This window comes from Podarcis vaucheri (genome assembly GCF_965113315.1).
Source record: "Podarcis vaucheri genome assembly, chromosome: 15".
In the NCBI taxonomy this organism is placed as follows: domain Eukaryota; kingdom Metazoa; phylum Chordata; class Lepidosauria; order Squamata; family Lacertidae; genus Podarcis; species Podarcis vaucheri.
This window is the reverse complement of record NC_138753.1, coordinates 3,503,281-3,564,228: the sequence shown is the minus strand read 5'-3', so window position 1 is coordinate 3,564,228 and position 60,948 is coordinate 3,503,281. Positions and strand designations below refer to the sequence as shown.

Below are 60,948 nucleotides of genomic sequence, written 5' to 3'. Positions count from 1 at the left end.
GTCAATCATTAGGGCAGAGCCACACTATATGGTCAAAGCATAGTCATTGCACATTTAAAGCACAGGACTCCCCCCCCCCCCCGCAATATATTCCTGGGAACTGTAGATTTCATTCCGGCACCCTTAACAAACTCCAGTTCCCTGGAGTCTTTGGGGGAAGTAATGTACTTTATATGTAGACTGGATATGTCAAATGTGTACGTGTGGATCTGCCCTAAAAAAAAAAACAAGCATGTTTTCTCTTTCTGTTACTGAAACATTATGCGATGGAAGTCCGAAGATCTTCCTCTTAATAAAGAGGAAAGGAAGACATCTGTAAAGAAAGGGGATAAGAGGAGCGGGGAGAGGAAGAAAGTCAAAACAGTTTCTCGATTCTTGCGAAATGCGAGGATGGAAAGTTAATTTGGAAGACTGAACCCAGAAGATGGGTTACGAAACAAAAGGACACGGAGTCTTCCTTTGAAATGCCATCAAACCAGCTCACCCAGGCTGCTGGGTTCGTGGGGATGAGTCAGTCCTCTCGATGTGGTGATTTATTCCGTCTTTCAAAATCCTAGCGCCATCTCTTGATTTCTCAAGTTGGGCAAAACGTGGCAGCCTGCGGGGTTTTTGTGCCCACAAAATGACGGAGCATAATGTCACGCTGGCACCGATCTGGGTGTCAACCAAGACCTCTCTTTCTGAGGACAGAGATTTCTGCAGATCCTGCATTCAGGAACCTATCTCTGTACATAGCTTTCTTATTTAAGGGTGTGACTCTGCAGCCTGTTGCAATTTTTCCAGTGAGATCCCATCACATGTCGGCAAAATCAGGCTGCACAATTTGATCTGGAGCTCTCTGGCACAACCATACCCTAACAACCGAACATTTTACAATAAAAGAAGTCATTTTGCTTCACAAAATGTCATCTAACCTCCCTGCCAACAATCAGGATGAAAGCCCCGTAAATAGGTCACCTATTTCTTGTTCACCTTGCTATCTGCATAGATGAGGTCATGCCCTGCGAAGGCATAAAATCCAGAAAATTCAAAAAATAAATAAATCCCACCTCAGTTTGTTCAGGGCCATCCAGTTTAAAACAGGCTAATTTGCAGGAGAGAAGACTTGGCAGGATGAAAAGCAGCTGACTGAAATCTCACTAGCCAAGTGTGTTGCTCCAAGGAATATTAATATATTCTGTCTGTCAGGAATGCCAGGGATATGTCCTGATTATTCTGTCTGTAGAAGGACAAAGGCCTGGAAATAATAGGTAGCCCTACTGACTGAGGTGGATCGATCCTGCTGTATTTAAGATGGCTGCCCAACAATTGGGCCGAGATGGATGGACCTCAGGTATATTCAAGATGGCAACACAGGGGATACCTAACTTCTGCCATCTCTGCTGTGGAATTATATAGGCAGGTCGCTTTGGCATTTGATTTTTAGTTTTTTAAAAAATGTAAAATCCTGTGTTGAGTGACGTAGATGGCTCAGGGTATGGCGGAACGTCACCAGAAAATAAGGCTTTGGGGAGCTGTGAAAAGCCTGGGGTTAACCGCATCCTCCTGGTCTCCATCACTTATCCGTGAGGTAAACAATGGCTCCGGCGTCATGGATTGCTTAGTTTCCCCCGGCCCATGAAGTCTTAGTGGAGTACGGTCGCCGGTCAGTAGCCTTGGCGTTAGGTCTCAACCGTCTGCAATTGCCTCAGGTGATCCAGCCTGGAGAGGGAGTCGGAACTCTGGTCTCCATTGATATTTGCTTCTGGTACAGGTTTCCTGTTGCAAAAAACAACAACAGAGAAAGAAGTTGTGGAGGGATAAGGCAATGGCGTTGGCATAGAGGGGAACCCGTGACTCTCTGGACTACAACTCCCTAACTGAGATGGCAAATGGCCACACAGGGATGATGGGAGCCGTATTCTGCCTTTGTCTGGAGGGCCACTGGTTCCTCACACCCAATGTAAGAGACGGGGCTTGAAGGACTTGTTGGAATGTATGTTTTGGGTGCAGCGATGAACTAGGTCACGTCGTGTCTCGAACTAGGGACCCAAGGGGTGTCCTGTGGTTATTCAGTCTCTGCGACAGAGCAACGCTTTGCAGGAGAGATCTTCTCAACCTTTCCAGGGTGGCGGGCACCCATGGATTTTTGAGTGAGTGCTATGGGTGCCACTTCCTTTCATCACCTCTCAGCCCCGCTCCACTGAGAGAGAAGGAAAACACACGCACACATACATGTGCACGCGCGCGCACACACACATGCACACAAGCATCATTTTTTCAAGAAGTCTGTGTCATAGATCCAATAGGCCTAGGACCCTTGTACCTACGGGACTGCCTCTCCTGGTATGCCCCGCGGAGAACCTTAAGGTCTACAAATAACAACACTTTGGAGGTCCCGAGCCTCAAGGAGGTTAGATTGGTTTCAACTAGGGCCAGGGCCTTTTCAGCACTGGCCCCAATCTGGTGGAACGCTCTGTCCCAAGAAACTAGGGCCCTGCGGGACTTGACATCTTTCCGCAGGGCCTGCAAGACGGAGCTGTTCCGCCTGGCCTTTGGACTTGGTCTGACCCTTATGTTTCCCTCCCCTTATGGTCTTGATTTATCAGCTACTTTAAAATGAGGCTGCATTTTAAATTGCATTTCAACCAGTATTTTAAATTGTTGTTTTTTTGTCTCTCCCCCCCCCTTTCCCCCCTGTTATGTTTTTACTGTGATTTTATTGGTGTTAGCTGCCCTGAGCCCGGCTCTGGCTGGGGAGAGTGGGGTATAAATAAAATTTATTATTATTATTGAAAAAAGCTGAGCCTTGAAAAGGACATAGAGTTGAAAGAGCAAGAGGGAAAGAGAGTCATTCTTCTAGCTTCCTCCTCTAACTCAATGTACTTTTCAAGGGATGAAAAGGTAAGCATCGTCACCCCTTCATGGCCAAAGGGGCAGCAAGCATTGGGGTAGGTTCTGGGGGTTCATGGATGGCAGGGAAAGATCTCAGGTGTGCCCCCACAGAAACTCTGAACGGCAGTACACCAAAGCTGCTCAGGGGACCTACAGTGGTGCCTCGCAAGACGAAAAGAATCCGTTCCGCGAGTCTCTTCGTCTTGTGGTTTTTTCGTCTTGCGAAGCAAGCCCATTAGCGGCTTAGCGGGCTTAGCGGATCAGCTGATAAGCGGTTTAGCGACTTAGCGGATCAGCTGATAAGCGGCTTAGCGGCTTAGGATCAGCTGATAAGCGGCTTAGCGGCTTGGGGGAAAGGGGGGGAGGAAAAAAACCCCGCAGGAACTCACAAGACATTTTCGTCTTGCGAAGCAAGCCCATAGGAAATTCGTTTTGCAAAGCACCTCCAAAACGGAAAACCCTAGCGGGTTTTCCGTCTTGCGAGGCATTCGTCTTGCGGGGCACCACTGTACTCTGAATGTTGTCCCTCAGGATCAGACTGAAAGGGTCTTGCACTCCATATCTTGCAAAATACAAATCACTTGACTCTCCCTTGCAGGGCTGGCGTTAAAAGTCAACATCACTGGGTGCCTTCCACGGCTCATGGTTCAACAAGGGGGCAAACTCCCGGCCTGGCCTGCCTCCCTTGGGAAACAAAGTCAACACAGAGAGAGAAAGAGAGTTCCCTGAAGGAACCCATTCACCTGTTTTTAACACATTCACCCATATGGGTTCGTGAGTTTTAAAAATCAAAACATCCCGGTGCATTTTTTTAAAATCCTAATGCATGCGGCAAGGACTCCACATTAAGCTTTTCGTCCTCTTCCTGACTATAATATATGGTTCTCAGGGGATGCGCTCTGCTCCGGGCCATTCCGGGAGGCTTTTAAACCAACGGAAATGATGAATTATTCAGGCCCATTTCCCTGAATAAGCAAAGGTCAATAGTTAAAACGGCCGAGGAGCTGAATCTCCTTCCAGATTCTTTATATTGTCATGAGTGTGTGGAGTGTCTCAACTCCTGGACCCCTCTTCCAATTCCTGGGCATAGCTGTCAACTTTCCCCCCTTTTAAGGGAAATTCCCTTATTCCAAATAGGATTCCTTGCAAGAAAAGGGAAAAGTTGACAGCTATGTTCCTAGGTCCCAGGTACTGAATTCAGCATGTTAGAATACAAGCCAGGAGCCAGCCTGGAAATGGCTTGCTAAAGATGAGTCCTTAGGTTAGGGATTTTCAACTGATGCACCTGGTGGTGCCCTGGGGCATAGCTGTCAACTTTTCCCTTTTCTTGCGAGGAATCCTATTCAGAATTAGGGAATTTCCCTTAAAAAAAGGGGAAAATTGACAGCTGTGCCCTGGGGGGGGGCCTTGAATGATGGCCAGCTGTGCCATGGGTGGGGGAAGCCACAGGCCACACCAGCCTCATCTTAAATCCTCTCTTCTGGCGGTTCCCTCATTGCCAGAGGCCAAGTTACAGGGAACCAGACAGAGGGCCTTCTCGGTGGTGGCACCCGCCCTGTGGAATGCACTCACATCAGATGTCAAAGAGATAAACAATTACCAGACTTTTAGACGACATCTGAAGGCAGCCCTGTTTAGGGAAGCTTTTAATGTTTGATGTATTACAGTATTTTAATATTTTTTGGAAGCCGCCCAGAGTGGCTGGGGAAGCCCAGCCAGATTCAGTTTTGGTGTGGCGGCTCTATTCTTTATTTCGTTTATATCTCATTTTTCCACCAAAGATCTCAAGGTGAATGAAGCATACATGTTTCTCCCCATTATATCCTCACAACAACCCTGCGAGGCTGAGAGATGGTAACAGTTTGTGGAGAGGGGTAGGTATCCTGACCTCCCCAGTTCCTGAGGGCCAAGTCTGGCCAGTGGGCCACCCACTTGTCAATCACCTGACATCACGATGATGTCAGGAGGGGGCCGTTTCATTCCCCGCCTCCATGTCGACGACCAGGTAATCAGCAGGACTCCCCCAAGGTGGAAGTTTCAAACGCCTCTGCCACACCACACGCCTCTTTGCGCCTGAAATCAACATACCTCACTTCTTCGTATTTTTTGCCTCGGTAAAAATTGCTCTTTTGGAGGAAGTACAGCAACACCAGGTCACAGAAGAAAGCCCCCTAGGAGACAGACAAGGCATTGGTGACACAACAAATTTACACATTTTAGCAATAAATCAATAAAGCAGACAGATTTTCATGCACACAACTGGGTCAACGAAAAAATATATTGGATTCAACTCGACTTACCGCTCCCATCAGCGCAACACCTGATCCCACATTGATGATTGTCGGAATAATGTTAAATTTCCCCGCCTGAAAGAAAATATGTCGAAAGCTGAGAGTTGAGTCTTTAGCCAGAAGCATTTTGTTCGGGAAAGTTTTGTTTTTATCATACGTGAGGAGCCTGGAGTGAAGGGAGAGGCAAAGTGGAGATGTGGAACTCTCTGCCACAGGATGCAGAAATGGCCACCCAAAGCAGGATGGCTTTGAAAGACCGATTCAAGGAGAGGAATAAAACTACCAATGGCTACTGGGGAGGTCAGAGAACTCTGTTGCAAACAGGAGCAGAAATTGCCCCAACTTTTGAGATCAGGAACAAAAATCACATAAGAGTGTCAATCTTTTTTTTTTAGTCCGAAATCGTTATGTAAAGAATTACCGTATTTTTCGCTCTATAGGACGCACTTTTTCCCTCCTAAAAAGCAAGGGGAAATGTGTGTGCGTCCTATGGAGCGAATGCAGGGGGGAGGCAGGCGGGAAAAGCCCCCAAGAGCCGCAAACAAGCTCCGCGCAGCTCTTGCGGGCTTTTCCCCAGGAGGCAGAAGGGACAGACTGGCCACATCAGTCCCTCCTCCCACCTCGTAGAAAAGCCCACAGGAGCCACGCAGCCTTTAAAGAGCGCGCCACTCTTGGGGGCTTTTCCCCGAGGCGGGACAAGGGACTGACTGGCCGCGTCAGTCCCTTCTCCCTCCTCGTAGAAAAGCCCGCAGGGAGGAGGTCTGGGAGAAGCGCACAGGCTGCGCACAGCCTGTCCGCTGCTCCCAGAGCTGGGGGGGGGATCATATTTTTTTCCTTGATTTCCCCCTCTGAAAACTAGGTGCGCCCTATGGTCAGGTGCACCCTATGGAGCGAAAAATACGGTACATGCTTTCCTGCATTGTTTTCGATGTTTCCCTGCCACTGGAATTAATTACGTTTGTTTTGACCATAGCAGACGGTGAGGGAAACAATGTAGGTTTTAGCAGAAGCCGAACTGTAGTGGAACGGAAACAGCTCTGCAAAGAATGCAGCCGCGGATGAAATCTTTACATCCTTGATGCCTGCTAGCCTTGACAGCGAGATTCTCCCTCCCCTGTTAGAGACAGTAATCTTCTACATCCCAGCTGCAGAGAGGCAGGGAAAAACTTCGCCCAGGAAAACCCCTTGGACCTGGAGTTGGCCCAGCCAAAAGAGAAAAACACGAGGCAGCAAAACACATTTCCTCCTACCTTCCCGTTCACCATGACATCAAAGCGGATCCCGTAAGCCTTGATCAGAGTCCGGAAATCAACATCGGCTGCGTCACGGTAATACTTGGCAAACCTGCAGTATCAGAAAGCAGAGCAGGGGTGGCATTATTTCACCCAAAATGTAGTTGTTATGGGGGAGGCTGCAGGCAATGGAGAGCACTGGGAGGTTTGGTTGTTGTTGTTGTTTTGCATCAGACCCCAGATCCTCCTCTCTCTTGCCCCAGCCTTTAAAGCTTATTTTGTTTCTAAACCTGTACATGTCACTTCGAGGAATATCTTAGCAGAGGCGAGAAAGAAAGAAAGAGAGGGGGAGAGAAAGGACTCAGATACATTAGTCAAAAACCAACGTTTTGAATTCATTATCAACATGCAACACCAGATGGTGCCAGAGAGCAAAAAAAAACTTCTATGCCATTTTTACATAGCGTTTTTATTTTGTGATAATGATTTAATTTCTGGCTTATTTACGGCGTGTTTTTTTCCTCCCATGTGTAGCTCTGCCCAGAGAGAAAGCTCTTCTGGACTTTTGGCAATTATGATCGTGTGTGTGTGTGTGTGTGTGTGTGTTTTAAAGGAAATATACTTCCTGAGGAAATGGTACCTGTCACCCATCCTTTTGGTAAGGACTTGCCTTGAAAATAAATCAAATTTTGTTTTTAAGCGTTGCCCAATTCGCCGGTAGTCATTCAAAAAGTTTTAAACAATCAGTCAGGCTGATGAATCAATGAATGCCGGAGTTCTGTATCTACATACCTGGAAGCAACGTCCACGGTACTCAATGTTATATATACACACACACACACACACACACACACACACACACATATATATATATATATATATATATATATATATATATATATGTTACATTTATTACGTTTATATTTATTTCTCACAGCTTCACATCCTACCTTTTTCTCCATGGAACTCAAGGTGGTGTACATGCTTCTCCCCCTTCCTCATTTACCGCCTGGCCTTTAATTTGAATTCAGCCTGATCTTTCATTTCCCTTCCCTTCCCTCACCCGCTCTGAGACCCCACAGCTAATTCTCCCCTGGCCTCCTCACTGGCCCAAGTAGGACCAATTCAGCCAGCTAGCCCTGGGGATTATCTAAAGCTTATTAGGTGGATTTCCCCTCAATTGATTTCTGAACTTTGAGTTTTATTGTTATTCGTGTTTTTATACTGTATTTTATGCTGCTTTTACAATTAAGTGTTTTAAATTTGTTGTTAGCTGCCCTGAGCCTAGTTTTTGAACCAGGAAGGGCGGGGTATAAATAAAAAATTATTATTATTATTATTATTATTATTATTATTACAACCACCTTGAAAGGTAGGCTAGGTTGTGTGTGTGTGTGTGTGTGTGTGTGTGTGAGAGAGAGAGAGAGAGAGAGAGAGAGAGAGAGAGAGAATGAGGCTGGTTTAGGGCTACTTTGTAAAGGCTAGGACTCTGCTTGCTGCAGACATCGAGAAAATTGCCTCCCCCTCCATGTCTTGTTACCTGAAGTTGTATCCTGACGAGACGGATTTCTCAGCAAACTTGTTATCCAGCCGGCTAAAAGAATAGTGAGGATTGCATTCAGAGGGGGGCTTATCAAGGTCACAGTTCCATTCAATCTGAATTCCTATCACACCACCCTTAATGAAAGAGAGACAAAGGTTTGCTTCAGCGCGAGCTCCAGGTTAAGGTCGCAGAGCCCTTTCCCCCCCAGGAGGTCCTGCGATCCCTGCCTGATCTCAGTGGGATCATGTCCATTCCAGTTGTCAAGAGATCAGTGTGCCATCTATGTGAATGGCAGGTCAGAAAAAGAGAATTGTTTTGGCCCTTTCTGCCGCAGCATCACAGTCTTGGCTCAGCCTGCTCTGACCGGCAGTTGTTCTCTGGCAGGGCCAGATTTAGGTTTGATGAGGCCCTAAGATACTGAAGGGAATGGGGCTCTTTATATGTCCAGCTGTCCTTTGTCAACAACAAATTGTCGCTGTTTTTTGTGTTGAATATATGATATATCAGACGTCAGCAAACTTTTTCAGCAGGGGGCCGGACTATATTTTGAAGGGAAAAAATGAACGAACTCCTATGCCCCACAAATAACCCAGAGATGCATTTTAAATAAAAGGTCACATTCTACTCATGTAAAAAATTGCAAATTCCTGGACCATCTGTGGGTCGGATTTAGAAGGCGATTGGACCGGATCCGGCTTCCAGGCCTTAGTTTGCCTACCCATGTGCTATATGGTAATTTGTGGACCTAATAGGTATCTAAAGCCATTTGCACATGTTGCCATGCAGAATGTAAAAAGGTAAAGGGTAAAGGGGCCCCTGTCCATTAGATCCAGTCGTGACCGACTCTGGGGCTGCGGCGCTCATCTCGCTTTATTGGCCAAGGGAGCCGGCGTACAGCTTCCGGGTCATGTGGCCAGCAGCGCACTGAAACGCCCTTTACCTTCCCGCTGGAGCGGTACCTATTTATCTACTTGCACTTTGATGTGCTTTCGAACTGCTAGGTGGGCAGGAGCAGGGACTGAGCAACGGGAGCTCACCCTGTCGCGGGGATTCGAACCGCCGACCTTCTGATCGGCAAGTCCTAGGCTCTGTGGTTTAACCCACAGCGCCACCCGCATCCCTATGCAGAATGTAGGCACCCTATATATAGAAATGAGCAAACCGGTGATATTTTAGAGAGCAGGCTAGCATTACCTGCACCATAGGAGCCTACACAACACAAAACACTGTTGCTATATGTAAGTTTTATTTTCTTTGTTTTTTATCTTATATTTTGGAAATGTACGTCCAGGGTTCTTTTTCCCTTTAGATTGTTTTGGGATCCCCCAAGAGAGTGGGGCCCTAAGCTATATCTTGTTTAGCTTAGACATAAATCCGGCCCTGCTCTCTGGGATCTTGAGCAGAGAGTGAGAGCGTCTTCCCCATCACCTGATCCCCTTCTCAACTGGAGGGGCCAGGGATGAAACCTGGGACCTTCTATATGCAAAGCAAGCGCTCAATTGGTTAGAGCGAGGTGCTGATAACGCCAGGGTTGCAGGTTCGATCCCCACAGGGGACGCTGGGATATTCCTGCATTGGGGTGAAATTGGACTAGATTATCCTCAGGATCCCTTGCAACTCTACAGTTCTGTGATTCTACTCAAGAGCTACAGTGGTGCCTTGGTACTCAAACAACTTGGAACCCAAACACTGCAAACCCGGAAGTGTGTGTTCCGGTTTGCAAACTTTTTTCGGAAGCCGAACGTGCTCCATTTTGAGTGTTATGCTGAGGTCTGTCTGTTTTTGGTATTTATTTTGCATTTTTGTTTCGGCGGCTCTTTTTGTTTTGTTTTTGTGACTGTGTGGAACCCAGTTCAGCTACTGATTGATTGATTGTGTGACTGCAGTACAGTGGTACCTCAGGTTAAGAACTTAATTAGTTCCGGAGGTCCGTTCCTAACCTGAAACTGTTCTTAACCTGAAGCACCACTTTAGCTAATGGGGCCTCCTGCTGCTGCCGCGCCGCCAGAGCACGATTTCTGTTCTCATCCAGAAGCAAAGTTCTTAACCAGAGGCACTATTTCTGGGTGAACGGAGTCTGTAACCTGAAGCATCTGTAACCTGAAGCGTCTGTAACCCGAGGTACCACTGTACATTGTTTATTGCTTTCATTTTATGGATCAATGGTCTCGTTAGAGAGTAAAATTCACGTTAAATTTCTGTTTTAGGGGTTGTTTTTAAAAGTCTGGAACGGATTAATCCATTTTGCATTACTTTCTATGGGAAAGTGCGCCTTGGTTTTGGAACGCTTTGGTTTTGGAACGGACTTCCGGAACGGATTCAGTTTGAGAACCAAGGCGCCACTGTACAGTCCCTAGCCACTGAACAAGGCCATGGGGCTGCCTTGTACAGACCGTTGCTCCATCTAGCTCAGTGCTGCCACCACTGACTGGCAGCAGCTCTCCAGGGTTTCAGGTAGGACGTCTTTCTCCCAGCCCCTACCTGGAGATGTAGGGGCTTTGAACCCGGGACCAGATGCTCTGCCACTGAGCTGTAGCCCTTTCCCCCAAAGGAAGCAGAACAGCAAGTTTCTCCATACCTCTGAGGCCATTTCCTGAAAGTTGCTTCCAGCCCACGAGACGAGGTTCCCCAGGTGGAATATGGGGCAGTAAGGATGGTCCGGTCCGTAGCGGCACGTTTTCAGGTAGCTGTCATCTGTGGTGTCGAGGACGTTGGTTCTGCGTTGGGGGAGTGCAGGAAGGTCAATTGGCAGCCATGTTTTATTTCACTGATTTACAGTGGTGCCTCGCAAGACGAAATTAATTCGTTCCGCAAGTTTTTTCTTCTTGCGAGTTTTTCATCTTGTGAAGCACGGTTTCCCATAGGAATGCATTGAAAATCAATTAATGCGTTCCTATGGAAACCGCTTGCCAGGCTGGCGGTGCGGAGAAGGGCTTTTCTCCCCACCTCAAGTCTTCAGGACAGCTATCCGAAGGCTGGCATGGGGAGAAGGTCTCTCCGCCCCACCGCCAGCCTTCGGAGCAGCCTTCCGAAGGCTGGCGGTGGGAGGAGGTCTCTCCGCCCCACTGCCAGGTTTCGGAGGAAGTCCGAGGACAGTGGGGAAGACGCGCTGCGCTTCCCCGCTGTCCCGGAGATTTCCCTATGGGCTTTCGTCTTGCGAAGGAAGCCCATAGGGAAATTCGTTTTGCGAAGCGCCTCCAAAACGGAAAACCCTTTCGTCTAGCGGGTTTTCCGTCTTGCGAGTCGTTCGTCTTGCGGGGCACCACTGTATTTAAGATCTTTCGTTTTCCAGGATGGAGCTCAGCATGGCTTTTAACAACCAAGCAGACAAACCAATTGTACGAAAATGACATGACCGTTCTTTAAAACCACAAAGTCATGACCACACTAATGCAGTAGCAAATAGTAACCATGTGTCCCATATACAAAACCAGTGGGGTTTTTTTCCTGGGGGGACGCGTACCCCTAAACTGTTTGTGAATCTTTGTCCCTTTGTCCATTTACTGTACCATATTGGCCCAAATATAAGCTGCACCTGCAAACAAGCCGCACCTTTAAAATTCAAGGGGGGGAAAGAAAAAACGACAATAGCCGAATATCAGCCGCTCCCTTAAAATCCCACAGGCGCTCACACCCGTTCCGTTTTACCATATTTCTCTTTCAGCAGCGACATCATCAAAGGCAATTTTTGTAAGGTCGCGAATTTAAGCCGCACTTTAACTTTTCATAGTCAGAATTTGGAAAAAAAAGTGAGGCTTATATTCAGGCCAATATGGTATTTATTTTCCCCAATTTGAACTATAGAATGGTGATTTTCTTGAGTCAAAATGAGAGTATTCCTAAACATTTTTAAAGGGAAAAAAAAAGCACTGTACAAAACCTCCAATAAACCAGACAGCCAATAAACCAACCGCTGATAAAACTCACAATCAAATTTTTTGGGAGGTGGGGAAGGCATTCCCCACGTAGGCTTTTTTCTCCAAACACTTTTTGTAATTTTACAAACCCTTTGGGGGTTCCCTGAATTCTGTTGATATCTCCCTTGTGCCATTTTGGCAAAATAATGAACTGCACTTACCAACTGAACATTGGGAATACAGTGGTACCTCAGGTTAAGTACTTAATTCATTCCAGAGGTCCGTTCTTAACCTGAAACTGTTCTTAACCTGAAGCACCACTTTAGCTAATGGGGCCTCCTGCTGCCGCTGCGCTGCCGGAGCATGATTTCTGTTCTCATCCTGAAGCAAAGTTCTTAACCTGAAGCACGATTTCTGGGTTAGCGGAGTCTGTAACCTGAAGCATATCTAACCTGAAGCGTATGTAACCCGAGGTACCACTGTAGAGGGAATGAAAGGCGTCTCCTCTGACAAGAGCCTATTGCTGCCGGATCTCTCCTCCATGAATCTGGCTACTCTGATTTCAAAACCATCCGTGTCTCTGGCAGAAACCGTTCCTTCTGCTGCGACTGCAAAAAGTTCAGCAACAGGGAAGACCAATACTTACTTGGAAAACTTGAACCTGGGAAAGCGGATGGAGTTCTTGATGTAGACGGTGAAGTTTTCGGCGTTTGCCAGAAGAGGCTTTCTAAAGGATAAGCACAGGTTGCTTGGGTTAATGATTCTTCAAGGAAGTGTGGCACAGTTGGCCTGTCTTAAAAATTTTAGAGTGGTTTTAAGTGAATAAATAAACTAGGACCAACTTTGGCCGGCCTTTCTTCTCCACCGGACACCAAGCTAAGATCTCGCATGTCCCACTCAGGCTGTTCCCGGCCTTCAGACAACGGCCAGTCTTGACTCCTGCAGGGCAGACAAAGTTATGGAGGGAGGGTGAAATCAGCTAGCTGGAATATTTTGGGGGTTTTGTGGGGGAAGAGTAGTGTTTGCTAAAATGGACAGAGCTCACAGCTTTCAAGGAGCTACAGAGAAGGGGAACACACAGCTTGCAGGAAACTTTTAGAAACAACGGCTCACTTTTATAAGGACACGTAGATTACTTATGAAATAAAAAAAAATCAAGGTCTTATATATATAATAAATGTTCATAAATGTACCCAGCAAACATAAATATATAAGCCACATGTCTGAAACTCCACCGAAAAAGTCCTGAAACCGTTTTGTCCCTCCCAAGTTCACCTCAAATATTTCTCTGCAAGGTCGAAGGAAAATGGAAAAGCCTCCCCATTGTCTTTTTGTTCACAAATCCTGTCTTAAGGGTATGTCTGTATATGAATAGGGTGAGCCTGTGACCTGGCTCAGGTACTAAGTATTTGTCACTACAAAAGACTGGCCAGGCTCCCCAGGTAATCCAATCAAGTGACAATTAACAGGTTACCTGTCAGGCAGGAGTTACACAATGCACTCAGATTTCTGTTGTAGACCGCCCTTTCTGTGATGTAGGTATGATGTTTCTGGGGGTGGTCTTGGACTCCAGGGCGGGCAATTTAAAATGTCTATATAAGGGTGGGCACACCTTGGTTCAGGGTCCTCCTTCTCCTGCATGTGAGGGGAGCACCCTGTTGCAACAGTTCAAAAAAGATCAGGCTTACCAGCTGCTTTGCTTCTCAATATTCTCTGGTTGGCCTCTGTTATTTTCTCTGATAGAGAACCTACAAAGGACTCTATCAGGGCTCTTGTGTCCCCCATAAGGGAATAAGGGCAGATTTTTGTTTATTACACTTATTTCAGTTATCGTTCGGCATTCTAATAGCCCTCCCGCCTTTTAAAATCGGGGCGCCTTCCCCAGCGATTTAAAAGTTACCCCAAAAATATAAAATAAAATCAACAGCAGCAGAGGTAACCGTTTAAAATGGAAATTTATCTCAAGGCAGAATTGCCTGTTATGCAGCAAACCTGTTTGTTTTCCAGCTGGGGCAAGGCCTTTAGAAATTGCCTGGGAAATCCTTACCGTTGCCAGCGACGACGGCTTCTCCAGAATTGCAGTCGCTGTTGCGGTAACAGAGTGCGTCTGGAATACCAGAGCTCTGTAAGGAAAAGGGGAAGGAAATCCCGTGAATTAGGGGCGAAGGCAGAGACTGACACAAAGTCCGTCACCTGGAGGCTTGCATGGCTGAGCGGGGGTTTGAACCCAGAGTCTCCCCAGTCCTGGTCTGATACTCTAACCACTGCGCCACACAAGCATCCTTCCCCATTCTGCACTGGGGACTGGGGAGGGGCTAATGGGAGTTGCAGTCCGTAGGAGCAGGAGAGCAGCAGGTTAGGCTGATTTAGAGTGCCTCCCAAACCATTTTAATCGGAACTCCACCAATGTCCTTCTTCTGTGTATGTGGCCAGGGGTGAGGATGCTATTTCCACCCTTGTGGCTGCAATAGTGAACATATGATCTCAAGAAGAACCTGCTAGATCAGACCCATCTAGCCCATCTGTTTGTTAAGTTGTGGGTGAACATATCAGACGACACAGCGATTCTTCAAACAGCTCTTGTTTATTCACAGGCCAGGACAGAACTGAACTGAAGGGTTCAGTCAGCCTGCTTATATAGAGCTCCAGTACAATGTAACTGTAACAATTTTCTAAAACTATCCAATCACTGAACATCACTTTCGATCCCTTATTTGCATAACTATCTACACAGTATCCCCCTGCTGGCCCAGGGTGAGAACTTCAGTACATAACACCATTCTCACAGCAACATTTCAATGGATTAAGCTAATGTAATTATTATACAGTGGCACCTTGGTTCTCAAACTTTATCCGTTCCGGAAGTCCGTTCCGAAACCAAAGCATTCCACCAAAACCAAGGTGCGCTTTCCCATAGAAAGTCATGCAAAATGGATTAATCCGTTCCAGACTTTTAAAAACAACCCCTAAAACAGCATTTTAACATGCATTTTGCTGTCTAACGAGACCATTGAGCCAGAAAATGAAAGCAATAAAACAAAACAAAAAATTCAAATTAAATAGCAAAAACAGACAGACCTCAGCGTAATACTCAAAACGGAAGTGTGGCACTCAAATCGGAAGCATAACACTCAAAACGGAGCACGTTCAGCTTCCAAAAAAGTTCGCAAACCGGAACACTCATTTCCGGGTTTGCAATGTTTGGGTAGCAAGGTGTTTGAGAACTAAGGTACCACTGTACATAATTCCTCTAGAGTAGAAAACCAACGATTGCGAATACTACTGTACTCGTATTAACTTATTTTGGAGGACCATGCAGGAATCGCCATTCCTCTTTGTAACAAAATTCTCCCACACCCCCCTGGTGGTCGGGAACCAACGTGAACTTAAACAACAACAACAAGCAGCTAGACCTCAGTGTCCTTCTTGGGAATTCCAGGTTGTCAAATCCCAGGTCTCTTAGGTGGTTCTAGATGGCCTGTTTAATGTGCATTCAACCTGATTTTTTTGCAGCATCAGTCAACAAAGATGGCTATTTACTGAGCATTTGTTATTATTTGTTTGTGGGGAGATTATATATGCCTTTTCTTATTGCAAAAAAAGCCCGATATTTTGAGGGAAGTGGGTTTGCTGTGCAAGACCTCCCATTGCAGTATAATTCTGCAACCTGATTTTTTTTGGCATTTAACGGAATCCCACCCCAAAACAGTGTCCGACTGGAAGCGCCTCTGTTCCTATCCTGCTGCCATCGGACTGTCCAAGTCATTGTTGCTGAAATCTTTACACATGGTCTCCAGAACTGCTGCCCTGCCCGCTGTCTAAGACACAAGCACTCACAACGCTTCTCCGTGTTCACAAACGCCTACCTCAGCACAGGTGTCCTGCCGTTGGTTTGGAGTGACAATCAAGTTGGTCATCACAAAGAAGACGCTTTCGCCCTGAGGAGACAAAGTAGAGAAAAGGGGTTAGGAGGTAGTGAGTTTCAGAATTTTGCTTGGAAAAATCTGACAACTTGAGGACAAAAATAATAATATGTGGCCTGTGGTCACGGTGGGCAAAGCAAAGATCAGGCTCTACTGGTCTATACTGGTCATGTTCTTCCTCGACTGTTGGAGGAAGAATGATTTTGAATACCAGTGCTGGAAACCACAGACTGGGGAGAGAAAGTGGTGCTAGACTCAGGTCCTACTTGTGACATTCTTGTTGGGGCGTCTGGGTAGCTGCTGTGAGAAATCACTACAGTGGTGCCCCGCAAGACGAATGCCTCGCAAGACAGAAAACTCACTAGATGAAAGGGTTTTCCATTTTTGAGCTGCTTCGCAAGACGAATTTCCCTATGGGCTTGCTTCGCAAAACGAAAACGTCTTGCAAGTGTTGCGATTTTTTTTCGCTTCCCCCCCTTTTTCTAAGCCGCTAAGCTGCTAATAGCCTTTTAGCCGCTAAGCCACTAAGCCTTTAATAGCTGCTAAGCTGCTAATAGTGCTAATCCGCTAATAGGGTTGCTTCGCAAGACGAAAAAACCGCTAGACGAAGAGACTTGCGGAACGGATTAATAAACAACGATAGGAGAAAAACAACATTCAAATTTCTGTTTTAGACCGCCTTTTCTGTGATGTAGGTATGATGTATCTGAGGGGTGGTCTTAGGTTACAGCCCTTCTGCGATGTATGTATGATGTTTCTGGGGGTGGTCTTGATCTACAGGGTGGCAATTTCAAAAGTCCATATAAAGCCTTGCACGCCATTGTTCTGGGTTGTTCCTCCCTCCTTTGTGTGGTGAGTGAGGACCCTGTTGCAACAGTTCAATAAAGATCAGGCTTACTAGTTGCTTTGCTTCTCAATATTCTCTGGCTGGCCTCTGTTATTTTCTCCGACTGATGGAGAACCTGCAATAGACTCTATCAGGGCTCTTGTGTCCCCCATAAGGGAATCAGGGCAGATTTTTGTTTATTAAAGGGGCATCTCGTTGGTCCAGGATGCAAGCCTAGATGGGCTCCCTCTGGCCTGACCCAACAGCTAGGATCCCTTCGAACATCCTTCTGGTAGTCATCTGGGTGATTTGCAGGCTGCACATTATTAAGAGCTACTGACATTAAAAGGCAGCATTGATCATTCCCCACATCTGCTGGTTCTATGAAACCTCCCGTTTCAAGCAGCAGGGCGATTTTAAAAGCACTTTAATTTGCGGCCCATGGGAGCTACTTCTTCCTCTTCTTAAAAAAGCCTTTGGCTCACCTTGCAATCCTTGTTTATTGCTACAGTCAGTGGCTATACTTAGCATGGGGCATAGAGCCACATCTCTGCAGAGAGAGGCCCAGGGGACTGGGCTGCATTCACCTTGAAGAGAAACCAGCAAGGAATCCACAAAGGCCAGGAGGATTTGCAGGGGAAATCCACAGGCTCAGAGAGTCCTGGCAAGACTCAACGCACACAGGCCTGGCCATCCAAATTTGCCAAAGTTGGCAGAGAAGGCGCCCGATGAATCTCTAGTGGCCGAGTTTCTTCTTGTTCTACAGTGAGCTTCACCAACGTAGGGGGGTGACCAGAGACATTCCTGCAGGTGATCTTTGCCAGGATATAAAAGGTTCAGGCAATCCCTGAGCTACCCTGGACTTCAGGGCTTGTAAATTAATCTTCTTCTTCCTTGGCGATCACTCGTAGCCGAGTAAAATTGTCTTCTGTAAACGGACAATTCTGGGGTTGCGGCGCTCATCTCGCTTTACTGGCCGAGGGAGCCGGCGTACAGCTTCCGGGTCATGTGGCCAGCATGACTAAGCCGCTTCTGGCAAACCAGAGCAGCGCACAGAAATGCCGTTTACTTTCCCGCCAGAGCGGTACCTATTTATCTACTTGCACTTTGACGTGCTTTCGAACTGCTAGGTTGGTAGGAGCAGGGACTGAGCAACGGGAGCTCACCCCGTCGCGGGGATTCGAACCGCCAACCTTTTGATTGGCAAGTCCTAGGCTCTGTGGTTTAACCCACAGCGCCATCTGCGTCCCCTCTCTATATAAATCTATATATGAGAGACAAATATGTTGATGCTTAGAATCAGGGGAAAGAAGGCAGCCAAACTGGGTCAGTGTGGGTACCTGTGGGGGGATGACATAGTCTGCGACATCCCACAGCCTCTCGCCCAGCTCAGAGGTGTTGGTGAAAGCCACGCCTTTCACCTTGGTGATGACGGAGCTCTGGATAGACGTATCCACATCCTGGTAGCCTTTCTTGACCACGAAGACCCACCTGGAAATGCAGAGAGTGAAACAACATTCGACACAGAGTTTTCTGAATCAGGGGCTAAATCAGAGCTGTGATGGATGGCTGGCCTTCTGGACATGCTCAGGGGCACTCTTTTTTTCAAATGGTAATTAACATCCCATTCGTTTCTTGACTTCGCCTTTCCTTTGGGAAGGGGTCGTAGCTCAGCGGTAGAGCATCTGCTTTGCATGCAAAAGGGCCGAGGTTCGGTTCCTGGCATCTCCCAGTCAGTCTAGACCAGGGGTGGCCATTTCCAAAGAGACTGCCAGTGATCTACAACAGATTATATCACGATCTACCTGTTGGACGTGCCTGGTCTAGACTGCGAGAATGTTCAGGGATGCAGGAGAGGATATATTGTTTGATTATATCCTTTCCAACTTATGTTAACAAGTTCCACAATTTAGCAGAGTAACATTCCCCCCCTTTAAACTCGCAGTGGATGCGTTTGCTCAGGCTCGCTAAAGCCTCTAAAGCACGTTTTAAAGGTAATTCCCCATTTAGTCCCTCATAAAAAGATCAGACACGACACAGTCTTCTATAAAAGTATAAAAAGAGTTTACTCACTCACATTCTGTTCACAATTGGATCCCAGAATCAGACTTAGCTTAGAAAAGTAACATACACCTGGAAACTATCTCATAAGGAGACAGTCCCTTTGTCCTCTCTTGGCTGGAAGCCAAGAAAGCATCATAGGCTAAGCAGATGTTGCTTCTTCGACAAATGTGGTCAGAGAGAGAGAGATGGCTGACCAGTCCTGCTCTTTTGTTACCTGGGCAGGTGAGGCCACGCCCACCTCTAGTCACATGCAGAGGAAGTCTGTCCTAGCTTAGGAGAAACAGGAAGTTCCGACTGGCTGGTCCAGACATCCCCTTTTATGTCCACTCTAGGGATGTTGTACTTGACTGCTCTTGTGTTTCAATAAAATGCATGCTGCACTGACCTAGATAAACTCAATAAAATGCATGATGTACTGAGCTGGATAACTTGGTCTAAGGCAACTCCCTCTGCTCTTATTTAATCACCTTTAAATCCAGAACCATGAGGACTAGAACTCTTGTTTTGTATCTCAGGGAAGCCTCTGCTGTGCACGCAGGAGGTTCAGGGTTCAATCCCCATTGCCTCCAGGTAGGGTAGGAAATTCCCTTGCTCTGAAACTGTGGACTGCGAAATGACTCCCTGCGCGAAACCCTGGAGAGCTGCTGCCAGTCAGTGTAGACAATACTGAGCTGGACTGAGCCGGTCTGCTTCAATAAAGGAAGCTGCTAATGTTCCATCAGAAGTCAGTTCTTGGCTTGGGCGAAATTAAAAATCAGGGCTCAAACCAGGCACAAAAGAGACGGAGAATGTCCTGTGTGAGTGTCTGGAGGCGGTTGGAGGATGGATGGCGGGTGAGGTTGAATCCTGACAAGACAAGACAAGACAGAAGTACTGCTTTTGGGGGACAGGTGGCGGGCTGGTGTGGAGGACTCCCTGGTCCTGAATGGGGCAACTCTGCCCCTGGAAGACCAGGTGCGCAGCCTGGGAGTCATTTTGGACTCACAGCTGTCTGTAGAAGCGCAGGTCAATTCTGTGTCCAGGGCGGCTGTCTACCAGCTCCATCTGGTACGCAGGCTGAGACCCTCCCTGCCTGCACACTGTCTCACCAGAATGGTGCATGCTCTGGTTATCTCCCGCTTGGACTACTGCAATGCGCTCTACGTGGGGCTACCTTTGAAGGCGACCCGGAAACTGCAACTAATCCAGAATGCGGCAGCTAGACTGGTGACTGGGAGCGGCCGCCGAGACCACATAACACCAGTCCTGAAAGACCTGTACTGGCTCCTGGTATGTTTCTGAGCACATTTCAAAGTGCTGATGCTGACCTTTAAAGCCCTAAATGGCCTCAGTCCAGTATACCTGAAGGAGCGTCTCCACCCCCATCGTTCAGATCGGACACTGAGGTTCTGGCGGTTCCTTCCCTGCGAGAAGTGAGGTTACAGGGAACTAGGCAGAGGGCCTTCTCTGTGGTGGCGCCCGCCCTGTGGAACGCCCTCCCAGCAGATGTCAAGGAAATAAGCAAGTGTCTGACTTTTAGAAGACATCTGAAGGCAGCCCTGTTTATTATTATTATTATTATTATTATTATTATTATTATTATTATTATTATACCCCGCCCATCTGGCTGAGTTTCCCCAGCCACTCTGGGCACCTCCCAATTGAGAGTTACTGTAAAAACATTACAGCAGAGAAGCTTGTAATGTCTGATATTTTATTGTGTTTTTAATATTTTGTTGGAAGCCGCCCAGAGTGGCTGGGGAAACCCAGCCAGATGGGCAGGGTATAAATAAATTATTATTAATTATTTTTATTTTTGTTGTTGTTGTTGTTGTTACTACTACTACTACTACTTTGGAAGGGGTTTCATTTCCAGGAATATTTCCAGCTGGAAGCTAGAAGTCCTGGGAATCGCTGCCAGTAGCAGCTGGGCACTCATTGGCGTCTCCCTCTGTGAGTCTCTGGGTGACCAGGACTGATGCACAGATTGGATTGTGGACTGACTCCTTTCCCTTCTTTGGAATTCTCTGCATACCTCAGCCGGAACGGCAAGGCAAAGCAAGTCACTGGCTTCTCTATGGGGAGGATAAAGCATTCCCTGTTGAATTTCTGCCTGTCACACAGCTAGTAAAAGTCACCGCAGCCATGTGTGGTGGGGAGAGAAAGCTGGTGGCATTCTCAGGCGGTGGGGAGTCTGCTTTCTTCCTAAACGAAATCTTGAAGGTATCACCACCTCCACGTGGCTTAAATTACTAACTTGCCGAGCCCAGGCGGAAGCAGGGAATTAAATGTACCGTAATTAAACGCTGACAGCTGCGTCAGAAAGTATGTCGTTCGACAGCCATGTGCCACGTAAATGACTGTCACATCCTTGAGCGCCCACGCGTCAGAGAGGCATCTTGGCTACAGGGATGCAATTTGCTCTCCTTTGATGCCTACAGGGATCTGGGTCATCACATCAGCCCTCTCCCAAGTGAAAACTCGTGCACGCTGCCCTGACAGAAAAATTAAAAAAGTGCAACCCATAGTATCTCCCTAAGGAAAGTAGAATCCTGCAACTTATAGAAAAAATGCTGTGTTTTAATTGCACTCATAATGATGCTGATGTTTCTCTTGGCTTCTGTTCCCCAGCTCAAAGGAAACTGTGTAATAATAATAATAATAATAATAATAATAATAATAATAATTTATTATTATTACTATTGCCCCACCCACTCTGGGCATCTGCCAACAGATTAATAATAATAATAATAATAATAGGTAAAGGTAAAGGTACCCCTGCCCGAACGGGCCAGTCTTGACAGACTCTGGGGTTTGTGCGCCCATCTCACATCTATAGGCCGGGGGCCAGCGCTGTCCGCAGACACTTCCGGGTCACGTGGCCGGCGTGACAAGCTGCCTCTGGCGAGCCAGCGCAGCACACGGAACGCCGTTTACCTTCCCGCTGGTAAGCGGTACCTATTTATCTACTTGCACCCGGGGGTGCTTTCAAACTGCTAGGTTGGCAGGCGCTGGGACCGAGCAGCGGGAGCGCACCCCGCCGTGGGGATTCGAACCGCCGACCTTTCGATCGGCAAGCCCTAGGCGCTGAGGCTTTAACCCACAGCGCCACCCGCGTCCCTATAATAATAATAATAATAATAATAATAATAATAATAATAATAAAGGTAAAGGGACCCCTGAACATTAGGTCCAGTCTTGGCCGACTCTGGGGTTGCGGCGCTCATCTCACTTTATTGGCCGAGGGAGCCGGCATACAGCTTCCGGGTCATGTGGCCAGCATGACTAAGCCGCTTCTGGCAAACCAGAGCAGCGCACGGAAATGCTCTTTACCTTCCCGCCAGAGCGGTACCTATTTATCTACTTGCACTTTGACGGGCTTTTGAACTGCTAGGTTGGCAGGGACTAAGCAACAGGAGCTCACCCCGTTGCGGGGATTCGAACCTCCAACCTTCTGATTGTCACGCCCTAGGCTCTGTGGGTTAACCCACAGCGCCACCCGCATCCCTAATAATAATAATAGGCGATAAAACATCAAACATTAAAAACTTCCCGATACAGGGTTGCCTTCAGATGTCTTCTAAAAGTCAGATAGTTGTTTATTTCCTTGACATCTGATGGGAGGGCGTTCCACAGGGTGGGCGCCACCACCAAGAAGGCCCTCTGCCTGGTTCCCTGTAACCTCACATCTCACAGTGTGGGAACCGCCAGAAGGCCCTCCTTGGAGCTAGGCCTTAGTGAACGATGGGGGCAGGGGGACAGATTGGTATAACGGCTTGATCTTATATTTTTTAAATTACACATTGTTTGCTGCTTCCTATTTGCTAAGCACAGCCTGAGGATCAACTCCCGCTCGGAAACCCATGTCCCCACTGTGGAAGGACGTGTGGATCCAGAATTGGCCTCCACAGTCACTTAGGGACTCATTGTTAAAACCGTGTTTATGGAAGACAATCTTACTCAGCTATGAGTGATTGATAAAGAAAGAGAAAAATAGGGAGGACCTGTCTGCTTGCCACCTCGAGCTCCTCGAAAGAAAAGAAGGATACGAACAGGAAAGATGAGCAGAGGAACAGATTCCAAGAAGCATCACAACCAGAGGGGAGGAGATGGATGGCAAGAGAGGCATGCGTTGGATGGAGGATGAGGATACTGGTGATCTTTCACAATCGGATGTCAGATGCTCATCGAGACCCAACAAAGGCATTCCAGCGCCACAACCGTCCTACCTCGCACGGTCGGCGCAACCCCTAGAACTAGGACAATCTGCCTGACCTATCGCCTTGGGCTCCTTCTTGGAATCTACTCCTCTGCTTCTCCTTCAGCATCTGTGCTGAAGCAGGACATCAACTCAGGGATGTGAATGACGGCTTGTGTTTCTTCCTGTGACTCAGGGGTCAGCAAACATTTTCAGCAGGGGGCCGGACTATATATCCCTTAGACCTTGTGGGGGGCCGGGCTATATTTTGAAAAAACAAATGAACGAATTCCTATGCCCCACAAATAACCCAGAGATGCATTTTAAATAAAAGGACACATTCTACTCATGTAAAAACACGCTGATTCCCGGACTGTCCGTGGGCCGGATTTAGAAGGCGATTGGGTCGGATCCAGCCCTTGGGCCTTAGTTTGCCTACCCCTGCTCGGACTCATCTGGCCAGAGAAAGAAGCAGAAGCCTTTGTCAAACTGGTATTTGGTGGAGGGACAGTGGCTTTATCCTCCTTTGTGGATTTGCCCGGTTCCTCTTTTAAAGCCAAATGGACAAAACTGATGAACGGTGTCGAGATGGCAAAACTCACGGGAAGAATTAGAAACCAGGAAGAGGTTTAGCAGCATTAAGATAAATTCAGCTGTGCAAATAAGTTTCGACGGATGTAATAATGGAACACTGAACGGTTTCGTTTTTGTAAAATACGCAGGGATTTATGATATGCAAAATGAACCACGGAAGGGGAAGTCGTTGATATTTTAAGGATGTTGAAATAAGTATTTTAAATTGTAAAACAGAAAATTTAAACACACCCACCCACACCCAGGAAGAGGAGGTCTTTAATAAAGAATGGGGAAAGTTTATGATTTTTTGGGGGGGGGGAACTATTGTAAACAATTACATACAGTACATTGGTAGGATTGACAGAAAACTTGTGGTAAAGATTTGAACTAAGGATTTATAAAAATAGAGTTACGACAGAGATGCAGAAGGGGAAATCATTACATTCAGATCCACGATGGGGGGAGGGAAGTCAGAAGAAATTATATGTTTATGTATTTAATCCATTCGTTTATGCAGAACAGAAAATACAAAAATAAAATTTATTTATTTTTAAAAAGCCATCCAGGTTGGGGGCCGATCACTACCTCGTGTCGGAGAGAATTTCCAGAAATGAGGGAGATTTTCAAGGGGGGCAGTGATGGGCAGCAGCACACATGGCTTGCCTGGCAGGAGAGAGCCCCTTTTAGCCCTATAGGCATCTGCCCCCTAAGTGGTTGTCCTTGGGCTGCCACCTCCGTGGGACGTGAAGTCACAGTGGGCCACGCCTGCTCCCAAATTCTGCAGCACCGCCGATCACTGCGCTAAAGCATCCTCCACGTTGCTGCCATGGCAACCTGATCTGTGCTGAATGGGGCTTTGCAGGAGAGCAGCTGAAAGCCAGTTGCAGGCAGAGGACAGAGTCAGTCCCAATGGTCCATCTAGCTCAGTGTTGTCTGCACCGACTGGCAGCAGCTCTCCAGGGTTTCAGCCAGGGAATATATCTCAGCCCACCCTGGGGGTGCCATTGGGAACTGGACCTGAAACCTGCATAACCACCGAGTTCTGAGCATTCCCTAAAAACAAAGCAAGATTCTAGTCCTCATGGTCTGGAACGAAAAGTTTAATCAGGAGCACCGGAAGTTGTTTTGTACTGATTCAATAGATAGCGACAGTCTGGAAGAACGCTTGGCCTTGTCTACACGCACTGACTGGCAGAAGCTTTCCAATGTGGGGAGCTTTCAATCCCCATAAGATGAGATTCTTCATCAATGCAAGAAGAAGAAGAAGAAGAGTTTGGATTTGATATCCCGCATTATCACTACCTGAAGGAGTCTCAAAGCAGCTAACATTCTCCTTTCCCTTCCTCCAACACAACAAACACTCTGTGAGGTGAGTGAGGCTGAGAGACTTCAAAGAAGTGTGACTAGTCCAAAGTCACCCAGCAGCTGCATGTGGAGGAGCGGGGAATCGAACATGGTTCACCAGATTACGAGACTACCGCTCTTAACCACTACACCACTCTGGCAAGGAATCGAACCCAGAACCTTTCAGAGAATCATCAAGTTGGAAGGGACCCTGAGGATCCAGGCTTCCTCAGTCTCAGCCCTCCAGATGTTTTTGGCCTACAACTCCCATGATCCCTAGCTAGCAGGACCAGTGGTCAGGGATGATGGGAACTATAGTCTCAAAACATCTGTCTCAATCAGAAAATCCATGCTGATTTAAATTCTCACACGTCCTTCTATAACTTGAGCACCAGATTATTTGTAAAGGAACTGTGGTTTTTAAAAGAAACCCGTGGATAACGGAAGGATTCCCATTTTCTTCCTGAGCCCCACGACCATTTTCAGCCCCACCACCAACTCCATTTTGTACCGACTCAACAAAACAAGTCTCCTTTAAACCTCCAGTGGGACGGGGACATTGCGGGTTTGTTAATATATGCAGATGTTTTAGCTGATTAAATCAATCCATTCAATGTATCCATTAATCATCTGAGTCTGTGTGCAGTTCCCAAATGCACTTCCAAAGCACTTGGAAAACAGAGATTTATTTCTGAATGAATATGCCCAGAATTGTAAATTTTTCTGACGGGTTGGACAGCAACACACACACAAACACGCTTTTGCTGTGAAGCATGTTGGAAATAAAAAATTCTGCATTCAGTCCTCCTGGAAAAATCCGTGCAATACACCTTTCGCTCTCGATACAGAGGGCCAGAGATATCCATTCCCTGCACTGGTCCCGACCCAATCATCTTGTTACAATCCTGTACTATGGAAACGCCGGACCAAAGCAAACTGAACATGTACAGAGTGCCCAGTCTGCGCCAACATCAGCCACAAAAACCCCATTCTGAGATTACCAGCCCTCACTTTCGCCCACAGCCGGTCATTGCAAATACCCTGAAATGCAAGTGGTAAATGGGGAATGAAGGAAACAAGGCAGAATGGAATCAGAGCATTTCAGGGTCGCAAAGGGGACCCTCAAGCTCATGTAGTCCAACCCACTGCTCAGTGCAGGATCTGCAATGCAGGATGAGTCCGCTGCCTCCAAATACAGGCTGTTCCCCTGTTGAACAGCTCTCCTTACAAGTAGGAACTGCCTCCTGCTGTCTTGCTGAAATATGCTTCGCTGTAATTTTTGAGCGCCGGGTTCAAATCCCGACCTGTGGAGCGACAGAGAACAAGTCTGCTCCATCTTCTATGTAACAGCCCTCCAGCTATTTGGAGACGGCTGTCATTTCCCTAACCCTTAAACGTCTTTCCTCCAACCTAACCACACCTAGCTCTCTTTCAGCTGTGGCTTCACACATGACCTGGTATTCACGTCCCTTGTTCTCCTGGCTGCCCTTCCTCTAGGTTCCAGTTTGTCAACACCCTCCTTCAAATGTGGCATCCATAACTGGAGGCAGTACTCCTTGGAAAAAGAAGAGGCGAGAGTGCCCCTGAGCATGTCCAGAGTGCATTTCCCTCACCACCGGTGGATAACTATGGAACGTCTCCCGCATGAGTGATCAGGAGAAAGGTTTTTCAGATCATAAAGACAAACGGAGTCCTTCTGTTTCCTAGGAATCCAACACTGTATCTACCATGGAAAATGGTTGCAGGTCTACAAAGCTCTTCATTCTCTTGGGAGCAATGAAAACAAAAAGAGCCTTGTTGGAACAGGGGAAAGCTGAGGAATTCTGCCCAGTGTCCTGTTACCAACAGAGGACAGCCAGGTATTTTTTGATGCTCCCAAGCAGGAGGCAACAGCAACGCCCTTGATACCTGTCTCCAGCATCTGGTACGGCAAGGTGCACTGCGCCTGACTGTGGAGGTTCTATTCAGGTGTGGTGGCTAAAAGTAACTGACAACCCTCGCTCACCAGCCAGTATTTATTTATTGTTAAATAAATGACTGTGTCTAAAGAGGTCTGTCAACCGACTGCTAAGTAGAAACCCCATGCTCTACCTGGAACAAGATGCGGAAGAACTTTTTGCACAACAAAGCGCAGATGTTCTGGTAGCCCTCTGTCAGCAGGGAGGGAGAGACGCAAGCTGAACGACGTGTGTGCGGCAGATGCCCACCGGGAAGACCCCCCCCACACACACACAAAAGGGTGGTGTTTTGCCGGCAAATGTCCCGTTCCTATCCGGCAGAGAGCTATTCCTGGGTGCAATGCGACGCAGGCACCCTGGACATGCCCACCCTGGAGACTCTGAAGCAGCCGTTTCCGAGAAAGAAGAGTTTTGGAACGACAGGCATAAACCACATGGGTAACGGCAGTCAACATTCTGGGCATCTGCCAAAGTCCTAGTGGGCATTGCTGGTCTGTGCCCAGCTGCTGCCCTCAAAGCCCAAACACTCCCCTCTCTGTCTCCCTTGGTGGCTGAGGATCCTGAGCCCCACACCACCAGTTAGAAGCCCCCTCTCTCCCAGACAGCATCTTGACAACCCCCCTGCAAAAAATAAATAAATCTGGGGTTGCCCAGCCTTGAAACAGAGCTTTTATGCCCATCCCCAAAGAAGCAGAATGGTTGGCATCGAGCAAAATCAGTGCAAACTGGCAAAATCCAAACGCCAGGTGTTTTTTTAAAAAAGGTAGCCTATTCCCTGCAGCTTTTCCAGGTCGTAGGATTAGCCCTGCTAGGCAGGTTCAAAGGTCAGGGGGTTCTGGGCAGTGACACACCAGCCCCCCCGACCCCCCACTCTTCCTCGGCTGGGGATCTCACAACTATTAAATCTCCCAATTCCTGTGCATGGGAGAAGGCTCTGGGTTCAATTCCTGGCCTCTCCCGTTTCAAAGGATCTGGCAACGAAGAGGACCCTTCGCCCTGCCCAAGACAACCCCAGAGAGCAGCTGCCGCTCAGAGCGGGCAACACTGCGTGTAGGCAGGCCGGTTTTCTGGTACAAGTCAGTTTGCGACGTTTCCTTGCATTTTGGCTTTCGAGCTGAGCAGCACAAGCCAGCAAATAATCCATCAATAGCAGAGCATGAGACTCTCAGTCTTCGGGTTGTGGGTCCGAGCCCCACGTTGGGCAAAAGATTCCTGTGTTGCACGGGGTCAGTCTGGATGACCCTCAGGGTCCCTTCCTACAATTCCATGATTCTCTGATCAGCAAGAGACATCGGAAAAGGTGATGGAGAAAAACAAGCCTGGTTTTACTGTGCGTGCGTATCAATGACGCAGAATTATTATTTTTTTAGAAAAGGAAGAGCAAAGATTCTCTCCTTACCCCACAATGTAGGCCATGATGGAGAGCTGGACCACTCGGTAGAGCACTCCCACTTTCTTGTTCTTGGCGATGACATATTTCTCCGTCTTATAATCAAACAGCGACAGGCAGAGAGCTTTCCAGGCCACCTGCCCCATCCTCTCCCGGCTGGCTGAGCATCTGAAGGAGGAGAAGGATGGGCAGGGGTAGGGAGGAAGGGGGGGAAATGAAAATAAAAATAAAAAAGACAGGTGGGGAGGAATTAGCCACGCACGTGTTTCTCCTGGAAAGCTGAAACGCCAGCTCCGGTTCAGCTCTGCTGCTGAGTCCTGCTGCGCTTGCTCTGATCTGAATTTTCGGTGGCAAGGGAGATCTCAGCTGAGCATAGATCTCACAATAGCAGCAGCAGCAGCAGCCCTTGCTGGTTGGACAAGGTATGTGGAAGAACCACCTTCCTTCTGCCGCCTGTGATGGAATCTCAAGGCTGAGTCAGAAGGTCCCTGGCCTTTGCAAGCCTGCAATAATAGCTCTGCAGGAGGAGAAAGCCGGCCGCCTTTGCCTTTTCACGACCCAGTTTTTGCAAAAACGGCCCCCTTGCGATGCTCTGCTTTTAGGCATATGGCAAAACGTTCCTAGCGTTCATCCAGGTTTGGGGTCCTTAATCTGGAGGGGCTATTAAGCCTATTGGTGGCCTCTTTTCTATGCATTTTTGTTCAGCTTTTTAAGACGGGTGGGATGAATTAGTTCTGCCCTTTGCAGATGCGCTTTCCCCCAGTGTTTTATTGTATGCTGCAAACACGTGATGGAAAGCACATTTTGAGTACGTTTACCCCTCCCCCCAAAAAATAATCCTGGGAATTGTAGTTTGTTAAGGGTGCTGGGAGTTGTAGCTCAGGAGTGTGTGTGTGTGTGTGTGTGTGTGTGTGTGTAAATTACAGATTCTTTATTGGAAGTAGATTGTGTTTTAAATGCATTTTAATTGTATGCTGTGTAGGCAGGCTTGTTTAAGATTTTATGCTTGGTTTTAAAGTTTGTTTGACTTTGTAAGGCCTTCTCACTTTCATTCATGACAAAAATAAATAATAAAAGGAATAAATATTTTTAATAATGATCGTGCAGGAACTGAAACACAGCTACCCATTCGAAATTCACCTTTCCTGAATGTTGTGAGCGACGCTGTTCTCAAACCAGTGTTTACGAAAATGCGTTATTAGGGCAACGCATTCATAAAATAGAATACAATTCAGTCAATAGCATACAATTTATTTTAACAGTAGAGAAAGTTGCTTTACCAAAGATGTGTGTGTTATTCAAAGCTGCATACAAAAAAAATGTGTTTATTGGGACAGATTTGCACTAAATGGCTTCCAAATTTCACGAGGATTTAAAAAACAAAAATGCACATGTTGTTGCAAGAATGTGAAGAGTTGAATTCAAGATTCGAAAAATAAAAATCTGAAAGAACCAGAACTTCCAGCTCCATCCCTTTCTGCCACATTTACAGTGATACCTCGGTTCTCAAATGTAATCTGTTCCGGAAGACCGTTCGAGTTCTGAAAAGTTTGAGAACCGAGGTGCAAAGGTCTGGCTGCAAATGCAATTGAGAAAACTGGAAAACACGCAGCGTGTCTCTTCCGGCTCTACTTCGAAATGCCGTTGGGGAATGAACCCGGAATCTCCAAGTTACAGTGGTGCCTCGCAAGACGAAAAGAATCTGTTCTGTGATTCTCTTCGTCTAGCGGTTTTTTTGTCTTGCGAAGCAAGCCCATTGAAGGATTAGCGGATTAGTGCTATTAGCGGCTTATCTGCTGATCGGATCAGCTGATAAGCGGCTTAGCGGCTTAGAAAAAGGGGGGAAGGGGAAAAAACCAGCAGGAACTCGCAAGACATTGTCGTCTTGCGAAGCAAGCCCATAGGAAATTCATTTTGCGAAGCACCTCCAAAACGGAAAACTCTTTCGTCTAGCGAGTTTTCTGTCTTGCGAGGCATTCGTCTTGCGGGGCACCACTGTATCCTGGTTGGTGTCTTTGTTTTTGTCCAAGGGAGCCCTCGGATTTTTCCGTTAACATTGAGGACACAAAAACAGCCAGGCAAAAACACTCGAGGAAGGTAGAAAGGAAGACCAGTTCTTGGTGCATCCTGGGAGCCTGGGGGAAATTCCCAGGGCCAGCTTGAGAGACCTGAAGGGCCACATTTCCCCGCCTCTACCTTCAAGGCAGCCCCAAGGCCTGGTCAACGACACCCTCCGAGTTAATGCTATATTGATGTGCAGTTCCTATTATGACTGCCATTACCGTTCCCATGAAAATAAATTTTGAAGGCAACAGCTCAGAGTCTCCAGTCGGAGCGGCTGAGCCGAGATGGCAAACCATTGCAGAAAACATATACAGCAATGTTGACATTGCCCTTATGTCCGCCAGAGAAGTGATTTACTGGAAACGGTGGCGAGGAAAGATAACAGCCTCATCATAATGAAAACGGGACCCTTTCAGCATTGTTTAACACCCTGGCTCTGCTGTTCGCTGCTCGGAACGAGGCCTTCCTTGTGCACAAAACGGTGAGGTGTCACTCGTTTGGCTGATTTATATATTTGAAGAAAATTATGGGATGCCAATGGTCCAGCCGCCGCTGAGCCTCGGAAGCATCTGTCTGTCTATTCTGTTTTTCAATTTCCAGTTCACTTCAAGAGCGTGACTTATGAGATGGAGATTGCTTTCTTCTTCAGCTGGATTTATCTGACTTGCCTTTCAAATAGTTTATTCTTGGTCTTCTTTCACAGAGCGGTTTAGGCAGTTCTCCAAGACTTCTGCTCCTTAGGCCCTGGCTCCACCATTAGGCAAAGACAGGTGGCACCAGGGGCTGCTCCTTGCCCGCCCGCCCCCCAGCTATTCCCCTCTATTGTCTCACCATGGAGTGTTGGGGACATACTGGCACTAGCCAATAGGCGCCTTTTCCGCAGCAGTCTTTTCAATGGCTCAGATGAACTGTCCGGAAGCTTGGCAGGACTGGTTTATTCTCCCCCCCACCTATCAGCCCCCCTAGAGATAATAATAATAATAATAATAATAATAATAATAATAATAATAATAATAATAATAAATTTATACCCTGCCCATCTGGCTGGGCTTCCCCAGCCACTCTGGGCGGCTTCCAACAAAATATTAAAATACAGTAATGCGTCAAACATTAAAAGCTTCCCTAAACAGGGCTGCCTTCAGATGTCTTCTAAAAGTCTGGTAGTTGTTTTTCTCTTTGACATCTGATGGGAGGGCTTTCCACAGGGCGGGTGCCACCACCGAGAAGGCCCTCTGCCTGGTTCCCTGTAACTTGGCTTCTCGCAGTGAGGGAACCGCCAGAAGGCCCTCGGCGCTGGACCTCAGTGTCTGGGCAGAATAATGGGGGTGGAGATGCTCCTTCAGATATACTGGACTGAGGCCGTTTAAAGCTTTAAAGGTCAGCACCAACACTTTGAATTGTGCTCGGAAACGTAGGGAGAGAGAAAATGTACAGCATTCCCTCTAACAATAATAATTCATAATTATTATTTCATTTCTATACTGCTTTATATTTTTAAGAAAAACAACACAAAGTAGTGTTGTTTGGCATCCATCTGTATTGGGAAGGTGAAATCAATTTGTTGGAGAGTCACAGCACCTGCTGTGGCTGTAGAGACCGATACAGAGAGACATGTTTTGTTGCAGCTGGGGAAGAGAAAGGTATCCGGTTGTGTTGCTGCTGCAGATACACCATGGCATTTCTTCTCTCTGCGCTCTCCCCAGAGGGCATTCCTCCTCTGGTCACTGCTATGGATGCACAACCCGACTTAAGCCTTGTACAGTGGTACCTTAGTTCCCAGACTTGATCCATTCCAGAAGTCTGTTCCAAAACCAAAGCGTTCTAAAACCAAGACGCACTTTCCCATAGAAAGTAATGCAAAATGGATTAATCCATTCCAGACTTTTATAAACAAGCCCTAAAACAGCCATTTAACATGCATTTTACTATCTAACAAGACTATTGATCCATAAAATGAAAGCAATAATCAATGCACTGTACTATAAAATAAATAAGACAGTATTGTAGATGATAAAAATTAAAATTATATTTTTTCTTACATGCACTGATTATAGTCATTGTTTGGATTGGGGGGGGGCTTTCATCCATTTCTGCAGTCACACAATCAGTCAACCAACCAACCAACCAATCAATCAATCAGCAGCTGAACTGGGTTCCACACAGTCACAAAACAAGTCACAAAAATGAAGTCACAAGCCACAGTCACAAGTCAGTCCCATAAAACAAAAGATGTTTCAGTGCAGCCAGGGCAGAGGAAGACTTTTCACAGTCAAAAAAATTGAAAAAGCCACACACAAAAATAGCAAAAGCAAAAGTTCCAAATATCACCTCTGTGTTGCGTGGGTGTTTGGGACTCAGCAGCCGACAGACTCAACAGGAAGCCTCTGATTAACAGTGGGGGACTCAATTTACAAATGAAACACACTCAACAGGAAGCTGAACATGTTCTGCTTCCAAGGCAAAGTCCACTAACCAAAACAGCTACTTCCGGGTGTGCAGCGTTCTTAATCCAAGTTGTTCATAAACTAAGCTGTTCTAAAATCAAGGTACCACTGTATTGTCAATCTTCAGGCTGTCCACATGCAGGACAGGGCCAGCAGGTTTAGGGAAGACCTGCCCAGATACCCCGGTTTGCAGAATAATAAATAAATAAATAAGCCAGGTGGGAAGGGGAAGGGAATGGAGTATCATGAAAAGGGGCAGGAGGGGGTGGCTGGCTGGAACTGTGAACTGCATTGTGCAACTTTTTCATTGCGGGCCCCCCAATTCCAGTGAGGGGGTCTCCCATTGCTCTAAGAAATGTTATACCCATCTTTGCCCGGAGATGCATTTTACTACGATATTTCAATAGTCGACACTTATTGATTTCACGTTTCCCGGACGCCCACCTCTTGTTGGCTGTTATTTACTCCATCTTAAGTTGCTTTTCCCTGGAGGTGTGCCAGAGGTTTAATTCATTACGTCTTGACAGCTTGTTTTGTTCTGTGTTTATAAGTTCTCCCCGACTCCTTTAGTTAACGATGCCCATCTGTCAGAGGCATTGGAAATAAACAGGAGTCCAGAATGGCTGTGAAAAGGCTTGCAGGGCCCTTCTTGGATGGGAGGGTGTGTGTGTGTTCGGGATGTCGCAGGCACAGGCCAATACGCACAATTGAAAAACGTTACATGCAGAAATAGCCAAATTAACGGGGGAAATTCAACAACAGGGTGATGAAACATTTCAAAAAGAATGGGGAAAATCTATGGCATATATAGGATAAGGTGAAATAGTGAAACCAGTAGAGTGGAAATAAACCTCATAATGGGAAAATAAAAATAAATTTTATTGGACAGTAGTGATAATATGAACTAAAACATAAAATGTAAACAAGGCAATTTACAGTATTTGTAAATGAACATAGAAAGACAACAGGTTTTGTATATACAAAAAGATTTATGCAGGTTTTGGTGTCTTCGGGTGTCTTCCCGTGTAAGAGTCGGGGTGTCTGGGCGACGTTTCGACGAGGTCTCACTCGTCATCTTCAGGCTGGAGCTTTCGGCTTCTTGTTACTGGAACAGAGCAGAATCTGGTGTATTTGTATACCGACACTGTATGGATAAAGATGGAAGAAGAAGAACAATATACAAAATGGATAAAGACAATGCGGAAAAGTTAGAGACAATATAAAAAAGCTGGAAGAAGGAAGAGGAGCTCTTAGGAGCAAGTATAAATGTGAAATGAAATCTAAAATGTGTGTGTATAGTATGTAATTAAAAAACTAATAAAGAATATCATGCAAAAACAAAACCAAACCAAAACGTTACACTAAAGATTGCTGTGGAAAGACTTTCAGGGTTGGGGGTATCGCAAATGCTAGCCAGATGGCACCCTCTGCAGCCGGCTTCTCCCCAGAGTTTAAAGGGCATGTAAAATAAGCCCATCGCTTAACAATGATGATGAAGAGGAAGGGCGTTCTATCACGGCCCATTCAGCCACTGAATTGGTGCCGGACGCTTGCACCCACCATCTATTTAAAGCACCCGCCCTCCCAAAGAAGCACGGGAACTGTAGTTTACCTGGTGCAGCACTACAGTTCCTAGCATCCTTATCAAACGACAATTCCCAGGATCCTTCCCAGAAGCGAGCTTTAAATGGCTAGTGGGGATGCAGACACGGTAAAGAGTTCTGAGTTCGAGACCAGCTGGTCCCAAAATCAAGGCTCGGAATTTAATGCCTGAGTGTTTTGGTACAGACCTAATAGCCGTTGACCTTCAAAAACTGCATTATTCCCCTCCAATGCCTTGTTTTTGGTCAGAGATGGGGACACTATGTTCTCCATTCCTGTTTAAGGCCTCGTTCATACCATGCATTCAGGGCATTCTGGTGCCACTTTAAACAGTCATGAATTTCCCCAAAGAATCCTGGGAACTGTGCTTTCGTTAAGGGCGCTGAAAATATTATTTCCTGCATAGAGCTACAATTCCCACAGTAGTTTAACAATTAATCCCTCTTCGCAGGGAACTCTGGGAATTGTAGCTCTGGGAGGGGGCTAGAGAGGTCTCCTAATCGCTCTCAACTCCCAGGATTCTTAGGGGGAAAGCCATGACTGCTTAAAGTGGTATCACAGCTGAACGTGGCCTTAGATATTATTTCCACCACCTTAAAAGCCCAGCGCCCAAGCTCTAACATTGACTGCAAAACCACGGAGTAGAAACCAAAATTGCTTGGAGGAAAACTTCCAGTGTCTCTCTCCCCTCCCTTTTTCTGTACTCCACTGAAATGGTGTTTTTGCTGACGGCGAGTGCCTTTTTGAGAAGGTCATTTTTCACCTTGATTTGTGTGTCTGCTGCCCGTGGAGAGGCCACGGTTGGCCTGCCATCTCTTTTCTCAAGCATCACTGGTGGCGGAGTTAATCAGGAAAGAGGAGGCATGGCTTGGAGAAAGTTTTGAGGGCCATGTCAAGAGATCCAGAGGACCACATCTGGAGATTCGTAGAGACACCATTGATCCTTTGCTTGCCGATCTTTCAGACAAGTCTAAACTTAATTCTCTCCTCTTAGGGAAAGATCACAAGACGACCTGATTTGAACTGATTTTATAATGAATTGATTTTGGAATGCTGTATTATTTTACTGTTGTTAGCCACTCTGAGCCTTGCTTCGGCTGGGGAGGGCAGGATATAAATAAAATTATTATTATTATTATTATTATTATTATTATTATCATCATCATCATTATCATTATCATCATGTGCCGAGATTTGTAGGCACAGATCATCCTCTAGCTTACTCGGGAAATGCTGAAGGTACCCAAATCTCAGCTGTATGGATATATGTATATATCTCAATTTTAACTCATGAGCTATTGCTGCAATCTGCTCCGATTGTATATTTTATCTTTATGAACGCTGTTTTTATTGTGTTATGTTATGCGAGCTGGTCTTTGACCGTAATAAATTATCTACCTTACTGGAGATTTGAACCTGGGACTTTAAAGCAGAGGCTTCGCCCACTGAGATATGTCCCCCACTTCAGACGTCCTGCTGCAGTTTTGCCTATTGAGAAAAGGCAGGGAACGGAGATTGGCTGGCACAGGCAGGCAGCTTGTGTCGGAAGTTCACAGGAGGCTTTTTGGTTATTTTTAAAGGCTTTGCCCTCTGCAGACAAGCAACACGCTGACATGCGCCCATCCCACAGGACTTACAAGACAAGCAGTGCAGAGGCTCCCTCGGTGATGCATAGATCTTCCTTGCGAGTGGCTCACCGTTGTCACTTAGGGATTTAACGGAGCAGAACGGGACACTCTGGATTAATGATCCAGGAAGGAATATGCTGGACCAGCAGTCTGGCCCGACTCCCATTTCTCAAATGTGCTCCTACAAATCTCCTTCTTTTGCTGGGCCAGCTGCCAAAGGACAGTCAGTTTTATGCCGCCCCGACTTGCCAGGGATGATCAGACTGCAAATATATATATATATAGGCAGCACGTATGTCTGGCTCAAATATATATGCATTCCTTATGTTCATCTGCTTTGTTTTGACAGGGTCTCCTGCCTGAAATAGGACAGACCCACAGTAGCGAAGGGGCTTGGCTGGAAGAGAGAACTGCGTCGATGCCTGCCAACTGCATCCTGAAGTGGGGGAACTTTGGCCCTCCAGACGTTGTGGAACCACAACTCCCATCATCCCCAGCAAGCATAGCCAATGGCCTGGGACTATGGGAGTTGTAGTTCAGCAACAGCAGGAGGCCCAAAGGTTCCCCCCACCTGTTCCAACCTCTTATAAGCACAAGAGATTATTTTATTAATTTAGTTCAAGGATGGAGAACCTGTGGCCATCCAGGCCACATAAATGATGTTGGATTCATTTCTATCAGCTCCAGCCAACAGAGCAAAAAGTGAAGGATAATGGAGATTTAGAGTTCTTACATTAGACTGTTATCTACCTACCTTATCTATCTATCTATCTATCTATCTATCTATCTATCTATCTATCTATCTATCATCATCTATTTATATCTAGTGTCAAAAGGCCAGGGTAAAGAGGTATGTCTTCTGCATAAGGCAAAAGCTATACAATGAAGGTGTCAGGTGCAAGTTTAGGGGCTGTCAGTTCTGCAAACCTTTTGTTAGGCAGACATTCTGATTTTCTGCATCAAACCATCCCCCGAAGAAAGAGCCATCTGTTTAAATATCCCCAAAGTGCCTTTGAATTGCAGGATTGTTTTGCCTACATAAACCCCCCAGAGAGTCATGTGAAGGATTCCCCAGGCTGTGACTAAATGACAGGGAGGTCTGATGAGAGAAAGAGCAATTGCTGAAAAAATGTCAGGTTACGTCTTGCGTACGAGACAAGGCCACATCCCCTAGACCTACTGTGCAAAGGGATAATGGTATCATTTAAAATTTATGGAGGGTTTCTCTCTAAAGTTGGATGGTTCCTGCAGTCAGGCCCTCGGTGCCAAATAGATGAATGCCAGCAAGGCATAACAAACCGGAAACACTGCCAGATGGGTCAAATAGACATGGGGAATACAATGAAGGAGATTTGATTTAAAAAATTTTTAAAGCCTTGTGCAGATGAAAGAGACAGAAACTTAGGACCGTCAATTTGCCAGGTCCCCCTAGTCCTTCCGCTTCTAAAGAAACACAATGCTCAGAAAAGCACAACCAAAATTATCAGAGAGGTGGAACACCTTCCTTATGAAGAAAGGAGAAAGTTTTGAGGGGTTGGGGGGGGAAACCCCACACAAAACAATGAAATTCTATACTTTTCTTCTCAAAAGCAAGCCCCATTGAATTCAATAGAAATTACACCCTGATAAGTGTTGCATTGAAACTTAAATGACTGTGTTGGGATGGGATGTGGTGGGAGTAATGACGTTCATAATATTAAATACAGTGGTACCTCGGGTTACATACGCTTCAGGTTACACACTCCGCTAACCCAGAAATAGTGCTTCAGGTTAAGAACTTTGCTTCAGGATAAGAACAGAAATCGGGCTCTGGTGGCGCGGCGGCAGCAGGAGGCCCTATTAGCTAAAGTGGTGCTTCAGGTTAAGAACAGTTTCAGGTTAAGAATGGACCTCCGGAACGAATTAAGTACTTAACCCGAGGTACCACTGTATGTCACAAAGAAAGAAGATAGGCATTTTTTCTACCTCTCACAATACTCAAGTTTCATATTCAGGGTTAGCTAATGAAACAGATTGGCAGAAGGCAGAGAAAAGTGCAGGAAAAGAAATATTTTTTCAAGCCACTTCTAATAAACATAGATAATTTTCTACCCTGAAGAACTGGTGATGTCTGCACCAGCTTGGAAAGTTTTAAAAGGGGCTCAGATGCTTTGCGGAGGGTGGAAGCTCCATGAATAACTACTAGTCCTGGCGACTACAAGGACCTTCCAGGTTCAGGAGCAGTCTACCACTGAATTAGCAGCTGCTGGGGGGAAAGCCAATTGTAGGCAGGTGCCCTGCAGCCACTATGAAGAGTCCTGAGGAACTGCAAAGTTAAGTTCGCTCCAGTCTTTTAAATAAACAATTGTTCTTCTTTATATGGAATCAATGGGATGCGGGTGGCGCTGTGGTGTAAACCACAGAGCCTAGGACTTGCCGATCAAAAGGTCGGTGGTTCGAATCCCTGCAACGGGGTGAGCTCCCGTTGCTCGGTCCCTGCTCCTGCCAACCTAGCAGCTCGAAAGCACGTCAAAGTGCAAGTAGATAAATAGGTACCACTCCGGCGGGAAGGTAAACGGCATTTCCGTGCGCTGCTCTGGTTTGCCAGAAGCGGCTTAGTCATGCTGGCCACATGACCCGGAAGCTGTACGTCGGCTCCCTCGGCCAGTAAAGCGAGATGAGTGCCGCAACCCCAGAGTCGGTCACGACTGGACTTAACTGTCAGGGGTCCTTTACCTTTACCTTTTATATGGAATCAAAGATTGGGAAAATCCAAAACAACAACAACATTAGGACAATACTTTTATTAGGCTGACGAGAAAGGCCACAAAAATAGTGTGAAAGCTCTCGTGTTCCCCAGGAGTCTTTGGCAGGTTGGTAAAACAGAGTGTGGGGAGAAGGAGATTTGAGAAAGGAAAAGCATCGGCTGATGGCGAAACCACAGGCCCCAGGTCACGGTCTTAAGATGGAAAATGGGAGCTGATGGCAGGAGTAAAAGATTGGGTGGGGAAAAACACATTCACAATCTCAAGCTGGCTGTGAACTAAGCCATGTGGAGTACGAGGTTGCCTCAAAAAAGCCACACAAAGGCCCATGAGGCTCCCAAATAAAATCCGCCAGTGCTTTTTTTTCTAGAATAATAGGTGCCGGTACTCACCATGAAGTTGTTACAGTGAATGCCACACTTTTTAACAACAAAAAGAGAGGGGCCGGTACTGTGCCCTTGAGTACCCCCGGGGGGGGGAGTGCACTGAAATCCATAATAGTGGTTTTCAGGAACCCAAGACTACGGCAAAAGGTTTATTTGCAGCCTACAGCAAGGAAGACATTGATAAAAAGAAGCTGAGGTCCAATCTGACTGTGCCTCGCGGTCCCATTCCAGAATCTCTCTCCACTTCGTTCTCAGGAATCGCACTGCTCTGCAATCCTATTTTTGTACTTTCTTTTGAAAAAACCACACTGGAAGGGGGTGAAAAGAGAGCAGAAATAAGCCATGGGGAATCCGGCTAACGTGTTCATTATTATTTTTTAAAGCAACAACAATATTTTCAATTTTAAAGGCAGAGAATAGTAATAGACGCCTTTCATGTTTGTAAAAACGTGACGGGAGAGTTCCAATACAAAATCCCACGGACGGGGGAAGGGGAGGCTGTGGCTCTCAGGAGGTTGTTAGACTCCAATTCCCATCAGCACCAGGTAGCAGGGCTGGTGGTCATGGGATGATGGGAGCCGGAGTCCAGAGCCACAGGTTCCTCATCCCTTTATATACATGGGAAGGCGCTTTATACAGAGTCAAGGCACTGAGCCACCCAGCTCAAAGTTCTCTGGACCAACATGATGCTCTTCAGATGCTGATGAACTACAACTCCCAGCACCCCTGACCCTGTTGGCAGCTGGTGCTGCTGGGAGCTAGAATCCCACAACATCTGGAGGGTACCATGTCGTCTCCCAGCTGATGGGCAGCAACCCTCCAATGTTTTAGGCCAGTGTCTTACCCAGTCCTGCCTGGAGATGTTGGGGGTTGAACCAGAGACCTTCTGGATGCCAAGCAGGTGCTCTAACACTGACCTACAGCCCTTGCTGTGTTTTAATATTTGGTTGGAAGCCGCCCAGAGTGGCTGGGGAGGCCCAGCCAGATGGGCGGGGTATAAATAAATAAATAATAATAATTATTATTATTTTTCCCAGGTGGCGATGTGGGTTAAACCACAGAGCCCAGGACTTGCCGATCAGAAGGTCGGCGGTTCAAATCCCTACGATGGGGTGAGCTCCCATTGCTAGGTCCCTGCTCCTGCCAACCTAGCAGTTAGAAAGCACGTCAAAGTGCAAGTAGATCAATAGGTACCACTCCGGCGGGAAGGTAAACGGCGTTTCCGTGCGCTGCTCTGGTTCGCCAGAAGTGGCTTAGTCATGCTGGCCACATGACCCGGAAGCTGTATGCCGGATCCCTTGGCCAATAAAGCGAGATGAGCGGCACATCCCCAGTCGGTCACGACTGGACCTAATGGTCAGGGGTCCCTTTACCTTATAAAACCCGTCTGCTGTGGTCTGTACCAAACCCCCTTGATGCTCCCTCAGAAACTCACCCCCTGGTAGCAGCAACTCAGACATCAGCATCTTCCCACTGACAACATCCTAAAACAATCTGGACCACCCCTTACCACGAGCCCAAGCGTCCCAGCGCTTCTGGGAGAGGTCGATTCAGTGGCCCCAGTCCTTCTATATTGCTCCTTGGCTGAGCTCTGTGCAAAATCTTTACTGAACCCCTTTAATTAAATCTGCCAGGGCAACCAATGCATTTTACGTCCTTTTACTCCCCTGCGATTAAAATGCCTCTATTGCTCTCAGTGTGGCCAAACATTGTGCTGCAGCAAGCAAAACCCGCCAGGAACTGACCCCAGACATGATGTACCTTTTTCGTCTTTGGAGCTCGTGACATGACTACAAGAGTCTGAAAGGTCGGTGCCCGTTTTATTTCACTCTTTGCTGCTCTTATTATTTTATCCCGCTGTAGTCATTTGGATAATGCATCCGACGCGCTTGTTACTTTGCTTCTTCAACGCTGCTCATCGACCGTGACAGTAAATATTGGATTTGACTTGATCTAGCCTATTTTTAAAACACGGCTCCGTGGAAGGAATACTAACCTTATAAAGAACGGCGGTAATTAGCAGCAGCAGCGCCAAGCCGCCCACAGAGCTGCCGATGAGGAAGGGAAGGAAATCAAACACTTTCTCCTTCAGCAAGATCACCTTGATCTACGGACAAGGGGCAAAACAGAAACAAGGGAAGCAGATGCATTTTGCAGGGGAAGCAATCCTAAGACCTTGAGGCATTCAGCGCTCTGCTACAACCTTAAATGTTAAATGGTTTTTTAAAAAATGAATTTTATTCGTATTTTCCACACAACAACAACACGAAAGATATCAAAAGATAACAATACCCAACACACAAAAATCAACATTCGAAAACTAAAAAAGACAACAACAACAAAACAAAAAAACAAACAAATCCATCTTACAAGTTAATATTATAAACACTAAAACAACAACAAAACATTGACTTCCACCAATCCCACAGCACCTCCTTTATCTCTCATTCTGTCTTCCTGTTTTCTTTATCCTCTCTATCCTAACATCTAGATAAAAATCCTTCTTTCATATCCTTTCACTTCACATTGTTATTCCAGACTCAGCCAGATTTCTGCCCTCGAACCTTGACTTTTGAGGTATTCATTTAGGCACTCCCATTCTTTTTTAACTTCACTTTTTGGTTTTTGTCTTATTATATCTGTCAATTTGGCTAATTCTAAGTATTAAATGTTAAATGTTTCCGCTCCCTCATAAACGTGAGTGGACTGCGCATTCACAGCTGCCTGGGTGTGTAGGTGTAGAAAAACACAGTGAAAATCCAACCATAAGATAATAAATCATGCTATTAAACATTTGCTGCCCTTTCGTGACCCCCCACAACCAGTTGCAGAGGGACGCTGCTCCCCAGGGCCCAATGATAGGGCTGGCCCTGCTGTGCTAAGGACTGAGAAGAACCCCATTTCTCACTTTCAGTTCACTCTTCCCTGTGGAAAAGGGCCTGAAGTGCCTTGCCTCCTGCCAGTTACCTCTGTTTTGTAATTTTCCGCATTCAGGCCCACGTAAAGGTTCCTGTCGAAAACGATTTCCCCTCGAACCAGCAAGTCAGTCCTGTTTTCTAAGACCTAAAAGGAGGGAGCGGAAGAAGCAACAGCAATGTTTACGACACCCAACTGGAATTTCCCCCATCGTTCTGCGGTGAGGTCCAGCGCCGAGGGCCTTCTGGCAGTTCCCTCACTGTAAGAAGCAAAGCTACAGGGAACCAGGCAGAGGGCCTTCTCGGTAGTGGCACCCGCCCTGTGGAACACCCTCCCACCAGATGTCAGAGAGAAAAACAACTACCGGACATTTAGAAGACATCTGAAGGCAGCCCTGTTCAGGGAAGTTTTTAAAGTGTGACATTTTAATGTATTTTTAATCTTTGTTGGAAGCTGCCCAGAGTGGCTGGGGAAACCAGCCAGATGGGCGGGGTACAAATGATTAATAATAATAATAATAATAATTCCAATAGTTAAATGAGGAAAGCCAGTATCGGCCAGGCGTGGGGAACCTTTAGCCCTTCTGCTGTTTCTTTACAGATTTACTGCATTTATATCCTGACTTTCTCCCAAGCTGGGATTCAAGCCCCAGCAAGCATGGCCAATGGCCTGAGATGAAGGGAGCTGCAGCAGTTCAGGGGTCAAAAGTTCCCACACCTGGTGTAGACAAAGATAGATCAAGGATCTGATTCAACACAAAGCAGCTTTCTAAATTTCAAAGTTTCTCCATGGTGCAGAGAGGGGACTATTAAGGCTACGCGGACCAGATTCTAGCCTCTTGGGTCAAATTTGTAAGGACAGGGCCACCTACCTGTTGATCACCTGATGCCACAATTACATCAAGGGACTGGGCACTTTGAAATCCCAAAGTCGGGACGTCAAAGCACCCGAGGATGTCAAAGCACTCACCAGTTTTTCCCCCAGGCTTCACAATTGCGCTCCCTGCAGTGAACTCATGCAGTCGATCTAGCAGGCTTTGGGCTGAACAGCCAAAGCCTGTTTTCTCTTGCCAAAGCACAACCAGGAGTGCACTTGGAGGCTCCCAGTCATGCCTGACATCACATATGACAATTAGAGACTTTGGAAGAGGGTTCTCACCCGCAAATTATCTGGCTGATTTACAAATATCCAAGTATAGACACTCCTTTACCCTGGCCAGATTTAACGTTCTGCCCTCTGCCCTGTTGCTAGGCAGATATGAGGGCAAACCATATGTGTCACGCGTTTGCCCATGTGGCTCACTGGAAGTGGAAACAAGTCTGCATGTATTGCTGCACTGTAGTTACTACGAGGATCTACGCCTGACCTTTATTGCCCCAGTTCTACAAAAGTGTAAAAATGAACCAGAACTCCAACGTCTGCGAGCCTTGATAGAAGATAAGGTTCCTGAAATTACTACCAATGTGGCCAAATTTTGTGTAGCCGCTATTAGGCGCAGGAAACAAGAGCTTTCCAATGTCAATATGCAGGCGAAGGCAAATACTTAATTTTATGTATGTTGTCTAATTTTAAATTGCTGTTATGGCCTAATCTGTATTGAAATTGTCCTTTGTTTTTTTCGGTGTTATGCTTCGCTGACTAGCTGTACGAGTTAATCTGGTCTGTGACCGTTTAATAAAATTTGATTTGACATCACATATGATGCCGGGTGTGGGGTTTAGGGGGAAACAGCCTCACCGGTCCATTCTGAACCTCTGTCAGGCCAAGTTTGGCCCGATGGCCAGACATTCCTCACCCCTGATCTACTACTCAGTGGTGGAACTTTGCCCCTGGAAAAGAATCTCTCCCTGCAAAATATACCTGTAAGGAATTGGCTAAAGGTAGCTCTGCCGTCACAACCACGTCCTCCTTCTCCGATGTGATGGTGCAGCTCACGAGCTGATATCCAACGCCCTCGCTGTCCTGACAGAGAAAGAGGCACAGTTTTATTTCAAAACAGAGCGGAAGAGAGACAATAATTGTGCACAATGCAACTCCACCTTCACTGAAGGATCTGTTTTAGAGAATCCTGGATTCACAAACTCTATTTCCAATGTCAATAGTTTGTGTAAACTCTGTCTGGAACTGTGTGAAAACAAGCTATTACTCAGGAATATGACACTCTGGTTTGCCTGACTCTACCTAGTGTGTGATGTAACCCTGACACTTATCCCAGATGACCCTGAAGAAGGGGAGGTCCTTCTCCATGCCAAAATGCAAACTTTTAAGAAGCGTTGTTTTTACTTAGTTTTGGGTCCTTCACCTCCTGACAAAAGGGGAGTGGGACTCTGTTGCAACGGATACAGTAGTCAAAAAATCAGCTTTGCTTTCACTTGATTTCTGCCTCAGCTCATTAATCTCTGACTGGTAATGAACTTGGGGAGTTGGGCCATCAAAAGGCACCATTTCTCTGGTAACAATTTGCAACGGGCCTGTTTCTGGTAACAAAAGCAGCCTTTGATTGTAACCCGCAGATTTTGGTTGGTAGAAAAAAGTCACCTATTAATTACATTTGGGTTTTGTTTGCTTTGAAAAAAACTAAAACTCCTGGTTATTTGGTTTTTTCACTCCTGTTTAATTTCTCTGTCTCCCCCCACCCCACCAATTTTTGTATGTATGGATTTCTTGTAAGCTGCCTTCTTGAGAGGCAAAAGGGCAGGAGTATGATCAGCAAACATGCTTCCTCCCTCCACAGCCCTATTTTTACCTTCGAGTCTGTGCGTCCAAGGTCTGTTTTGCACACAGTGGTATTCTGATGAAAGAGGAGAAAAAATGAATGAAACAGGGTTGTGTCCAATGTTGGTCATACTCAGAGTAAGCAACACGGGAATGAATGGGCATGGTCTAATTTCAGCACTAATTTCAGAACACTTAATTTGATACAACTCATAGCACTTAGGCCATGTACACAATATACCTTTAAACACATTCCTTATCTAAAAGAATTCTGGGAACTGTAGTTTGTTAAGAGCTGCTGTGAATTGCAACTCTGTGAAGGGTAATCCTTTGAGGGAAACAATGTTTGAGTGTGCTTTATATGTATAGAACTTGTGCAGTATTAAAGTCGTACAGATTTCTGATCATATACTGTTGCCTCTTTTAAAATAATAACATTGGCTTGTACCCAATGTTACTCCTACTCAGAGAAGACCCACTGAAATTAAAGGACTTAAGGTAGAAGCTGTTGCTGCATCAGTGAGAGCCTGATGACAACATCCTATTTTCACACTGGTATTGAAAAGCATACTGAATCTGCAAACCCTCCAACATTTCTCCGATGAAAATAGGGACGCCCCATTCCATAATGATAATTTTACTATTTATACCACACATCTGACTGGGTTGCCCCAGCCGCTCTGGGCAGCTTCCAACATATATAAAAACATAATAAAAACATTTAACATTAAAAAAAACTTCCCTATGCAGGATTGTCTTCAGACAGCTTGGGGATCGGATAACTCCATACCCTCCAATGAAAACAGGGACATCCTAAGGAAAAGTGGTACATTCCGGGTTCCAATCAGAAACAGCTTCTCTAAATCAGGGATGCCCCTGGAACATAGGGATAGTTGGTCTGAATCTGACAGTGGAGGTAGCCTGTGGCCAATTGAAAGCCTGATCCGCCATGAATTTGTCTTAATCCTCAAAGGGCCATAGATAGGAACACAAGCCCTCTCCACCAAAATGCCAAAAAAAGAAAAGTGCTACCTTGTAGTCCAGAATTCTTATGCCCCTGCTACAAATGTAGGGCTGATTCTAGAAGGACCTTCAATAAATTGATAAATAATAAAAAATAGATTGAGTTTACAGTATTTTGATGCTTCCTTTCGGCTTTGGGGACAACAAACACCCACCTCTTATAAAAATACAATCAAAAAATGGGGGGGGGGGCGGGGAAGAAGGCAGTTTACAAAACAGGCCAAGGAGGTCAAATAGAACAAAAACCAACAATTTGGCAAACACAGAATGAATTTGGCATTACAAAAAACAAAACAAAACAAAACCCCAAAACACATATTGACTTAAATACGTTTGTACAGAGGAGAAAGTTAGCAGATGGTAAACGTTCCAGCTGCTGGTGCTCGTCTTACTGTACACCAGGGACCTCAGCAGCCTGGCTTTAATTACTTGGAAAAGTGTATTGTTACCATTGCACATAAATGGCGAGGAAGTGGAGAGGGTTGGTAGTTTTAAATACCTGGGCATTTATATCTCGGAGGACCTCTCATGGACTGCAAATGTTAATATGGTTGTGAGGAAGGTGCAGGGGAGGTTGTATTTCCTGAGAATGCTCAGGGGACTGAATCTATCCCAGCACCTACTCCTGTCCTATTATCATAGTACCATCGAGAGTGTCCTAACCTATAGTATATTATCGTGGTATGGGAGCAGCTCTGAAACGGATAAAAAAGCTTTACAGCGAACAATTAAAATTGCCCAGAACGTTATTGGGCTCCGACTACCAACCCTGGATGAGATCTTCACGTCTCGCATCTTGAAGAAGTCACATAATATTCTGAGAGATCCCACCCACCCTGCTCACAACTTCTTTGAACTATTGCCTTCAGGCAGAAGATATAGGACAATGAAAACACGAACCACACGCCTTCTGAATAGTTTCTATCCAAGAGCTCTGATTGCACTAAATAATGATCTCAGGGCCAGTTGCAAGGTTTAGTAAGTAGGGAGTGGAAGGAATGAGATAGGTTTTAGGTTATGTTATGTTTTTAATAGGTCATGCTATATTCTGGATTATGTTATGTTTTATAGATTATGTCTAAATAGGATGAGAGTTCGGAGATACGTGCAAATGTATATGTGAACCCGGTCTTTGGGTGGGTGTTTGATTTTCGTTGTTGTGTATACTGTGTATATACGGACAATGACAATAAATTTATCTAAATCTATCTAATTACATGTTTATTTGAACAGTACAGTGATAAACAGCTGATACAATGCTCAACCATATAGTTTATGGTGAGCTCTGGGGAGGCAGGTAATGAGAAACTTTATTTCTAATTATTAGCAATTTTCAAATGTATCATTTCAAAGGGCATTAACTATTTAATTAATAATAATAATTTATACCCCAGCCACTCTAGGCGGCTTCCAACAAAATATTAAAATACAATGTGCTTAATGCGCCACCTATTGCAGATTGCTGTGTTTGGAATTCATTTTAGTAGCAGCAATTTAAAAATTACGCTGTGCAAAGCAATCCTGAGGGGGGGCGGAATTCATGGGGGAAACATTAGTCAGGATGCAATTCATGGGGGAAACATTAGTCAGGATGCAAAGGCAGCTGGATATAAACGTTTCAACAGGCATTCTAAGGTGGTTTTCTGTTCTCATGATGGATTCGTATTTTTGGTTGCGTACGGTTTTTCTTTGAAGTTTATGCGCACTGCTTTGAAATCCTGAATATTAAGAATATAAAAGCAACAAACGGAAAAGAAATATTTTATTTTTTCAGCGTTAGTTATACTCAAGTGTTGACCCATAAAAATGAATGGGCTTAACGTTCATTAATTTCAATGGTTCTGTGCATAAAAGTACATACCACCCATTAATTATTTATCCCTACCATAGAGACGGGAAAGGCAAGACAGTAATGGGAAGGAGCAAACCGCTCCCCAACCCCACCTCTTCTCGAAAAATCTCGCGAGAGGCTTGCGCCGCGCTCCCGATTGGCTGCGGTGGCCGCGGAAGCCTCTCGCGAAGGCAGCTTTAAGGGAAGTTCCGCCGGAGTTCTCGCGAGAGCTGGCTTTGAAATGGTGGCGGGCGCGCCGAACTCCGCTCCGTAGCCTAGCGAAGGAGAAGGAACCCGCCCCTCGAGGGTCCCGCCCCCTCGCCCGCTTCCGGCCGACCACTTCCCGTGTGGGGTGAGAGGCGCTCGGGCTGGGCCTCCTGGTTCCGCTCGCATGGAGCAGCCTCGGGCCCGGCTGCTGAGGACGTACTCGGGGCTGCGGGGGGGACTAGGCCGAGGCGGGCCGGGCGCGGCCTCCGCTGCTGCCGCTCGCCGGGCTGGGCTGAGGCGCCTGCCCCCTCCCGCCCCCTGGATCTCGCCCCCGGTGGACCGCAGGCACCTCTTCAGCAGCAGCTGCTCCTCCTCCCTGTCCTTCGAAGAGGCGGCTGCCTCTTCCTCCTTCGGAGACCTGAGTTACCTGCCCCGCAAGGCGGCCCAGGAAAAGGCCCCGGCTGCCCCTCCTTCCTCCTCCGAGGACTCCGATTTCCTGCCCCCCACCAGGAAGACCCGGCTGCGCAAAAAGCCCCCCAGCAAGAAGGGCACAGCCAAGAAAAAGGGGAAAGGGGCCAAGGAGAACAAGGCCCCGCAAGGAGAGCTGGGGGGCCGGCCTGCTGCCAACAACACCTTTGTGCCCCCCACCCCGCTGCGCAGGAACGTCACTCAGCGCCGCCGGAAGCCGGTCCAGAGAGGGCTGAGTATACGGTTCCCGTTGCTGTCGAGCACCCCTGAGCTGCCGCAGCTGGCGAAAAGGGAAGAGGGAGGCGAGGAGGGCGTCCTGCAGGGCAGCAGCCCTGTCCCTTACACCTGCTGCTTTCATCCCGACGATCTGCAGGAAGTGTTGCGAGAGGACTGCTGTTGTGGTGGCGGTGGCGATGGCCTCTCTGAGCTGAGCTCAATGAAGATGGATGGGGATGCCAGGGAGATGGGAGGCAGCTTGGAGCTCTTCACCCTGGAGGATGTCCCGAGTCTACAGCGGAAGTCTGTGCACGAGGATTCCCAGGCTGAACCTCTGCCCGTGACGTTATTTCAGCCGCACTGCAGCAGCTCACCTCATCCACTGTTCAAAAGCAGCTCTGCCTTGCAGTCTTGCAATTCCTGCAGCGAGACGGGAGCATCTTTGCAAAACAGGGAAGGGCTCGCAATCTCGCCGGGGTGTTATGGGGTCAGCCCCAGTCAAAGCCCGGGTGCAGATCATGGCCAGAGCCTCCCAGGGTCACCAAAAGAGCCTCTTTCGGGTGTTTTCCAGCTACAAGCCAATTTGCATGATGACAAGATTTACCTCTGCTTGCCAAAAGATGCAACGCCTCTTGCTAACAAGAGGCAGCGTGTCTCAGTTCCAGCATGCACCAGTTCTCCAAAGGCAGTTGGTGAGCTGAACGGAGCAGTCTCGGAAGAAGGGAATGATAGCATAAAAGACTATAGTAGCCCCCAGCTTCAGCCCACTGTGCTCCTGGACAGTCGAGTGGTGCCAAACTGGTTGGCTAGTCAGTCCACCAAAAAACAAGCAGTAGTCCAGCTTACTTGGAAAAAACAACATACTTTGCAGTCAGATTCTCTCTGTGGCCTATCTGACACCAGCAGAAAGTTAGTCCCCACCTGTAGCACTGTAGGCACTGGTCGAAAAGCCTGCATCAGCGGATTCAGTACCAGTCGATGGGGACAACGAGGGAAGCTTGAGAAAGCAAGGCAGAAGAGAAATGTGGGGCGGAAAAGGCAGGCTGATCCTTCCCTCCTTCAGGAACGCTTGAAATGCAACAAAACGGAAGACTACCTTTCCTCGTCAGTTCTGTCTCCAGAGTGCTCATTCAAGAACTCCAGCTTGTGGCGCAGGATCCGGGCTTCTTTTTCTCTCCACAAGAAAAAGATCATCCTGTCCGAGGTGGAAAGCTTAAGCAGCAGCATTGCCAATGCTTCTCTTCCGTCCGTGATGGAGACTCCCAAGACCCCCTTCACTCAAAAACTGAGCTACTCTATATCCCCTTCCTCCTCTATGGTCCTGCTGTCGTCCATGACCTCTTCTGCCATGTCAGAGATGGTTCTAACGGATGAGGAAAAAGTCTACAGGGAATGCCATCAGAACGGCCCCATCTCCTTTGAGGAATGCATCACCCCCGATAAGATGCAGAAGTGCGAGAAAATTGGAGAAGGTGTTTTTGGGGAGGTTTTCAGGACAGAGGGTGAAAGGGGTCTCACAGCTTTAAAAATAATCCCCATTGAAGGGAGTGACCAAGTCAACGGAGAACCTCAAAAGACCTTTGGGGAGATCTTACCCGAGATCATCATTTCAAAAGAGCTCAGCCTTTTGGCAGATGAGGAGGTTCACCAAACGTCTGGGTTTATCAGCTTGCATTCCATTCACTGTGTCCAGGGCAGCTACCCTGACCGTCTCCTGGCTGCCTGGGATGAATACCACAGGCTGAGAGTGTCTGAAAACGACCGGCCAGACTTCTTTGGAGACCGGCAGCTCTTTGTGGTCTTGGAGTTTGAGTATGGAGGAATGGACCTGGAATACATGCAGAACCGGCAGCTGAACTCTGTGCTGGCCTCCAAGAGCATCTTGCACCAAGTCACAGCTTCGCTGGCCGTGGCTGAGGAAGCTTTGCACTTTGAGCACCGAGATCTCCACTGGGGCAATGTGCTGGTGAAGAAAACCCCCTTAAAGAAGGTGAGCTTTAGATTGAATGGGGAGACCCACACTCTCCCCACCCATGGCATCCTTGTCAACATTATTGACTACACCTTCTCCAGGCTGGAGAGGGATGGGTTAACCGTGTACTGTGACCTCTCCACCGATGAGGAGATCTTCCAAGGCAGAGGTGACTATCAGTTTGACATTTACAGGCAGATGAGAGAGGAGAACGCAAACCGCTGGGCTGACTACTTCCCCCACAGCAACGTCTTGTGGCTTCACTATTTAGCAGACAAACTTCTGAAAGAGGTGTCTTACAAGAGGAAGCCAACAACTTCCTCCTTGAAACAAGCACACAAGCAGCTCAAGCTGTTCTGTGCGGAGGTTCTCAGCTTCAAGTCTGCCACCGATTTGCTGAACACAAGCAGTTTCTTTCAGTGATTAAACAGAGCCTTGTGGTTGTCAAATGGTGAAACTTTCGGGTGCTATTGTAAGCACGCAGGTATTTCTTATGATTTATGTATATAATAAAAGATAAGGCGTTTTTTTCTCTCTCAACTTTTAGTTTCACCTTTGGTCAATTGCAACGGATCTTCAAAATAATTGGTTTGTGTTTTGTCTAATAGATTTCAGCCTAATTTACACCTCCCCTCCACCAAATTGCTTTCAGTTCAGAAACATTTAATTCAGAATTTAGGTCCATGCATCTTTAATTAAAGCCTTTATTCTAAATCTTTTTTTAAAAAAAGAAAACTTGCAGGATTTTATCCTTCAATGTTATAGTTCCTTTAAAAAAAAAATAACACGCAGACTGTAGCTAGTTTAACTTTCACAGTATTAAACCTGTTAAGAGCACTGTTTTATATTGGTAAAGATTTATATGGCGTCCAACTTGTATGTATGTACGTATATTTTTTATGATTGTATTTTTGTAATGGTTGGAACTATACGGTTTGTCTACTATAAATTGTACCACACCCATGTCTCTTTAGTAGGACCCCTGAGGTTCATTGGCTCTCCTCTCTACCTGCCCCGCCCCAGCCTAGTAAACCCAGAGGTCACATAAATGAACCACGTCAGTCTAGTCAGGTTTTACTTTATCCTCAGGCTACAGAAAAGGTGCTGTTCTACAAGTCCCATCATCCTTAGCCACTAGTCATGCTGGTTGGACTGATGTTGTAGTTCAGCAACATCTGGAGGGCCAGAGAGGTCCCCCCCCCCACCTGTTGGGCTGAAGGGTGGTGGTGAGCTACAGATGTGAGGGTGTTCCATTGGGGGAATCACAAACTGCTCCCCCAACCTCAGCCTGCCTTCTTACAACCAAAATAAAAAAAATCCTTCCAGTAGCACCTTAAAGACCAACTAAGTTAGTTCTTGGTATGAGCTTTCGTGTGCATGCACACTTCTTCAGATACACTGAAACAGAAGTTGCCGGACCCTTCTATATAGTGAGAAGGTGGGGAGGGGTATTACTCAGAAGGGTGGTGGGAATGGGAGATTGGCAGATAGCTGAGACTTCTTACAATCAAGTCCAGGTTGCCAGCTTCCTTGGCATGGAAGCTGGCAACCTACCGTATTTTTCGCTCCATGAGATGCACGTTTTTCTTCTTAAAATGTAAGGGGAAATGTCTGTGTGTCTTATGGAGCGAATGCGTGGTCCCTGGAGCTGAATTGCCCAGGGGCAAAAAGCAGATCATGGTTTTTTTCTTCTTCTTTTTTTGAAAGATGGAAGTGGGTGTGGAAACAAAGCCGCTGATAGGGGAGAGAGATAAGGGACGTTAGAGATAAAGGAGACTGCCTGGGAACGGGGAGGTAAAAGCACATGGATCCTCAGGATTTTTGCATTGGGCTACCCCAAACTCAGCGTCAAATCACATGACTGTGGCCACTGCATGAACCACAAAAACCATACATCCACTGTTTCGTTCAGAATATTTTTTTTCTTGCTTTCCTCCTCTAAAAACTAGGTGTGTCTTATGGAGCGAAAAATATGGTGATTCTATCATGGGCTAGAATTAGTTGGCTTTTGCTGGCTCTGACTCCACTCCCCGTTTGGGCTCCCTGCCTTCTCTGTCTTAGCAGCCCGAATGAGCAACCAGCCACCAGTGGTTGGGGAATGCCCCCTTAAGAGGCAGTGAGGCAGATGCTGGCACTGCGCTATCATCCCAGCAGCTCCATATCTTTATAGCAATACTCACACGTGCTTGTTTATTTTTTAAAAAAGTGGGAGGAAACCAGAAAACTTACCTGCACCCCTGCCACGTTCTTTATGCTTGCAATCTGGCGGTTGTCTATGTTGAGAGGGACCCAGATCCGCAACTCAAGCTGTGCCCCAAATTGGTTCCCTGTGATCTGCAAAGATTTTTGTATATTTAAATATAAATCACCGACATCAGGTAACAGTGAACCTTTGGGATGAGAGGAAGAGTACAGCGGCTTTGTACCTACATTAAAGGTGAATTGGGTGCTGTGGGAGGATCTTTCATCCAGACTCGCATACACATTTGGAAGCTGCCTGTGGACAAACATTTTTAAAATAAATTAATTGGACAGCTGTTTGATCATTGCAAAACAAAGCATCAGCAGCGCACAAGGAGCAGAGGGAACTTGGGTGTTGCACACACACTTCCTTGCATTCACGCCCCCTTTGTCTTCCTTGGATCTATTCGAATCTGCCCCCACACACACCAGAGGCTTTTCTAGGATACCAAGTGTTTATGGTGGTACCCTCCAGATGTTTGACTCCTGACTTGTCACTGGCCAAGCTGCTGGGAGTTATTTTTACTACTTTTTTATTTACTACTATTTTGTTTAATCTATATACAGCTTGAAGGGAGGGGAGAAACAACCCTCTAACATTTGGAAAAGCAGAAAACAAAACCTTAAAATTATCAACTGAAAACAGGTTTAAGGTAAAGGACTCCTGGACGTTTAAGTCCAGTCAAAGGCGGCTATGGGGTTGCAGCACTCCTCTAGCTTTCAGGCCTAGAGAGCCAGCGTTTGTCCACAGTTTTCTGGGTCATGTGGCCAGCATGACTAAACCGCTACTGGTGCACGAAGGACTGTGATGAGTGCCAGAGCGCATGGAAACGCCGTTTACCTTCCCGCCGCAGCGGTACCTATTTATCTACTTGCACTGGTGTGTTTTTGAACTGCTAGACTGGCAGGAGCTGGGACAGAGCAACGGGAGCTCACCCGTCGCGGGGATTCAAACCACCAACCTTCCGATCAGCAAGCCCAAGAGGCTCAGTGGTTTAGACCACAACATTCAAAAGAGGATCAAAATCAAAAATAGCTTAAAAAAAATTAAGCACAGCTAACTGCCCAAGTCCTGCTCATTTGTTTGTGTCCAAAGAGACATTCTGGTTTTGGCTAATCTTGAAGACTCGACCTGGTGAGGATGGCGTTCATGGCATATTTCACACCCAGGGAACGGTCTTCTCTCAGGGCTGTGCTGTTTTTGTTGGCACTGTGAAAATCAAACAGATGAGCTGTATTATTCATTTATATCCCACCTCTTTCCCCAGAAGGGGACTGTTACCTTTCTGCAGTACCTGATGACTCTAAAACAGCCTTCTCCAACCTAATTAGTGGCCTCTGGAGATTCCAGCTAACCCACCCACCCCAATCTACTTTGGCAATGCGCGTTAATAAAACACCAGGCATAAAAAACTAATGCGCCAAACATGATCATTTGCCCTGTCAGAGTCAATAGTTTTCAGCAGAGACTGACCACTTACTTGGTAACGTTAAGCATGAAGTTAGCGGATTCTGTGGGGAATTTTTTTCCATCTAGTTGCCAGGTCACTGAAAAATTTGCCTGTGCAGCAAATGAAAGAAGAGAGAGAACAAGAATTAGATAATGAGTAAAAACATTCCTTCCAGTAGCACCTTAGAGACCAACTAAGTTTGTTATTGGTATGAGCTTTCGTGTGCATGCACACTTCTTCAGATACACTGAAACAGAAGTCACCAGACCCTTATATATAGTGAGAGGGTGGGGAGGGGTATTACTCAGAAGGGTGGTGGGAATGGGTGATTGGCTGATAGGTGTGGTAAACCTGTTGACGACTGCAATTGGTCTTACAGGAAAAAGCAAGGGGTGAGATGGCCAAAAACAGCTTAACATGTATAATGAGATAAGAATCCAATGTCTCTGTTCAGACCAGGTCTCTCCATGGTTTTAAGTTTGGTAATAATTAGCAATTCAGCCACTTCTCTTTCCAGTCTATTTCTGAAATTCTTTTGTAATAAGACAGCTACTTTGAGATCTTGTATAGAATGTCCTGGGAGATTGAAGTGTTCTCCTACAGGTTTCTCTGTCTTGTGATTCCTGATATCAGATTTATGTCAATTTATCCTGTAACTAGGGACGCAGGTGGCGCTGTGGGTTAAACCACAGAGCCTAGGGCTTGCTGATCAGAAGGTCAGAGGTTCGAATCCCCGCAACGGGGTAAGCTCCCTTTGCTCGGTTCCTGCTCCTGCCAACCTAGCAGTTCAAAAGCATGTCAAAGTGCAGGTAGATAAATAGGTACCGCTCTGGCGGGAAGGTAAACGGTGTTTCCGTGCGCTGCTCTGGTTCGCCAGAAGCGGCTTAGTCATGCTGGCCACATGACCTGGAAGCTGTATGCCGGCTCCCTCGGCCAGTAAAGTGAGATGAGCGCCGCAACCCCAGAGTTGGCCGCGACTGGACCTAATGGTCAGGGGTCCCTTTACCTTTACCCTGTAACTAGATAATGAGTATCTAAGCAAAATAATCAAATCCTGCACTCGTCCTTCCACGTTTAAGCTTTGATGGGCAGCCTTTGAAACAGCTGTTTGGTTTGACTCTCGCGTTGATTGCCAAACCTACTGGCACATCTGGCATTCTGAGAAAGCACTGCGGGTGCTGCGTATATCAATATTCTCGTGACCGTCTGAGCGGCTGGAATGTTCGACAAACATTCCATGATGTCATGCAGCAGCTCAGCCAATGGCTGGCAGAGGGTGGGTGTCAAAGGCAACAGGCAGAAGTCTAGGGAGCAGCTGAATGCCTGCACAAATTGAACTTACGGTAGATTTCTTGAAGATCGGATGTCCAACCTTGCAGCGCAGAGATGAGAACAAAACTGAGACTGGCTGAGGTGCATCACAGTGGATGACGGAAGAGGAAATCTGTTGAGAGATGGGGGGAGGGGCAGAACAGGAATCTTCCTTCAATCCAGAATGTCCCAGAAACCCCTTTTGATACAGCACCTGAGGAAATAGCTAGGGACGTGAGACAGTGCCTTATACCACGTCAGACCCTTCAGCTATCTGTTCTGACCAGTAGCAGCTTTCTAGGGGGTCTGGCAGAGAAAGGGCCTTTCCCCTAAGTTTAACTGAAAATGCCAGAGGTTAGAATTGAGATCTTTTGTGTGTGAAATAAATGCTATACCACTGAGCTGTGGCTCCTCTCCCCTAAAAAAACCAACAAGATTCCAGTCATCATGGTTCTGAATTCAATAGAAATAGTCTATTTGTCCATCTATGTTTCATATCTGGAGATACTGGGAACTGAGCCTGGGACTTTCTGGGCGCAAAATAAAGTGAGATTCCTATCCTCGTGATTCTGAATATACCTTTTCCCCGTGTGAGACCCTTGGTCATATAGCTCAATACTGTCTGCACTGACTGGCAGTGGCTCTTCAGGCTTACCAGCATGGAGTCATCATCCCAGCCCTACATAGAGAGGCTGGAGCCTTAGGCACACAGAGCAGGTGTTCTGCCAATGTGCTATAGCCCCCCCTACCTGCCCAAATTGGGGTACAGAAGACCAGTTAAACGCTGGGAAAGTTCAAAGAAAGACATGACCTCTTGGACGTTTTTATAATGGAGGTTTGAAGGGTACTGCACAACCAGAGACGTCATGTGGGAGTTGTCGCCGCTGTTGGACAGATAGATTTTCATTGCCAGTTCCTTGGTGGAGCCAACCACCAGCTCCTTCCTGTAATGAAATAAGAGATACTATTTCAAGACCCGCAGACACTGTAAAAACAGCGCAAGGTCTTGTGACATCTTAAAAACTGAAACTTTTGTCAGACAGCCCAGATCACCACCTACGGGACCGTCTCTCCTGGTATGCCCCATGGAGGACCTTAAGGTCCACAAATGACAACATTTTGGAGGTCCCAGGTCACAAGGTGGTTAGATTGGTCTCAACTAGGGCCAGGGCCTTTTCAGTACTGGCCCCGACTTGGTGGAACGCTCTGTCACAAGAGACCAGGGCCCTGCGGGACTTGACATCTTTCCGCAGGGCCTGCAAGACAGAACTGTTCCGCCTGGCCTTTGGTTTGGACTCAGTCTGACCCTTATGTTTCCCTCCCCTTATGGTCTTGATCTACCTGTTACTTTTAAAATGAGGCTGCATTTTAAATTGCATTTTAATTGTATTTTAAATTGGTTCCTCCCCGCATTATGTTTTTACTGTGATTTTATTGGTGTTAGTCACCCTGAGCCCGGCTCTGGCTGGGGAGGGCGGGGTATAAATAAAATTTATTATTATTTATTATTTATTATTATTATTATATCCAGAAACGGTAGCGAAAGTGATAACCACCATGATACCATCTTGAGCCCAAATCATCATGAATGCACAATAAAAAGTATGTCTGGAAAGGGACATTTTTGGTTAAATTTATGCGCTTCCTCTACAGCATAGGCTCAGTGAATGGATTTTACTTCTCCCTATTCTAAGTGGGATCACAGTTACACCATCTATGAAAAGCACTTTGATACCACTTTAAGTACCGTATTTTTCGCTCTATAACACGCACCCGACCATAACACGCACATAGTTTTTAGAGGAGGAAAATCCGTAGGCATGCCACCCGTAGGCATTCCCTCCATAACACGCACAGACATTTCCCCTTACTTTCTAGGAGGAAAAAAGTGAGTGTTACGGTAGTTATGGCTCCCCCCCCAAAGAATTCTGGGAGCTATAGTTTGTAAAGGGAGTAGTTAGGAGGTCCCTATTCCCCTCCCAGAGCTACAATTCCCAGAGTTCCCTGTGAAGAGGGACTGACTGCTGAACCACTCTGGGAATTGTACCTCTGTGGGGGGAATGTGGGGCTCCTAAGAACTCTCAAGGCCCTCAACAAACTACGACTCCCACAATTCTTTGGGGGAAGAAGCCATGAGTAGTGGTAATATAGCGCTTTGAGTGGATGGTGCGAATGTGGCCCAAAATGGGGTCTTCCTTCCTGATCTGATGGCCAAAAGCACATTACAAAAATGAAAACACATTCAGAAGACTCACTCCATTTCAACAGCTAAACTCAAGCGAGGTGTGCAGACGGACTTGTCACCACAGTCTTCCATGACTGGCAGCTGACAGGGATGTCGGGAGTCAAAGGGACAAAAAAAGTGTGTTATTATCATCTTTATCACTGTGGAAACTCTTGAAGCCAACCAGAATCCAAGCAACCTCAACCCTTCCCAAAAGGAGAATGGCCCATGTTAGTCCTTCTCAGAGTAGACCCTCTGAAATTAATGGCCACAACTCACTTAGGTCTACTTTGTGTAGAAGTTGGTTGGCTGACAACCCCACTGTGTGTGGCATCTCACATTTCCAGACTCACAACAGTCCTGCAGAGTAGGCCACTCTGAGAAACAGTGACATTTTTGTTTTGGCAAGCCTAGCCAGATGCTTAGAACGTTGAGGCAATTTTAATCTGTTTTAGTATTCTAACTTTTAAAGTATGGCTGTTGTTTTTTCTCGATTTTATTGTTTGATCTTTTCATAAACCTCTGAGGCTTGTCTGTTTTTTGAAATCAAGCAGTGTATAAATTTTATGAAACAAACAAACAAACAAACAAACATGAACCCAGTGAACTAATTGCTTTACATTCCATTTAGTGCTGGAGCCCAGAGTATTCATATATCAGTGGACAGATGCGCTGGCATCAGATACCTAGTTTCGGTATCTGGTTTTTTTGAACTCCTTAATTTTGCATATGGAAGACAGTGGTGTCTACCAGGTCCCCCCTTTGGACTTGGGTTCTCTTGGTTGGGAAGGACACTTTTGACGGCAGTTTGGTTTCTATGCAAGCTCCTCCCATATTTGGCCAGGGCTCAGACAACTCAAACAGCAGCCAGAAAACTGTAAGTGGGACCACATCACACACCTTTCCAGGTGCCTTTCTCTGGTGGAATCTATTAAAAAGGTGCAAAAAATCCTTTTTTTAAAAAAAAAAATGTTTTGAAATATATATTGAATTTGCCGTAGCTCATCATCGCCATCTAGTGTCACATTTGTATAATGCACTTTACAACACTTAAAATGTTTTATTTGCAGTGTAGCTGAGTCCTCAGTTTAAGCTTCAACACCACACAGAAGCACTCTTGGGCACTCTGCCACAAATTAACAGATGATGATGATGATGATGATGATGATACCGCCCTTCATCCAAAGCTCACAGGGCAGTTTGCAGTATAAAGATTAGACAAAGTTAAAGGTAAAGGGACCCCTGACCATTAGGTCCAGTCATGACCGACTCTGGGGTTGAGGCGCTCATCTCGCTTTATTGGCCGAGGGAGCCGGCGTACAGCTTCCGGGTCACGTGGCCAGCATGACTAAGCCGCTTCTGGCAAACCAGAGCAGCGCACGGAAACACCGTTTACCTTCCCGCCAGAGTGGTAGCTATTTATCTACTTGCACTTTGACGTGCTTTCGAACTGCTAGGTTGGCAGGAGCAGGGACTGAGCAATGGGAACTCACCCTGTCGCGGGGATTCAAACCGCCGACCTTCTGATCGGCAAGCCCAAGAGGCTCTGTGGTTTAACCCACAGCGCCACCCGCGTCCCTTAGACAAAGTTAAGTCCCCTAAAAAAACATTATTTATATCTTGTTACCTGGAAATCCACTTCAGGTTTCTGATACGTATCAAGCATAGGCTTGGGGTGGTCCAGGACTTTTCCGTCAGGGTCATGAAGCTCGTAAGTGAGGCGGAGAGTAATGTCGGAGTAGCAGTCATCAGTGCAGGGCTGATATTGAAGTTGAAAAAGAGACAGGTGACTTTGCAAGCAAGCCGGGCAAGGGTGGGGAACCTCAGGCCCAAGGGCTGAATGCGGTCCTTCAGATCTCTCCATCTGGCCCCGGGACTCTCCCCAAAACCACACCTCCTCCCTAACCACACCCTCTCTCCTCAGACCACACCTCTCACAAGCCCACCTTGGCATCCTCACTGAGTGCATTTTCCTGGCTGGAAACGTGTCTTTAATCTGCCTTTTTGCTTGACTGGCACAAGACACGAGTGGAAATTTCCTTTGTTCCTATGATCAAATAGTCCGACCCAGCTGAACACAGCTTTCTAATTTTATTCCTGCTCTCGTCAAGTTCAAAGCATGACGGATGGGTGAACCTATCGGTTTTTTCCGAACCGCCAACCTTCTGATCAGCACTTTGCAATTTCCAAATTCTTCAGCATTTTATAGTGCGAATTTCTCTTAACCCACCCATTTTTGTATGCAATTTTGCACACAACTCTACACAATTTTGCATTCCCTCCCTCCACCCCCCCCAATTTCCATATGTTGTTTTCACTAATACATGCCTGTTAGGCACACTTTACCCTAGTGCATGCATTTTTGTAAACATACTTAGCCAGAAAAGTGCATTGCAAGATTTCGAGAAGTGTGGTTTTTAAAGGATGTCTTTATTGCAGTCCAAATATTGTCTCGGAATCTGCAAATTAGGCAGGTTTACCTTTGAACATCAAATGAATAAACTCCCCCCATTCCAATTCCAGAGCACACAATATACAGTTCTTTGTTTAAAACTAAAAACAAGGTGCCAGTCCACATGGTTCTGAATTGAGATTTCTCTGCATGCAGTGCACTTAAAGAAATTGTCATGAAAATGATGTATAGATGGTATCTAACAACATCAAAACTTGCCAAAATCTATAGGGCAAGAACTAATGAATGTTGGAAATGTAAAGAAAAGGAAGGTATCTTTTACCATATGTGGTGGACTTGTAAAGAAGCAAAGGCTTTCTGGGAAATTATATATAATGAGTTAAAAAAATTGTTTAAAAACACTTTTGTTAAAAAACCAGAAGCCTTTTTATTGGATATAGTAGGTGAAGAGATACTAAGAGAAGTTAAAAGATTGTTTATGTATGCGACAACAGCAGCAAGAACTCTTTCAGCCCAAAAATGGAAACAACAAGAAGTACCAATGAAAGAAGAGTGGCACATAAGATGATGGACTTTGCAGAATTGGAAAAACTGACGGGAAAAATCTGAAACCAGCAAGATCAAGTATTCCAAAAGGACTGGAGTAAATTTATATGATATTTGGAAAAACATTGTAAGCTCCCTTTTTATACTTATTTATCCCTTTTTCCTCCTTTTATACTTAAATTTTGAGGTATTTTGTTATGAAATTAATCAGATTTGAAAAATGTATAAAATGCTGGACATAAAGGTTAATTTTAAAAGCCAAGAGACGGGAGGGAAGGAAGTCAATAGGCTCTAGGGAGCCAGAGAGTAAAGTGGAAAATAATGATGTGATTATATATTGTTAAATTGAAAGTTAATAAAAATCATTTTTTAAAAAATGAACCTGCCTACAGCGCTTCTGCTAACCTGAACTACAGATCAGACCCCACGGAACATTCTCCAGGCAGATAGCACTGGGAAGCTCAAATACAGGTAGCCGTTCCCTGCTGATT

The 60,948-nt window shown here is 46.3% G+C and overlaps 3 protein-coding genes across 4 annotated transcripts in view; 1 reads left to right on the top strand and 2 right to left on the bottom strand.

The window, feature by feature from the left end:
* Positions 1–1,003: 1,003 nt before the first annotated feature.
* P2RX5 (purinergic receptor P2X 5) lies at positions 1,004–28,737 on the bottom strand. 2 transcript variants are annotated; one of them, XM_082201892.1, is made up of 12 exons: positions 28,065–28,737; positions 17,887–18,037; positions 15,664–15,735; positions 13,845–13,920; positions 12,640–12,736; positions 12,444–12,524; positions 10,519–10,657; positions 7,938–8,074; positions 6,416–6,509; positions 5,175–5,240; positions 4,963–5,045; positions 1,004–1,758 (listed from the first exon to the last, which is right to left on the bottom strand). In XM_082201892.1, the coding sequence occupies exons 1-12, from the start codon at positions 28,199–28,201 to the stop codon at positions 1,662–1,664; spliced, it is 1,230 nt and encodes a 409-aa protein (XP_082058018.1). In that variant the 5' UTR covers positions 28,202–28,737; the 3' UTR covers positions 1,004–1,661. The 2 variants fall into 2 exon arrangements, with proteins under 2 accessions (XP_082058018.1, XP_082058019.1); XM_082201893.1 differs by lacking the exon at positions 28,065–28,737 and adding an exon at positions 18,624–18,966.
* A 10,405-nt stretch (positions 28,738–39,142) lies between these two features.
* The window catches only part of ITGAE (integrin subunit alpha E), a gene marked incomplete at its 5' end in the record, with an annotated part of 49,784 nt that continues 27,978 nt past the window's right edge, over positions 39,143–60,948 (bottom strand). The window contains 13 exons of the mRNA XM_082200172.1: positions 39,143–39,231; positions 40,920–41,030; positions 41,891–41,986; positions 43,700–43,801; positions 44,586–44,630; positions 52,501–52,605; positions 52,702–52,768; positions 53,645–53,722; positions 53,994–54,073; positions 55,306–55,407; positions 56,086–56,218; positions 57,530–57,600; positions 59,126–59,257. Coding sequence (XP_082056298.1) covers positions 39,175–39,231; positions 40,920–41,030; positions 41,891–41,986; positions 43,700–43,801; positions 44,586–44,630; positions 52,501–52,605; positions 52,702–52,768; positions 53,645–53,722; positions 53,994–54,073; positions 55,306–55,407; positions 56,086–56,218; positions 57,530–57,600; positions 59,126–59,257 — 1,179 coding nt within the window. The 3' untranslated portion in view covers positions 39,143–39,174. The remainder of the gene's footprint in view (positions 39,232–40,919; positions 41,031–41,890; positions 41,987–43,699; positions 43,802–44,585; positions 44,631–52,500; positions 52,606–52,701; positions 52,769–53,644; positions 53,723–53,993; positions 54,074–55,305; positions 55,408–56,085; positions 56,219–57,529; positions 57,601–59,125; positions 59,258–60,948) is intronic.
* On the top strand, positions 47,651–51,244 carry HASPIN (histone H3 associated protein kinase). Its single transcript, XM_082201725.1, has one exon. It carries the CDS (start codon positions 47,800–47,802, stop codon positions 50,692–50,694), a length of 2,895 nt encoding a protein of 964 aa, XP_082057851.1. The 5' UTR covers positions 47,651–47,799; the 3' UTR covers positions 50,695–51,244.

What these genes read in the sequence shown, in the direction of transcription:
- HASPIN (XM_082201725.1), top strand. Translation starts at nt 47,800, where the DNA reads ATGGAGCAGCCTCGGGCCCGGCTGCTGAGGACGTACTCGGGGCTGCGG.
- P2RX5 (XM_082201892.1), bottom strand. Translation starts at nt 28,201, where the DNA reads ATGGGGCAGGTGGCCTGGAAAGCTCTCTGCCTGTCGCTGTTTGATTAT. An exon ending in TTCAGGAAATGGCCTCAGAG is followed by an intron (nt 8,075 to 10,518) that starts GTATGGAGAAAC and finishes TCTTTCATTAAG; the next exon opens with GGTGGTGTGATAGGAATTCA. An exon ending in ATGTCATGGTGAACGGGAAG is followed by an intron (nt 5,241 to 6,415) that starts GTAGGAGGAAAT and finishes ATTTTCTTTCAG; the next exon opens with GCGGGGAAATTTAACATTAT.